General features: G+C 43.0%; 1 protein-coding gene across 1 annotated transcript; it reads left to right on the top strand.

Annotated features, from left to right (window-relative positions):
• Positions 1–8,140: 8,140 nt before the first annotated feature.
• On the top strand, positions 8,141–58,586 carry LOC124619635. The gene is made up of 3 exons (XM_047146149.1): positions 8,141–8,256; positions 41,417–41,577; positions 57,046–58,586. The coding sequence occupies exon 3, from the start codon at positions 57,049–57,051 to the stop codon at positions 58,297–58,299; it is 1,251 nt and encodes a 416-aa protein (XP_047002105.1). The 5' UTR covers positions 8,141–8,256; positions 41,417–41,577; positions 57,046–57,048; the 3' UTR covers positions 58,300–58,586.
• Positions 58,587–72,089: the final 13,503 nt, after the last annotated feature.

The following is a 72,089-nucleotide window of genomic DNA, read 5'->3' on the forward strand; positions in this document are numbered from 1 at the left end:
CGTAGTAAAAACACATGACATTCTATAGGTTTTTATGACAGATGGATGGATTTGATACCCAGTTACTTCTGCGTCCATTTTCATTTTATGTGGCTTTATGATGGCTGGGTTAGATATCCAACTACGTTTACAGAATCTGAGTGAAACGAGCTATTGATTTGCTATTTATATTAAATAACTTCGCAAGCGAGACTATTTTTATTCTGTAATAATTCGAAATCGGTTGCTGTAGCACCTTGTCACAGTAGAATAGAAATAGTTTTACTTCCGTCTTCGTTTATCATAGTACCAATGTATTTAAATATGTTTTCCATGCCTTGGTATCATATTCTGAATTCACTTATTTTTTGACTGAACTGCGTCATTTTTTGTTGCTAAAACTGTTCGCTCTCACAACCATTGCTTGTTGTTCCTTTGTCTTTAGTAAGCTGCGCAACACACCGTTTAAGACGATTTTGGCGGAGTACGGATCAGTGCAATATTTGCCGTTTCCCAGTTGTATTCTAGAACTTTGCAGAATATTGTGGAACATTCAAAAACATTCGTTAAGAATCGCGAATGTTCTTAAAAGTTCGAGAATATTATAGAACCACTTCGAACTTCTTCCCATAAAAAATATATTGATGCCAAAGGGACAGGGGATGTTCTGATGACCAACATGATAATCAAGCACCTGCCAAAATATCAGTGACTGGCGGTGAGTGATGTTTGAAGGCAGATCTGTGACGGGTTTTCTTAGAAACAAAATGGGTGGTTTCCCTCGTCTTCCCTTGTAGGTTGGGAATATATAAAGGACTAAGAACTACGCAGATGTGGTTAGGGTCAGTATTAAGGTCATGGTTCATCCTGGATTAGCTCGCATAGGCAGGGTCGCTAAATCTCTGAAACAGGACTATACTTCACTCGGATTTTGAAAGAGTTCCCATACGCTTCCAATGGGGGAGCAATGGGGACAGACCGTTAAGAAGATCATGTGGTGGGTCTCCAACTTTCAACTGTGTAACACGATTACTGATGATGATGGTTCTCAAGGTATTGTCAACGTCTCCCACGAACACTGTTATATTTTTATATGCGTTCTGATTACAGGACTATGGACAGTCACTTAAAGCAATGACACCCATTTAATATCGGAAAGTCTGCAGCTCGTGGTCGTGCGGTAGCGTTCTCGCTTCCCGCGCCCGGGTTCCCAGGTTCGATTCCCGGCGGGGTCAGGGATTTTCTCTGGCTCGTGATGACTGGGTGTTGTGTGCTGTCCTTAGGTTAGTTAGGTTTAAGTAGTTCTAAGTTCTAGGGGACTGATGACCATAGATGTTAAATCCCATAGTGCTCAGAGCCATTTGAACCATTTTTTAATATCGGAAAGTATGAGCACAGATGGTTTAAGAGAGAACATAAAACTAATCGTAGGACAGGTAGGCCCTAGATGGCAAACTGAGATTCATTGGAAGAATCCTCAAGAACTATCTAGTAGTCCACCTGTTAGTGAGGTAAGCTTACAAAGTCATCTTTCGACCGATACTAGTTTGTTGCTCGACAGCCCATCAATAGAGAGGACTGACAGTAGAAACAGAGAATATACAGAGAAGAGGAGAGCGTTTCACCACAGGTTTTATTGGTAAGAATGAAAGGTTCATCGAGATCCTCATCTAACTCCAGAGGCACACACTACAAGGAAGACTTTGCGCTTCAAGGTGTCATTTACTGTTGAAATTTCGATAATGTACTGTCGTAACCATACCTGGGTCACCATATACGAGGTGCATTCAAGTTCTAAGGCCTCCGATTTTTTTTCTCCGGACTGGAAAGAGATAGAAACACGTGCATTGTTTTCAAATGAGGCCGCGTTCATTGTCAATATGTCCGAGAGATGGCAGCACCGTTCGGCAGATGGAATTTTACCGCCAGCGGCGAGAATGAGAACTGTTTTAAATACTTAAAATGGCGACGTTTTCCTTACTTGAACAGCGCGCAATCATTCGTTTTCTGAATTTGCGTGGTGTGAAACCAATTGAAATTCATCGACAGTTGAAGGAGACATGTGGTGATGGAGTTATGGATGTGTCGAAAGTGCGTTCGTGGGTGCGACAGTTTAATGAAGGCAGAACATCGTGTGACAACAAACCGAAACAACTTCGGGCTCGCACAAGCCGGTCTGACGACATGATTGAGAAAGTGGAGAGAATTGTTTTGGGGGATCGCCGAATGACTGTTGAACAGATCGCCTCCAGAGTTGGCATTTCTGTGGGTTCTGTGCACACAAGCCTGCATGACGACCTGAAAATGCGAAAAGTGTCATCCAGGTGGGTGCCACGAATGCTTACGGATGACCATACGGCTGCCCATGTGGCATGTTGCCAAGCAATGTTGGCGTGCAACGACAGCATGAATGGGACTTTCTTTTCGACGATTGTGACAATGGATGAGACGTGGATGCCATTTTTCAATCCAGAAACAAAGCACCAGTCAGCTCAATGGAAGCACGCAGATTCACCGCCACCAAAAAAATTTCGGGTAACCGCCAGTGCTGAAAAAATGATGGTGTCCATGTTCTGGGACAGCGAGGGCGTAATCCTTACCCATTGCGTTCCAAAGGGCACTACGGTAACAGGTGCATCCTACGAAAATGTTTTGAAGAACAAATTTCTTCCTGCACTGCAACAAAAACGTCCGGCAAGGGCTGCACATGTGCTGTTTCACCAAGACAACGCACCCACACATCGAGCTAACGTTACGCAACTGTTTCTTCGTGATAACAACTTTGAAGTGATTCCTCATGCTCCCTACTCACCTGACCTGGCTCCTAGTGACTTTTGGCTTTTTCCAACAATGAAACACACTCTCCGTGGCCGCATATTCACCAGCCGAGCTGCTCAGCGATTTTCCAGTGGTCAAAACAAACTCCTAAAGAAGCCTTCGCCGCTGCCATAGAATCATGGCGTCAGCGTTGTGAAAAATGTGTACGTCTGCAGGGCGATTAATTCGAGAAGTAACGCCAGTTTCATCGATTTCGGGTGAGTAGTTAATTAGAAAAAAAAATCGGAGGCCTTAGAACTTGAATGCACCTCGTATTTACTTTAGAAGCTCACTCTCAGACCAGAGGTGCCAAAGGATCTTGACGTAATCTGTTTCTTGGTACGCAAGCGGCTGCGTACAGGAGTGAAACGGGGGCAGGGTCAAACCGAGATTTTACAGATCTCTGTGGTTGGAGACTGTACACAAAGACTAGGGTGTTAGGCTAAGGAGGAAGATGTGGTGGTGGTGAGGGAAATGAGACTCTGGGCAGTCTTACTGGTCTGCTTTTTATTACCTCATCGTGTGTTAGTAAGGAACTTGCAGAAGAACACAGACTCTGGTTTTTAAAAATACGCAATTAAGGCTTGCTAGGTTCTTCAGTCAGTTACGAGAACAAATGCCCACTGCCGGCCTATAACTTCATTAATATTTGGGTGCACACAGTAACGTGTAGTAGTACAGACCACGAACAATGGACAGGCCAGTGTATTTTCTAAATGATCACTTAGGTTCAAGTGCTCGTCAAAATGTGACATACAGACATAGATAAATGCAGACAAATGTACGATGGAAACCAATAATCCATACGCAAAGGTGCGTACAGAGAAGCTTTTGCAAGTCCTTCTTAGTAAATAAAGTTAACTGAGTTGACTGCTCACTTAATAGCATCTGCCGTACGCTCATTCATCCGAGGCGGCTGTCGCTGGATCTCTTCAATTCGATGGAACTCAAGAACTCTGGAGAACTCTCCGACCTCTGCTACATGGTGTTTGTGGGGCTGTATATATGGCTTTTAAGGCCTTTTACGTATGGATGATACGTGATTGTGTCGCCTTTTTAGCTCCAATTCGCAGGTGGTTTGTTTTCTTTTCTTTTTTAGTCATCAAGCTCCTGACGGATTTGATGCGACCCGCCACGAATTTCTCTCCTATGCCAGCCTCTTCATCTTACACTTTGCAACCTACGTCCTCAATTATTTCCTAGCTGTATTCCAATCTTCTTCTTCCTCTACAGTTTCTACTCTCTACAGCTCCCTGTAGTAGCATGGAAGTCATTCCCTCATGTCTTAACAGATGTCCTATCATCCTGTCCTTTCTCTTTGTCAGTGTTTTCCACATATTCCTTTCCTGTCCGATTCTGCTCAGAACCTCCTCATTCCTTATCTTATCAGTCCACCTAATTTTCAACATTCGTCCGTAGCACCACTTCTCAAATGCTTCGATTCTCTTCTGTTCCGGTTTTTTCACAGTCCATGTTTCACTACCACACACTGCTGTGCTCCAAACGTATATTCTCAAAAATTTCTTCCTCAAATTAAGGCTTATGTTTAATACTAGTAGACTTCTCTTGGCCAGGAATGCCCTTTTTGCCAGTGCCTCTCTGTTTTTGGTGTCTTCCTTGCTCCGTCCGTCATTGGTTTGTTTGCTGCCTAAGTAATAGAATTCCTTAAGTCCATCTAATTCGAGACCCTCAATCCTGATGTTACGTTTCTCGCTGTTCTCATTTCTGCTGCTACTCATTACTTTCGTCTTTCTTCGATTTACTCTCAATCCATATTCTGTACTCATATAATTCTTCTTCACTTTCACTCAGAAAGCAACGTCATCAGCTAATCTTATAACTGATATCCTTTCACCTTTAATGTTAATTCCATCCTTGAACCTTTCTTTTATTTCTATCATTGCTTCTTCGATGTACAGTCTGAAGACTACATCCCTGTCTTACACCATTTTTAATCCGACCATTTCGTTGTTGGTCGTTCACTCTTATTATTCCCTCTTGGCTCTTGTACATGTTATATATTACCCGTCTCTCCCTAAAGCTTAACCTTATTTTTCTCAGAATTTCGAACATCTTGCACCTTTTTACATTGTCTAACACTTTTTCCAGATCGAGAAATCCTATGAACGTGTCTTGATTCTTCGTTAGTCTTGCTTCTATTATCAACCGCAACGCCAGAATTGCCTCTGGTGCGTTTATCTTTCCTGAAGCCAAACTGATCGTCATCTAACACATCCTCAATTTTCTTTTCCATTCTTCTGCATACTATTATTGTCAGCAACTTGGATGCATGAGCTGTTAAGGTGATTGTGCGATAATTCTCGCACTTGGCAGCTCTTGCAGTCTGTGCAAGTGGCTGAATGATATTTTTCTGAGAGTCAAATGGTAGGTCGCCAGACTCATACATTCTACACACCAACGTGAATAGTCGTTTTGTTCTCTCTTCCCCCAATGATTTTAGAAATTCTGATGGGATGTTATCTATTCCTTCTGCCTTATTTGATCTGAAGTCTTCCAAAGCTCTTTTAAATTCTGAGTCTAATACTGGATCCCTTATTTCTTCTAAATCCGCTCCTGTTTCTTCTTCAATCACATCAGACAAATCTTCCCCCTCATAGAGGCCTTCAATGTATTCTTTCCACCTATCCGCTCTCTCCTCTGCATTTGACAGTGGAATTCCCCTTGCACTCTTAATGTTACCACCCTTGCTTCTAATTTCACCGAAGGCCGTTTTGCTTTCCTAGTTGCTGAGTCAGACCTTTCGACAATCATTTCTTTTTCGTTTTCTTCACATTTTTCATGCAGCCATTTCGTCTTAGCTTCCCTACACTTCTTATTTGTTTCATTCTTCAGCGACTTGTATTTCTGTATTCCTGAATTTCTCTCAACATTTTTGTACTTCTTTCATTCATCGATCAACTGAAGTATTTCCTCTGTTACTCATGGTTTCTTCGCAGTTACCGTCTTTGTATCTATGTTTTTCTTTCCAACTCCTGTGATTGCCCTTTTTAGAGATGTCCATTCCTCTTCAACTGAACTGCCTATTCAGCTATTCTTCGTTGCCGTATATACAGCCTTAGAGAACTTCAAGCGCGTCTCGTCATTCCTTAGTACTTCCGTATTCCACTTCTTTGCGTATTGATTCCTTCTGACCTATCTCGTCAGCCTACTCTTCATCGCTAATAAGTTATGATCTGATTCTGTATCTGCCAGTGGGTAAGCCTTACAAACCAGTATGTGATTTCGGAATCTCTGTCTGACCATAATGTAATCTTACTGAAATCTTCCCGTATCACCCGGCCTTTTCCAAGTGCACCTCATGCTCTTGCAATTCTTGAACAGAGTATTCGGTATCACCAGCTGTGATTTATTGTAGAACTCAGTTACTCTTTCTCCTCCCCCATTCCTTGTCCCACGCCCATATTCTCCTGAAACTTTTTCTTCCCTTCCTTCTCCGACAACTGCATTCCAGTCTCCGATGACCATTAAATTTTCATCTTCTTTTACGTACTGTATTACCTTTTGCGTATCCTCATATACTATCTCTACCTCTTCATCTTCAGCCTGCGACGTCGGTATGTGTACCTGTATCGTTGTCGGTGTTGGTTTGCCGTGGATTCTGATCAGAATTACCCTGTCAGTGAACCGTTCACAGTAACTCGCTCTCTGCCCTACCGTCCTATTCATAACGAACCTTAATCCCGTTATAACATTTTCTGCTGCTGTTGATATTGCCCAATACTCATCTGACCAAAAATCCTTGTCTTCTCTCCATTTAACTTCACTGACATCTGCTATACCTAGACTGGGCCCTTGCATTACCCTTTTTGGATTTTCTAGCTCCCCTATCACGTTCAAGTTTCTGACATTCTACACCCCACCTCCAGAACCTTATCCTTTTGTTGATTATTCAATATTTTTCTCATGGTCACTTCCCGCTTGGCAGTCGCCTCCCAGAGATCCTAATGGGGGACTACTCCAGAATCTTCTGCCAATGGAGAGATCATCATGACACTTTTTCAGTTACAGACAACATGTCCTGTGGATACACGTTATGTGTCTTCAGTGCAGTGGTTTCCATAGCCTTCCGCATTCTCATGCCGTTGATCATTGCTGATTCTTCCGCCTTTAGGGAGAGTTTCCCACCCCTCGGACCTGTTTGACAAGGCCGTTGGCGGAATGAGTGTGACTTCTTATGCCGGAAGTCTTTGGCCGCCAATACTGATTATTAATCGAAATTTAAGCGGTGGCGGTTTTCAAAGCCGGAACGGATGACGTTTTGATTACTTGTCAAAGACGCTCCCCCTAGATCGCAGTTACTAAGCGTAAAGCCAACCACACGTGTACGACCTCTTAATGGATTGACTAAAGCGGCTTGCACTGTGCACCTCTACCTAATTTACAAGACTTACAGCTAATATCCATACTTGAATGATATTTCTGGTTTTCTTTTCTGGCAACCTTTCATGATTCCGTCATTGCAGTTCGTTTCTATGTGTATCTCACACAAGTCCATGAATGTAAATTTTGAATCATTAGAGCTCACAAAGAGAGGTACCACCAATATTTTTCCCGCACACAATTAGTGGCTGAAACGGGAAAACAGGGGAATAATAGTGATACACAGAATACACTCCACCACTCACCACAGGGTGGCTTACGGAATTTATATGTAGATGCAGAGTAGGTGTTGGTAACCGTTGAAGATTAATCAGTATGATTGAAGTCTATCTCGTAAGATTGCACTGGCACTAGAAACCTCACTCTTTCCTTTGTTGCACAACTCGACGTAATTATGCGACGTGACGAGGAGTGGGGAGATGGGAGATGCGTGGGTGGTAGTATAAGACGATCAAAACATCATTACCGAATCCGAATCCTCAGCAAGCAGCGTGGGAATGACACACTATCGGAATAATCTGAACGTTAGCAACAATTGGGCGTCTCCGCATCGAAAATGGCAGTTCAGAGATAACGAACCGTCAGTGACGGAGTGATCTAACCCACTTGCATAATTTCGTCCCCACAGAGGAGGAACAGCCGCCGGCGGGCATCTATTGTGTTCAGCGCAGTATCTCAGAGAACAATGACGGACGAACGCAGAGGCTGGCTCTGTTGTCGCTGATAACACATGTGAAAACACATGTGAAAATAAGACACACGCCGCCGGCACCGCAATAAACAGTGGGACCTTGAGGCTAGGTCGTAGCGCACGGCAATTACAAGAGGCGTTTGGCCGAAACGCAGGAAGAGCGAAATGACAGACGTCACGTTCAGCTGGCGAAATGACCCCCGCTGGCTTCATAAGGACTCGCACCACGGGAACGCGCCTGTTTCGCCTGGACCTGCGTTCACCAGTGGGGCCACGTCCAGTCCACGGAGGTGCGCCGTTGCTGACGGTCAGCGTCGGAATTCTGAGCAGTAGCACGGGAGATACCACGTTCCATCTCCGGCACATATGTAAGTAGCGACAGTGAAAGGCACGTCTTTTTCTATTTAGGTATCAGTTTTCGAACTGGTCTGAAGCGGACCGCCACAAATTCCTTTCTGATGCCAACATCTTCATCTCAGAGCAGTATTCACCCCATACGTTCTCAATTATTTGTTGAGTGAATTCCGATCTATGTCTTTCCCTGCAGTTTTTACCCTCTACAGCTCCCTCTAGTACCGTGAAAGTTATTCTGTGTTAACATAAGCTCTGTCATCCTGTTCCTTCTTCTTGTCAGTGTTTCCCATACGTTCCTTTCTTCACTGATTCTGCGGCGAACGTCCTCACTCCTTACATAATCAGTCCACCTAATTTTCAACATGCTTCAGTAACACCGCATCTCAAGTACTTCTATTCTCTACTTTCCTGTTTTCCCACAGGCCATGACTCGCTATCATACAATGTTGTGCTCCAAATGTACATTCTCAGAGAAATCTTCCTCAGGTTGAGGGAGGTAGGACGTCAAACGGGCCGACTTGGAGCAGGAGATGCACCACAGGACATTTTAATTTCCGCTGTCTATACTTTTAAAAATAAATTCATAAAACTTTATCAGCATGACTAGGAAGGATTCAGGATTCACGCTCATAGAAGTAGAAGTTCACAAACCTAACAAAATAAATTTTTTTACATGTGAAATCTCATCATTTTTTCGTTTACTATTGCTGCATTGAAAACACTAGAATTTATTTAATTTATGAAAAAATGAATGAGTTGTTACATTTTAAACATCACGTTTACAAAAAACCTCAAATTTTACAGTTGATTATCTCAATTTTTACCACAGTTTTTAATATATTTGGAAAATTCTGGAGTTTCATACACCTGTAAGCATGGTTTATATGCTGTGCAAAATTCGTCAAAGAATCCCTGTTACTTATGAGGAAAAGTTTACCTAGAGCAACAAATGCAGTCAATAGTAAGTGAAAAAATGATGAAATTTCACATGTAAAAAAACTTTATTTTGTTATGTTTTTGAACTTCCACTGCTATGAGTGTGAATCTTGAATCCTTCCTGGATATGCTGACAAAGTTTTATGAATTTATTTGTAAAAATATAGATAGCGGAAATTAAAATGTCCCGTAGTGCCTCTCCTGCTCCAAATCGACCCGTTTGATGTTTTACCCCCCTTAAGGCCTGTGATCGATACTAGTATTCTTTTTCTGGACAGGAAATTCCTTCTTTTCTGTGCTGGTTTAGTTTTTAAACCCATGCTTCGCCCGTCACACTATATTTTGCGTCGAAGGTAGTAGCAAATTTGCTTCACTTGTCTAGTTCATGGTCGGCAATGCTGATGTTAAGTTTATCGTTAATTGTATTTCTGCCACATCTCGTTACTTTCCTCCTTCTTCTATTTATACTCGATCCACATTCTGCACTCATTATACTGTCCTTTTCATTCAACAGGTCTTGTTATTATTCCCCATTTTCACAGAGGACAGCAATGCCATCGGTGAATCTTATCATTAATATTATTTCACCCTCAATTTTAATTCCATATTTGAAGTTCCTTTTATTTCCGCAACTGCTTCTTCGATGTATTGGTCGAACCGTAGGAGCAAAAAACTACAGCCGTGTTTACACTATTTTTGATACAAGTGCTTCCTTCCTCACCTTCTAGTCTTATTTTTTTGTTTAACACTCTTCTGTAAAGGATTCTTGTTAGTATTTTGCTCCCATGACTTACTAAACTGGTAGTTCGATAATTTTCACATCTGTCAGAAAGTGTTTTCTTTGCCATTGGGATTATTATATTCTTCTTGAACTCTGAGGGTATTTCGCCTGTCTCATACACTTTGCTCACCAGATGGAAGAGTTTTGTCGTGGCTGGCTCTCCCAAGGCTATGAGTAGCTCTAACGGGATGTTGTCTATTCCCAGGACCTTGTTGTAGATTTAAGTCTTGCAGAGCTTTGTCAAATTCTTCATGCAGTTCATATCTCCCTTCTCCTCTTCCTCTACGTCTTCTACCCTTTCCATAATATTACCTCAAGTACATCTCTCTTGTACAGACCCTCTACACACTCCTTTCACCTTTCTGGTTCCCCTTCTTTGCTTAGGACTGGTTTTCCATCTGAGCTCTGGATATTCATGCAGGTGGCTCTCTTTTCTCCAAAGGTCTCTTCAATTTTCCTGTAGGGAGTATCTACCTTACCACTAGTGACACATGCTTCTACATCTTTACAATTGTCCTCTAACCATTCGTGCTTAGCCGTTTTGCTCTTCCTGCATTTCATATAATTATTGTCCAAATCTGAAAATTTATAATGCAGTCATAATCTACACAATAAAAAGCACAAACTTTCATTCAATGCTTAACACAATAAAAGAAGTATTAGAATTCGAAAATCTGTATCTGTCTTGAGTTAACGTAGGTCATGGTGCAAACTGCCCATACTGTAATCATCCAGAGTTTTATAATGGCGGCACTCAGCGACTTCCAATAAGTTCTAAACACAATTTCAAACAGTTTCGAAACTTTTTGTCGCTGACGCACTCCCCTCCCTCCCCACACAAAACAATGAAAAGAAAAAAAGTTTATCGCTTATTAAATGTTCACTGTTCATACGGTAAAACTTCGGCATTAAGTATGACGTTTTAATTTAGCACTTTTGAAGAGATTTTACACGCGGAATTTCGATTAAGTAAACGATGTGGGGTTACTGCTCCGGCCGCTGTGGCAGAGCGGTTCTAGGCGCTTCAGTCTGGAACCGCGCGACCACTACTGTAGCAAGTTCGAATCCTGCCTCGGGCATGGACGTGTGTGATGTCCTTAGGTTAGTTAGGTTTAAGTAGTTCTAAGTTCTATGGGACTTATGACCTCAGATGTTAAGTCCCATAGTGCTCAGAGCCATTTGAACCATTTTTGGGTTTACTGCTTACATGAGATCTTTAATTGATCGGAAGTTGCAAGATAACAATAAAAATAAACTCCTTTATCGACAGCAGGCGGCCCTCGAGAAAACTATTTGCTCTAAAAATGTTCTGAAAACCCCACCCTTTCTTTTTTGCTGTCACTGCCACATAGTTCCAGTTATTTTTAGTCGCTGTTTGTTTTTGACTATCGCTTCACCACTCAACAAATTTACCACGAAGTAGGTTCATAAAAAACATCTAACTATCGACAACTATATAAGTTTCCGAGACAGAACACAGAATTCGTTTTTTACGAACGTTGACGACGATGGAACCAGAATAAGAAACGCTGTTGAAAACAGACGCTATGCCAACTCACTTCAAAACTTTGGATGAGAAACCAACTCTCTGCAACATATACACTTCTTTTTACTTTAGGCACAACGACGTTTATGATATGACAAAAATCGTTATCCATTTCGGAAATATATTGATCATCTTCAGATTCCAAATAACGTATGTGGCGTTAGCCGGACAATGCGTTGTGATACTACATGTAAGAGATAGATTTAGTATGACAAAGCCTTCTTTACTAAGTACACCCTATGTCGTACAGAATCTGAAGATGGTTAGTGTATGCCTACCACCGGTAACGGTTGTTATCGTTCTGTGAATAAAATTGTGTCTAAAATAAAAGCAAACACGTAATGCGTGAAAGAGTCTTCTCCATTGACAGCATAATTTTTCAGTCTTGTATTCATAATTTTCTTGATCACATATCATAGACATATTGCAGTTAAGTGGTTTAGAAAATTTAGAATAGGAATAAAAAGTCCAGGGAGAAGAACTAAAACTTTTGAGGTGTGCCAGTGACATTGTAATTTTGTCGGAGACAGCAAAGGACTTGGAAAAACAGTTCAACGAAATGGACAGTATCTTGAAAGGAGGACATAGGATGAACATCAAGAAGCGCAAAACGAGGATAATGGAACGTAGTCAAATTAAATCAGGTGATGCTACAGGAATTAGATTAGGAAATGAGACACTTAAAGTATTAAATGAGTTTCGCTATTTGGGAAACAAAATAACTAATGACGGTCGAAGTAGAGAGGATATAAAATGTAGACTGGCAATGGCAAGCAAAGCGTTTCTGAAGTAGAGAAATTTGTTAACGTCGAGGATAGATTTAAGCGTCAGGAAGCCTTTTCTGAAACTATTTGTAGCCATGTATAGAAGAGAAACAGGACGATAAACAGTTTGGACAAGAAAAGAATAGAAGCTTTTGAAATGTGGTGCTACAGAAGAATGCTGAAGATTAGATGGGTAGATCAGAACGCAAAGGGGGAGAAGAGAAATAGAAATTTTAATTGACCACAATAAATGTTTGATAACGGCCTGATAGGTTACTTTCGTAACAACATATTGGATTTTTAGTTCTGATGACGAGTCAGTGTCGTCGAAACCAGTTCGCTGTAATATATTAATATATCTAGCAAATGCAAGCAAGACACTTGTAAATAAAATAATGTGTTTCAAATATATTTGATAATATTAAATTTTATTGAGTATATCTTCTCAAAAAAATATGTATATATAATGTAACTGAAATACTCTCTTTCAAATTCTAAAGATGGCAGGGGTAAAATATAGGGAGCGAAGGGCTATTTACAATTCGTACAGAAACCAGATGGCAGTTATAAATCCGAGGAGCACGAAAGGGAAGCAGTGATTAAGAAGGGAGTGACACAGGGCTGTAATCTGTTCCGATGTTATTCAATCTGTATATTGAGCAAGCAGTAAAGGAAACAAAAGAAAAATTCGGAGTAGGTATTAAAATCCATCGAGAAAAATAAAAACTTTGAGGTTTGCCGACGACATTGTAAATCTGTCAGAGACAGCAAAGGACTTGGAAGAGCAATTCAACGGAATGGACAGTATCTTGAAAGGAGGATATAAGATGAACATCAACAAAAGCAAAACGAGGATAAGGGTATGTAGCCAAATTAAATCAGGTGACGCTGAGGGAATTAGATTAGGAAATGAAATGATTTTCGCTATTTGGGAAGTAAAATAACTGATTATGGTCGAAGTAGGCAGGAAATAAAATGTAGACTATTAATGACAAGATAAGTGTCTCTGAAGAAGAGAAATTTGTTAACATCGAGTATAGATTTAAGTGCAAGAAAGTCCTTTCTGAAAGTTTTTGTATGGTGTGTAGCCATGTATGGAAGTGAAACATGGACGATAAACGGTGTAGATTAGAATAGAATGGAAGCTTTTCAAATGTGATGCTACAGAAGAATGATGAAGACTCGATGGGTAAATCACGTAACTAATGAGTAGGTGTTGAATAGACTTGGGGAGAAGAGGAATTTGTAGTGCAAACTGACTAAAAGAAGGGATCGGTTGTTAGGACACATTCTGAGACATCAAGGGATGACCAATTTAGCACTGCAGGGAAGCGTGGGGGGTGGGGGTAAAAATCGTAGAGGGAGACCAAGAAATGAATACAGTAAGCAGATTCAGAGAGGTGTAGTTTGCAGTAGTTACTCGGAGATGAAGAGGCTTAAGGCAGAGGATAGAGTAGCATGGAGGGCTGCACCAACCAGTTTTTGGAGTGATGACCACAATAACAACACGGAAAAACAAAATTTTTGTTGTCCATGGGAGCCGTATAGCAATATAGACTGGTGTGCAAAACTTGACGAAAGTAACTGTCACATTATGTTTCACTGCCAAGTAACATACCTCAATTACAGAAAAAGAACTGCTACAGTGAGGTACAGGAGGTAAATGAAAGAAACATGCAATGAGACAAACAGAAATGACACTTTTATTCAAAGACAATAATACACTGAAGTCACCACGGTTAATAATAGTCCCCTGAACATTACAAAAGGCAGGACGTGGTTCTTAACAAGGTGTGTGATCACCACAGAGGGCTGTGCATGCTCCATCTGCGGTGTTCGAAACGGTCGTGCATTGCCATCCATGAACATGCGGTCAGGGGCAAAGGTATTCCTCAAAAGACGCTTTCTGGAAATAAATACAATGTCGTAATAACGACGACAGGTGAGTGTAGTGTTGAAAGATTAGGAGGTCAGTACACCAATGTAACACACTTCCCCACACCACAATACTTGTACCACCAAAACAATCACCTTGGACAGTGTTCCCGAATGCAGGTGCTCCCACCTCTCGTTATGCGACAGTACGTCCAACATTGTCGAACATGATCGTTCTAGTGGTCCAGTTATTGTGGTATAGGGGGGCATAATGTTACATGGGCGTACTGACTTCCAGATCTTGCAGTATGATACAGTCACTGTCAACGTAAAGTATTCGACACTGTGCCACATCACTGACAGATAAGATACAAGGAGTACCATCGCCGATATTCTCGAAGACGAATGTTGCACAGAAAGGAAAGAAGAATCGGATGTGCCCTAAGTAGGTGCAATAGGACCTCTAATATTTTGCGTATTACTCTCGTGGCACTGCTACCTGGTAACAAGTGCTGTATCTGTTAATGCTCATTCTGTCCACAACGCACAGTCAGGATAGATAAGATACTATTAGTACAGATTCTCTTTAGTGGAAATGGCTTAGAATATTTAATGACTCCAGGACACATATTCTGAAGAATAGTGTACAAAGGATGACCTGGGATGAAATTTGTAATGAGACAAATACTGACATAAACTTTAATTCATTCGTTGATAAATTCATATCATTATTTGAAAATAGCTTTCCTCATACACTAATCAGAAATAACATTAAGCAAAAAACCTTGCACCACCATAGAGCTTTATAGCATACTGTGAAAGAAAAAGGTAAATTACCTGTTTGATGAACAAGTAAAGGTCATACAGTAGTTGCACACTACAAAAACTGCTCATAATTCTTAAGAGAGATTATTAAAAAGTCAAGGAACATGCACATTAAGTCATCAATCAGTAGATCCGACAACAGATTTAAATCTGTATGTAACATAGTGAAACAAGAGGCAGGAGAACAGGTCACAGAACCGGATAATGTCACTACTGAACTGGTGGGAGGGCTATAAATGATGAGTCACAGGTAGCAAATATATTTAATAATCATTTCTTAAATACAGTAGAAGTGATAGGGACAAAAAGTTCAAGAGAAAAGTCACAGCAGTATGTTGAAAACGTAACTCTCATAAAATTCAATCATATGGATGTCCCACCCACTGCTCCTTCTGAAATTAAGAAACTTACATATTTTCTTAAAAATAAAAGCTTATGTGGATTTAAAGGTCTTTCCAACAGGTCACTAAAGACTTGTTCCCGTATAATAAGTTTTTTTTCCGAAATATGTAATACATCATTAACTCAGGGAGTTTTTCCACACAAACTGAATTACGTCATTGTTAAACCCCTCGATAAGAAGATGATAGCAGAGATGTAAATAACAACCGCTGCCTTTTACTACTGATACCATTTTCCAGAGTTTTTGATAAGATGATGTACTCTAATATTTCACCAGAGCAACAATAATATCATCAGTAAGTCATAGTCAGGATTACTGAAGATTTGCTCAAATGAGAATACAATTTACACATTCACTCACCATATTTTATAAACATTAAATAACGAAGTAGCACTACTTGGTATTTTTGTGACCTATATAAGGCATATCACTGCGTGAATCACAATACTATTTTCATAGATAAAATAAGGTTTTATGGAATTGAGGGTTGTTGTTGTTGCTGTTGTGGTCTTCAGTCCTGAGACTGGTTTGATGCAGCTCTCCATGCTACTCTATCCTGTGCAAGCTTCTTCATCTCCCAGTACCTACTGCAACCTACATCCTTCTGAATCTGCTTAGTGTATTGATCTCTTGGTCTCCCTCTACGATTTTTACCCTCCACGCTGCCCTCCAATGCTAAATTTGTGATCCCTTGATGCCTCAAAACATGTCCTACCAACCGATCCCTTCTTCTAGTCAAGTTGTGCCACAAACTTCTCTTCTCCCCAATCCTATTCAATACCTCCTCATTAGTTACGTGATCTACCCACCTTATCTTCAGCATTCTTCTGTAGCACCACATTTCGAAAGCTTCTATTCTCTTCTTGTCCAAACTGGTTATCGTCCATGTTTCACTTAGCCAACCAATAGATACTTTCAAATCCTACCAAAAGAATGTCGTACTTAATAATTCTATAATTTTAATTAGCATCGATTCTTCCGACTGGGGAGAATCCCACAAGGCTCAGTCTTAAGTACACTATTATTTCTGATATAAATGACGTTCCGTCTTATACACAACAAGTAGAATTAGTTCTTTTTGCAGATGATAATGTCATCATTTTCATCATACCAAAGGTACACACGATAGTAGAAGAAATGGTAAATAATATTCTTAACAGTATTATTAAACGGTTTTCCGCAAATGGTCTCATCTTACTTTCAAAAAGACCTAACATATTTGGTTCTGCTCATCTATAGGTACTACACCAATGGTAGGTGTTCTACATGATGAGGGAATAATAATAAATATGTGGAAACATCACACATTCTGGGTGTCAATACTGATGAGAATTTAAAGAGAAAGAAAAGATGCATTTGGAGTACTCAACTTATTTCAGCCACATTTTCGCTTCAAATCGTTGCAAAACTTGGGAAGAAACATATAGATAAGTTGAGATTTTTATATATTTTCATTCAGTAACTTCATGTGGAATAATGCTCTATGGTACCTCATCTTTAAGAAATAAAATATTAATTTCTCAGAAACGTGCTGTAAGAATCATCTTGCAGACACCTTTTTAAGGAGTTAGGCATTTTGACTACTACCTCACTGAATATTTATCGCCTTACGAAGTTTGTTTCAAATAACACACTACAGTCAAAAGGAGCAATGACGTACATAATTACGACACCAAATGCAAAAAGGCAGTTATTATTCCACATTAAATTTGTCGTTCGCACAAAAAGAGGTGCACAATGCTGCCGCAAAAGCGTTTGCTCATCCATCCAATGATATAAAATTTCTGACACACGAAAAAAAGTCATATCTGAAAACAACCTGAGAAAGTTTTTTCATGACAACTCGTTCTATTTTGTAGGAGAATTTCTATTTTTGTAATGTGCAAAAGGTTATGAGCAGGGATTACAAATTCGCATATGTATTAAACAAACCACTTGTAAATGGTGAGCACGTAGTCACTTATTACGAGTAATCTTACAAAAGGTCCACAGAGCGTGAAACTAACAGAGTAGAGGACTTGTTAGACAGAATCAGCAGCACTGTCAGATGATTGGTTCACAGACGACGCAGTTTTCTGCAGGCAAGTACTAGTATTGTCGTTGGCTGATGGTTCGGAGATGCTGAGAGACTTGTAAAAATATTCTATTTAGTGTAGTGAATGCCACAATCTTTAAATGTGGACAGATGTAACACAACACCTTTAACAAGAGTATTGGAGAACATAGTGTAAGTGTTTACGGTTTAATGCTAACAAGTGGAACCCGCCTAGCTCGCTCCCTGATATATTCGAAATTTCGCGTGACGAAAGGGGGGTGAAAATAAAGGGACATCTGTATCGGCTTAGGTGCCAACACTCAACAGGTTTTCTAGAAAATGACGGCCAGACTTTCGACGTGTTGCCCATCAGTCCACTAGGTCATCGCATGACCTAGTGAGTTGGTGGCGCAGTGGCTACGAACACGTTTTCTAAATTGCCCATCCCGTGTTCAAATCCAATGTTATGTTTTGTATTTCTTTTTTTGACGCGAAAGTATGTCACATCAGTATTTTTTATGACATCGTGAAATCCAATGGAACTACTGACAAAAGAAATAAAATAGATTTTATCGTTGATTGTACATAACCTTATACAATCAACGGTAATCGAAAATTAAAAACATAAAAATACTAGTATTTCAAGTTTTGCTTTTTGATTTTTACTTTTTTTGCTTCAAAACAACCAGTACATTCATAAAAACATTCAGAGCATAAAATTGGGCGCACCACGAGCAACGTGCAAAGGCACAGTCACATTTTTTTATGTGAATATCATTAGGAAAACAGCCTAGCAATGTGGTAACAGTTTCGCGATAAACCAAGCATGTCGAAGCATTTTCTCGGACGCTGGAGCCTGCAAATGATTATGGCCCAAAGTGTGTGCTTCAATTGCATCGCTTTTACTTGTGATGTCCTTTTGATGCGCGGTGAGAGTAGAGTACCCGCGAGTGTTGTTCTTCACTTGTCATTAAAAGTATGCGTCGCAAAGCTTACATAACGGCATGTACTTCGGCGGAATTAGTTTTAATGAACATGTCGGTGTTCTGATTTCATCGGCATGCAGAGCGTCGTGTAAGTATGAATCGTTTTGCCTACCGCACGAGTCAATAATGTACAGAAATGGTGCCATTTTCACGAAAGAAAATGCAAAGAGATTATGGTCGTACGTAAAGAACAACACCGGAAAGACACAATCAACATCTTCAGTGCGCGATAACAGTGGTGATGTTATTGATGACAGCGCTACTAACGCAGGGATACTAAATAGGGCTTACCGAAATTCCTTCAACAAAGAAGACAAAGTAATTATTTCTGAATTCGAACCAAGAGCAACTGCCAACATTGTAACTTAGAAACTGATATCCTCGGCGTTGCGAAGCAGCTTAAATCACTTAATAAAGTTAAGGCCTCCGGTCCTGATCGTATCCCACTCAGGTCCCTCTCAGAGTACTCTGATACAATTGCTCCATATTTAGTACAATCAAAATACAACCGATAGCTCGTTGAAACATCCATACCTAAAGACTGGAAAGTTGCACAGGTCACGTCAATACCCAGGAAAGAAGGAGTAATACGCTAAATTACAGACCCACATCTCTAACGTCGATTTGTATTAGGAATTTGCAACATATACTGTGTTCGAAGAAAACGATTTATTAATAAACAGACAACAATGATTCAGAAAACATGGTTCTTGTGAAACACAACTAGTTTTCTATTCTCACGGGCCGGCGGCTGTGGCCGAGCGGTTCTAGGCGCTTCAGTCCGGAACCGCCCTACTGCTACGGTCGCAGGTTCGAATGCTGCTTCAGGCATGGATGTGTGTGATGTCCTTAGGTTAGTTAGGCTTAAGTAGTTCTGAGTCTAGGGGACTGCTGACCTCATATGTTAAGTGCCATAGTGCTCAGAGCCATTTGAACCATTTTTTAATCCCACGAAGTAATGATTGCTGTTAACTGTGGATATCAATTTCCTTCCATATTTTTAGATTTCCAGAAGGCTTTTGTCACCGTACCTCAGAAGCTACTTCTAATCAAATTGCATGCCCAAGCAGTATCGTTTCAGTTGTGCGAAGGTGGTTAACCCTTATTGACAAAATCTGTTTTTAATAAGGTTTCAAATCCTTATTTCTTTCGCCGTTACTTCCATTGTAATTCACGATAAAATGTTAATGTGATACGCGGTGTGATCAAAAATTAACACGGAGCGCGGTGGCGTAGTGGTTAGCGCACGTAACTTGCATTCGGGAGGACGACGATTCAAATACGCCTGCGGCCACCTTCATTTAGGTTTACCGCGATTAACGCTCAATCGCTGCAGACAAATGACGGGATTGTTCCTTTGAAAGGGCACGGCCGACTTCGTTCCCCATACTTCCCTACTCCGATGGAAGTTCCAAGCGGCTTTTCGCGGATGATGCTGTTGTATACAGAGAAGTTGCAGCCTTAGAAAATTGCAGCGAAATGCAGGAAGATCTGCAGCGGATAGGCACTTGGTGCAGGGAGTGGCAATTGACCCTTAACATAGACAAATGTAATGTATTGCAAATACATATTGTATGATTATATGATAGTGGAACAAACACTAGCAGCAGTTACTTCTGTAAAATATCTGGGAGTATGCGTACGGAACGATTTGAAGTGGAATGATCATTTAAAATTAATTGTTGGTAAGGCGGGTGCCAGGTTGAGATTCATTGGGAGAGTTCTTAGAAAATGTAACCCATCAACAAAGGTGGTGGCTTACAAACCACTCGTTCGACCTATACTTGAGTATTGCTCATCAGTGTGGGATCTGTACCAGATCGGGTTGACAGAGGAGATAGAGAAGATCCAAAGAAGAGCGGCGCGTTTCGTCACAAGGTTATTTGGTAAGCGTGATAGCGTTACGGAGATGTGTAGCAAGCTCAAGTGGCAGACTCTGCAAGAGAGGCGATGTGCATCGCGGTGTAGCTTGCTGTCCAGGTTTCGAGAGGGTGCATTTCTGGATGAGGTATCGAACATATTGCTTTCCCCTACTTATACCTCCCGAGGAGATCAGGAATGTAAAATTAGAGAGATTCGAGCGCACGGAGGCTTTCCGGCAGTCGTTCTTCCCGCGAACCATACGCGACTGGAACAGGAAAGGGAGGTAATGACAGTGGCACGTAAAGTGCCCTCCGCCACACACCGTTGGGTGGCTTGCGGAGTATAAATGTAGATGTAGATGGGACCGATGGCCTCGATGTTTGGTCCCCTCCCCCGAATCAGCCAACCAACGGAAAAGTAACGGGAGTTTTTTTTATTTTGGCGGCTGTGTACAACGGATTTTTAATTTTTTTTGTATTGTTGTTGCTCGCGCTCCTGATGTATGTTTCCATTTTCATCTGATATGACTATTTAGTTTTAAATGACAGCCGGCCGCGGTGGTCTAGCGGTTCTGGCGCTGCAGTCCGGAACCGCGGGACTGCTACGGTCGCAGGTTCGAATCCTGCCTCGGGCATGGGTGTGTGTGATGTCCTTAGGTTAGTTAGGTTTAAGTAGTTCTAAGTTCTAGGGGACTTATGACCTAAGATGTTGAGTCCCATAGTGCTCAGAGCCATTTGAACCATTTTTTTTAAATGACATTCGAGAAGGTTATATGTGTTTCTGAGTGCCCGATGAAATTTTGGTTTCGGAAAAGATGGATCAAAGAATGTGCATTAAATTTTGCTTCAACTGTGGAATAAAGAGAAGCACCGCAGTTGAAATGTTGACTGTGGCTTTTTGCAACCCTACTACGAATAAAACAAGAGACTGCGGGTGGTGTAAATGTTTCAAAGAGCTTCGAGAAGACTTCGAAGGCGATGACCACCTTGGACGCCCTAGCGCATCAATTACTGGCGCCAGTGTGAAAGGAGTCACCAGATACGTTGCTGATGATGTCAGCATATCCTTTTGCTAACGTCAATCATTTTTTCTTTCGGATGTTTTGAGCATGAAATGTGAGGCAGCAAAGTCTGTTCCGAAATTCTTGAATTTCGACCAACAACGACGTCGCGTAGACATCGCTCAGAAACTGTTGAATGAAGTCGACAACGATCCAGAACTTGTAAAGAAGATTGTAACAGGTGACGAAACATTTGTATAAGGGTCGAATCCAAGGACCAGTCGTCCCAGTGGAAACTGCCTGAAAAGCCAAAACCGAAAGAAAATTCGCCAAGTTCGATTACGTTTGAAGGTTCTTTTCACTGCTTTTACGATTTCAACGGAACAGTGTATTATGAGTGCCTGCCTTATGACCGTACGATCAATAAAGAACACTACCGGGAAGTTACGTGCCGTTTGAGTGCAGCAGTCCGAAGAAACCGACCGGAATTGTGGCAAAACCACTCGTGGAAAGAGCATCACGACAATGCTCACACCTCAATGCATTTAGTGATGTTTTGGTATAAAAACGAAACCGTTATGTTGCCTCAGCCACCGTATTCACCGGACATAGTCACCTGCGACTTCTTTCTATCCCCGAAGCTGAAGAGAACCATGAAAGGACATCTCATCGTCGATGAGATAGATGGCTTGAATAAAATGTAGTTGCAACGCGGTTGTAATTCATACAGACTTTATTGACAGACTTTCACCGTATCACACACCCTCAACATAATAGCCCCACATCTCGATCACCTTCCCGCACCCAGATGGAGGGCGCCGTTCAAAATGGTTCAAATGGCTCTGACCACTATGGGACTTAACTGCTGAGGTCATGAGTCCCCTAGAACTTAGAACTACTGAAACCTAACTAACCTAAGGACATCACACACATCCATGCCCGAGGCAGGATTCGAACCTGCGAGTGTAGCGGTCGTGCGGTTCCAGACAGTAGTGCCTAGAACCGCTCGGCCACTCATGGCCGGCAATCGAGGGCGCCGTACACCGTTTTATTTATATAAATGATATGCCCTCTAGTATTAAGGGTAATTATAAAATATTTATGTTTGCTGATGACACTAGCTTGGTAGTAAAAGATGTTGTGTGCAACAATGGCTCGGTTCCAAATAGTGCAGTTCATCACATACGTTCATGGTTCGTAGAAAATAAACTAGCGCTAAATCACAGAATCACAGTAAGACTCAGTTTTTACAGTTTCTAACGCACAATTCAACAAAATCTAACGTTTTAATTTCACAGAATTGGCGTACGATTGGTGAAACTAAACAGTTCGAAATTCTAGGTGTTCAGACAGAAAACCGTCGTGGAAAGCCCACGGCTTAATGGTGCCATTTTTACTATTCTAGCGGTATCTGAAATGAGTGATCGTTCGACACGAAAATTACTCTACTTTGCTTATTTTCGTTCGCTTATGTCGCATGGTATTATGTTTTGGGGTAACTATTCCCATTCTAAAAGGATATTTTTGGCTCAGAAACGAGCGGTTCGGGCAACAAGTGGTGTAACCTCTTGTCGACCCCTGTTCATTAGTCAGGGTATTCTAACATTAGCCTCTCAATACATAAATTCTTTACTTCCGTTTCTTGTTAACAATATCAGCTTATTCCCAAGAATAAGCAGCTTTCACTCAGTTAATACTCGGCAGAAATCCAATCTGCTTTTGGATCGCACTTCCTTAACTCTTGCGCAGAAAGGTGTGCAGTATACTGCTGCATCCATTTTTAGTACCACAAGAATTCAAAAATCTTAGCAGTAATCCACGCGCTTTCAAATCGAAACTAAAGAGTTTCCTCATGGGTCACTCCTTCTATTCTGTTGAGGAGTACCTTGAAAAATTAAGATGACTCTTATGTTACATTGTTGATTGCGTTTACTTAAACTTATGGCTTGACTTTTTTTGGGTTCATAAGCATTTTATTTTATCTGTTATTACTTTCATGTTGTAATTTCATGTACTGACATGTTCCCTGACCTTGGAGATTTGCTCCCCAATTTGGTACTACGGAACTAGACGTGTAAGAAAAAAAAAAGTTCAGCGAATGTCTCTCAAGGACCATCCTGTGGCACGGATTATGTTTTCCCTTGTGTTGTAACACTTGCCACGAAGCGATTCCTTCATTTAGAGAACAGGTCGTAATCTCACGAACTCATATTGGACGAATGTGGTGGATGTTCCAGCATCTCCCACCCCCACACGTACGCATGAGCTCCTGCACGGCGTTCGCCATGTGGCACAGTGCATTGTCATGAAGGAGGACGGGATGCAGTGGCGGAAGGGAAGATTGTTGCGCGCTCCGACCACATACCCCTTCAGTCTTGGTCCACGCATGTTGTTCGTGTTTCCTAAACATACTCTTAGGGCGCTGGAAGTGGCTTCGTGCACTTTCAGACAATACACAATGCCACTGACTCAAACGCAACCGTCGCCGCTCACTGAACTACTTCAAATGACCTTCTGCTGTCAGTAACAGACAGCAGACATGACATGTGACGCACATCCTTCATGTTATGGCAGTGTTGCCACTACTTTTTATTCAATCCAAGTAAAAAGAGAATCGCTGAATGAACTGAGCGCCATACCGAATAGTGAGTTCCAGAAGTTCTTTCAAGATTGAAAAAAGCCCTCTCACAAGTGTAGTATATGTGAGGGGGGATTACTTTGATGAAGACAGTGTTGATTTTTATGAATAAATAAAGATTTTTTAAGGGGAAAAAGTTCCTGTTACTTTTTGATCACACCGCGACAATAAAAGAAAACAAACATCACATTCGATTTGCACACGAGAATACTGACTGTACGTGGTCATCTCACTTGATGTAGTTTCTGGCAAGGGGTAACCCGTCATAGAGCGCTCTCTAACACAGTCGAAACTTGGCAGGCTAATAGAAGGGTCAAAATAGATGGCCACCTATCTTGGCTCATGTGCCAAAACCAAAACGCAATAAGTTCATAGCAAATGACGAAGTTTCGGCACGACTTCAGTCCCCCCCCCCTCCCCGGGGAAAAATTTCGAAACTGTGCTCTTGGATTGGATTGGATTGTTTGGGCGGAAGAGACCAAACAGCGAGGTCATCGGTCTCATCGGATTAGGGAAGGATGGGGAAGGACGTCGGCCGTGCCGTTTCAAAGGAACCATCCCAGCATTTGCCTGGAGCGATTTAGGGAAATCACGGAAAACCTAAATCAGGATGGCCGGACGTGGGATTGAACCGTCGTCCTCCCGAGTGCGAGTCCAGTGTGCTACCACTGCGCCACCTCGCTCGGTGTGCTCTTGACCACTGCGCTACCAGTGCACTTAGTTTTCCGTCGCGCGAGTAGCGTGCTGAAGTCGCGTGGAAACTTATCAGAAGTTATTGCGTTTTGCATTTATTTTCAACCTTCTATCACCCAGCGAAGTTTCGGCTGTGTTAGAGAGCGGCCTACGACAGGTTATCCCTTCTAAGAAACTACATGGAATGAGAAGACCACGTAAAGTCAGTATCAGGGAATGCGAATGGAAGACTTGGTTTCTGTTGCAAAGGTCTTGTGCCAGAGCGGCGCTTCTGTATAGGACATCGCATGCAAGATGGCAGTGTTACCAACTCTATGATACTGCTCCAGCATTTTGAGGTCTTACTAAGAAGCCATGACAACAGACCTCGAACAAATTCAGATAGACACTGCTTACTATTGTTAACAGGTCTGCGTAGCCCATGCGAAAGTGTAACAGAAGTCCACGGGGACCTCAGATAGGGACCTTTGGAAGAAATACGATGCAGTTCTCGTGAGAGATTCTATGTTTGAAGAGGACTGTGAGACCATTGTGGCGCCACCAACGTATGTCTCACATAGGAATCGTGAGAATGAGATAGGGAAGTGGGATGGAAAACAAAGTCGATATTACTGTTCCGGACGTACCACTCTGTAATGGCCCGGCTGAGTGATGAGCCAGTGGGGCCCAGCGACGGACCAATGATTACATTTAATTCCGACATTTCTCCGTCGTCGACGAGAGGCAGACTGTTCTGCTATACACAAGAAATACAATTACGATTTATGGATACAATGCGACGCTGTCTGTGTTTAATTAATAGCTCACTGTTAATGTTTCTTTCTATCTGCTAATCTTTCCAGTCAAGATCAATTTCACACTTACTCTGCTCTGTGTACGTACGTATTTTTCTTACTTTCGCACCGCCGCTATAGTTGTTACAAATTATACTTTTTGGAGATTCGCATGAACCCTCTGCCAGGCATTTACGTGTGACTGCTGTCCACGAGATTTTTCCTTTCGCTTTGCGCATTTTATTTCCTGAATGATGAAGCTGTGTAACGACACAAATGAGTAAAACGTTGCTCGAACAGTCCACGGGTATATTGCCGGTTCATAGTGTCCAATGGGCGCGGACGGCGAAGAGAGCGGCCCGCGGGGGGAGGGGATTTAAATCGGCCGCTCGCCCTCAGGAGCTCAGTTCGTCAGAGCACCTGACGATGGCGACGATATTGCGCCCATTGGACACTATGAACCGGCAGTATACCCGTGGACTGTTCGAGCAACAAATACGCCGGGAGAAACTGAAGAATCACGAGTAAAAGGTTGACATGAGATATTTCTTATTATAGTTATCACAGAAGATGGATAACGAACTTTCAGGCAAAGAGTCGTGCGATACAAAATGCTTTCTTTTCTATACCCAGCGGAAAAAAAGTCCTGTAGCCGGCCAGTGTGGCCGAGCGGTTCTGGGCGCTACAGTCTGGAACCGCGCGACCGCTACGGTCGCAGGTTCGAATCCTGCCTCCGGCATGGATGTGTGTGATGTCCTTAGGTTAGTTAGGTTTAAGTAGTTCTAAGTTCTAGGGGACTGATGACCTCAGATGTTATGTCCCATAGTGCTCAGAGCCATTAAAAGTCCTGTACACATCATAACAACAAAACTGCTAAACCAGTGCTATGTTCCACATTTTATATAAACAAGCTATAGACAAAGAACAAATGTTTTAACAATTTCCGGACAAGAATTTTGAGAAAGGAAGATGGTCAAATTAGTAACAGATAAAGAGCATATTTAATTTTATATTTATTGTTTTGTTTCATTCAACATACACTTACACTATGCCACGCATTGGCAAATGTAAATAGCTTGCCTAAGTTTTGTGTCATTTCCTCATACCAGAATAGTCCTTCTGTGCAGCAAGTATTGCTTTCTTTGTGTGTGCTTGTAATACAACATGAAGACAATAGCAATTCGTCGCATTACCTGTGATTCATACAAGTTGAAATGAAATGGCTCTGAGCACTATGGGACTCAACTGCTGAGGTCATTAGTCCCCTAGAACTTAGAACTAGTTAAACCTAACTAACCTAAGGACATCACAAACATCCATGCCCGAGGCAGGATTCGAACCTGCGACCGTAGCGGTCTTGCGGTTCCAGACTGCAGCGCCTTTAACCGCACGGCCACTTCGGCCGGCGATTCATACAAGTCTTCACAACCAACTATACATACTAGCCTATGTGTTTTGCGAAGCACATCGGCTTGTTCATGAAATAAACAACACCCAGAACTAATAAGTCAGTCATAAAAAGACTTTGACTTCAAAGTAAATGTCACCAGAGCACAATGAAGGCAAATTATTTACTTGCTTCGCTATACTCCCTGGACTGATTTTTAACACCACTGTTTTACAGTCGAGTAAAGAGAATATCTAAAGTTAAATCACTGAAATGTTCTGAAGTCCACTTTCGAGATTGTGGTTTAGACAGGTTCTTTTCTTCAGCATTGCAATCAATTGTGTCATGTTTTCTGTCTTTTCACGTCACTTAAACTTCGTGTGCAGTGTTCTCACGTTTTCCTAAGCATCACTATTCTGCGAGATACTTTGTTCGGAACGCTTGCATCATATGTCGCACGACTGACATCGGATTTTCACAAAGTATTGGTGGATCTCATTCATTTGCTGAAACCAAAAGAGATCAGTCCATCAGCTATATTTACTAGCCACCACAACAACATAAAGATACATGAAGAGCAATGTGTATCCATGTTGCCAGTTTAGTAGACTGTTTTACCTCAGAAACTGTTGGTGTATTCCGAGCAGTTTGTCTTCTCTGACTGGTATCTGTAGTGTTGGCAGAAGAGCCAACACTGTTTTTCTAGAGGAGGCCGAAATGCACGCGTTTAATTACACGCTGACTGGCGTGAGGTCTGGAACAGGACAATATCTTGAGAATTGCAAATAAAGTACGTAGTTGATATAATAGTTAACTTTAATCCACAATTGTAGAACATCTCTCGTTACGGTACATGCTTCATAATATTAATTATCAATTGAATACGGCGCCTTGCTAGGTCGTGCCAAATGTAGCTGAAGGCTATGCTAACTATCGTCTCGGCAAATGAGAGCATAGTTGTCAGTGAACCATTGCTATGAACGTCGGCTGTACCACTGGGGCGAGTGCCAGTAAGTCTCTCTAGACCTGCCGTATGGTGGCGCTCGGTCTGCTATCACTGACAGTGGCGACACGCTGGTCCTGCGTATACTAATGGACCGCGGCCGATTTAAAGGCTACCACCTAGCAAGTGTGGTGTCTGGCGGTGACACCACAGTATCCAGTTGCAGTTTTACAAGAATACTGAAAAGAATAGGTACAGCGTCATCTTTCAGCAGTTGTACATCAGCTCATGATCGAGACATGCAGACGTCTTTAGAAAAATCATTGCTTTAAATGACGCCACATTTAGACGGAGTCCCGTCGCACTGCATGCATCCATTTCTTTAGAAGTTCTGGGTGAGCGTGGGGAAACATGAAAAGATTTTAGGTGTCTTTGTAACTGCATTTGCCTTTTGCAAACATAATTTTCTTTCAATTATATTAAAGCATACGTAGGTTACATGTGAAATTGAGTGCCGCTTCCTGTCGGCCATCGATTATTGCATCCATATTTTTACTATCTGGGCAGCAAAATAACTGATGACGGTCGAATTTGGGAGGATATCAAGTATACACTGACAAGCCAGAACATTATGCCCACTACCCACCGTGACGTTGGATGCCGCCTAGTGGCGTTTCGGACACGTGACGCTGCAACGAAAGTATGTAAGTGGAGCAGACACGAACGCGGGATCACCCTAGCGAAGATATGGCCTTCAGATGGGAAAATCCGTAGAGATACGCGGCTTTGACAAAGGGCAGATCATTACCACGCAGAGCCTGTGAACGAGTACGTCGACAACGTCACAGCTAGTCGAATGTCCACGTGCTACTGTCGTGAGCATCTACGGACAGAGGTAGAAGGACAGTGAAACTACCACTAGGCGCTAAATGGTAGGATGTTGACTCTTCACAGAGGATAGATGGTGATCTGTGGCATCTCTTCCGAGAGAACACAATGCTGGCGTAGACACGAGCGTTTCGCAGCACACCGTTCATCGCATATTTTTGAACACGGAGCTCCGCAGCAGACTGCCCCTACGTGTTCACATTTTGACCCAACGACTTCGGAAATTACGATTGCAGTGGGCACGGAACCATCGGGATTCGACCGTCGATCAATGAAAACGAGTCGGCTCTTCGGGTGAATCACATCTGTGCTACACTATCTCGATGGTCGCCTCCACAAACGCCGTCATCGTGGTGAACGGCGGCTCGAAACGTGCAGCGCGCTACGGACGCAGGCTGGCGGGAGTTGTATTATACACAGAAGCGCGAAGCGGTTACTGCTGCTACAATGGCAGGTTATCAAGATGTAAGTCAGTTTGAATGTGGTGTTATAGTCGGCCCACGAGCGATGGGAAGCAGCATCTCCATCTACATCTACATCTACATCTATACTCCGCGAGCCACCTTACGGTGTGTGGCGGAGGGTACTTATTGTACCACTATCTGATCCCCCCTTCCCTGTTCCATTCACGAATTGTGCGTGGGAAGAACGACTGCTTGTAAGTCTCCGTATTTGCTCTAATTTCTCGGATCTTTTCGTTGTGATCATTACGCGAGATATATGTGGGCGGTAGTAATATGTTGCCCATCTCTTCCCGGAATGTGCTCTCTCGTAATTTCGATAATAAACCTCTCCGTATTGCGTAACGCCTTTCTTGAAGTGTCCGCCACTGGAGCTTGTTCAGCATCTCCGTAACGCTCTCGCGCTGACTAAATGTCCCCATGACGAATCGCGCTGCTTTTCGCTGGATCATCTCTATCTCTTCTATTAATCCAACCTGGTAAGGGTCCCATACTGATGAGCAATACTCAAGAATCGGACGAACAAGCGTTTTGTAAGCTACTTCTTTCGTCGATGAGTCACATTTTCTTAGAATTCTTCCTATGAATCTCAACCTGGCGCCTGCTTTTCCCACTATTTGTTTTATGTGATCATTCCACTTCAGATCGCTCCGGATAGTAACTCCTAAGTATTTTATGGTCGTTACCGCTTCCAATGATTTACCACCTATGGCATAATCGTACTGGAATGGATTTCTGCCCCTATGTATGCGCATTATATTACATTTATCTACGTTTAGGGAAAGCTGCCAGCTGTCGCACCATGCATTAATCCTCTGCAGGTCCTCCTGGAGTACGTACGAGTCTTCTGATGTTGCTACTTTCTTGTAGACAACCGTGTCATCTGCAAATAGCCTCACGGAGCTACCGATGTTGTCAACTAAGTCATTTATGTATATTGTAAACAATAAAGGTCCTATCACGCTTCCCTGCGGTACTCCCGAAATTACCTCTACATCTGCAGATTTTGAACCGTTAAGAATGACATGTTGTGTTCTTTCTTCTAGGAAATCCTGAATCCAATCACAAACCTGGTCCGATATTCCGTAAGCTCGTATTTTTTTCACTAAACGTAAGTGCGGAACCGTATCAAATGCCTTCCTGAAGTCCAGGAATGCGGCATCAATCTGCTCGCCAGTGTCTACGGCACTGTGAATTTCTTGGGCAAATAGGGCGAGCTGAGTTTCACATGATCTCTGTTTGCGGAATCCATGTTGGTTATGATGAAGGAGATTTGTATTATCTAAGAACGTCATTATACGAGAACACAAAACATGTTCCATTATTCTACAACAGATTGACGTAAGCGAAATAGGCCTATAATTATTCGCATCTGATTTATGACCCTTCTTGAAAATGGGAACGACCTGCGCTTTCTTCCAGTCGCTAGGTACTTTACGTTCTTCCAGCGATCTACGATAAATTGCTGATAGAAAGGGGGCAAGTTCTTTAGCATAATCACTGTAGAATCTTAAGGGTATCTCGTCTGGTCCGGATGCTTTTCCGCTACTAAGTGATAGCAGTTGTTTTTCAATTCCGATATCGTTTATTTCAATATTTTCCATTTTGGCGTCCGTGCGACGGCTGAAGTCAGGGACCATGTTACGATTTTCCGCAGTGAAACAGTTTCGGAACACTGAATTCATGGTAGCAATGAAGTGGGGATTTTTCGGTGCGATCATTTCGAGAGTGTACTTTGAATCTCAGGAATCAGGTAAAACATTAAGTCTCCGACATCGCTGTGGCCGGAAAAAGAATCTGCAAGAACGGGACCAACGACGACTGAAGAGAATCGTTCAACGTGACAGAAGTGCAACATTTCCGGAAACTGCTGTAGATTTCAATGCTGGGCCATCAACAAGTGTCAGGGTGCTAAACATTCAAAGAAACATCATCCATATGGGCTTTCGGAGCCGAAGGTCCACTCGTGTACCTTCGATGACTGCACAACCAAAGCTTTACGCCTCGCCAAGGTCCGTCAACACCGACATTGGACGGTTGATGACTGGGAACATGTTGCCTGGTCGGACGAGTCTCGTTTCAAATTGTATCGAGCGGATGGACGTGTAGGGGTATGGGGACAACCTCATGAATCCATGGACCCTGCATGTCAGCAGGGGACTGTTCAAGCTGGTGGAGGCTTTGTAATGATGCAGTTGGAGTGATATGGGACCCCTGATACGTCTAGATACGACTGACAAGTGACACGTACGTAAGCATCCTGTCTGATCACCTGCATCTGTTCATGTCCATTGTGCATTCCGACGGACATTAGCAATTCCATCAGGACAATCCAAGATCCCACATGTCCATAATTGCTACAGAACAATTCCAGGAATACTCTTCTGAGTTTAACACTTCCGCTGGCCACCAAACTCCCCAGACATGAACATTATTGAGCATATCTGGGATGCCTTGCAACGTGCTGTTCATAATAGATCTCCACCCCCTCGTACTCTTACATATTTATGGACAGCCATGCAGGATTCATGTGTCACTTCCCTCCAACACTACTTCAAAAATTAGGCGAGTCCATGCCAGGTCGTGTTGAGGCACTTGTGCGTGTTCGCGAGGGCTCTACACGATATTAGGCATGTGAAGCAGTTTCTTTGGCTCTTCAGTGTACTATAGGATACATTCTCCTGCGCTTGCATGTGTCATGTGGTAGTAATTGAAGGCACGCTGACAGCTGCGAACCACCTGCATCCCTTCATGCTTGATGTCTTCTTCAGCGACAATGTCATCTTTCAGCAGTTTAACAGTTCGAATCTCGGACCTAGAACAGATCTACAGTGGTCTGAGGAGCGTTATAGTGAATAGTAGTGTAGCCGTGTAACATTGACGATAAATAGTTTGGACAAGTAGGGAATAGAAGTTTTCTAAATGTGGTGCTACAGAAGAATGCTGAAGATTAGATTGGTAGATCACATAACTAGTGAGGAGGTATTGAACAGAATTGGGGAGAAGAGAAATTTGTGGCACTAGAAGATCGATTGGTAGGACATGTTCTGAGGCATCAAGGGACCACCAATTTAGTATTGGAGGGCAGCGAGGAGGGTAAAAATTGTAGAGGGAGACCAAGAGATGAATACAGTAAGCAGATTCAGAAGGACGTAGGTTGCAGTAGGTACTAGGAGATGAAGAAGCTTGCACAGGATAGAATAGCATGGAGAGCTGCATCAAACCAGTCTCTGGACTGAAGACCACAACAACAACAACTATAGTGAATTCACGTTAATGTCTGGGCGTCCAAATTCGCTTGATATAAATCCTATGGAACCCATCTGGGTCGCTATTGGGCGCCATCACCGCGCACCCAAATCAGCGGACCGTTATTTACGCAAATTACATGACCTATGCTTAGTCATGTAATGCCACATCTACACAAAGCCACCAACAAACTGTCGGATCCCTGATACGCAGAATCAGATGTGTATTTCGTTCGAAAGACGGACAAAGAAGCTGTTAAGCAGATGGTCATAATGTTTTGGCTCATCATTGTAGACTGTCAATGGCAAGAAAAGCATTTCTGAAGAGGAGAAATTTATTAGCACCGAATAGAATTACATGTTAGGAAGACTCTTTTGAAGGTATTTGTCCGAAGTGTAGCCATGTATGGAAGTGTAACATGGGTGATAAACAGTTTAGACGAGAAGAGAATAAAATATTTTGAAAAATAATACTATAAAAGAATGCTGAAGATTAGTTGAATGGATCGCGTAACTAATGAGGAGGAAATGAAGAGAATTGGGAATACAACAAATTTGTCGCACAAATTGAGTATGAGAAAGGATCGGTTGATAGGACACATTCTGAGACATCAAGGGATTGTCACTTTAGTACTGGAGGTAAGTGTTGGAGGTAAAAATGGTAGAGGGAGACTAAGAGATGAACGTAGTAAGCAGATTCAGGAAGATGTAGGTTGCAGTAGTTATTCAGAGATGAAGAGGCTCGCACAGGATAGAGTAGCACGGAGAGCTGCATCAATACAGTCTTCGGATTGAAGAGAAAAACGACAGCCATATCATTTTAGCCATTTTTTTAACGGGACATAATGTGTCCGAACTACTCTAAAATCGCAAGCAGAGAAACTACGAATGCCCCATTACAATATGGCGGCTCGACCATAGCCGATGACGATTTTCTAGACGAAGACGTTTTAAGCAGTTTAGTTAAGTACTGCACTCGCTGACTGTAGCTGCTTTGGTGCCCTGGGATGCTGACGACAGCCACGTCGGCCACGAGCCGACGGCCCGTCAGTATGCCAAGGCTGACCTCTATAGTCCGAGCTGAACTGTCCGTCACGTGTTCCCCAAACTATGGGATATTCATGGTTGTTTACATACGAGTCACAGTGCTAGAGGAGATTTCTAATTAAGTGTATTGAAGAATTCGTCTTAAATATGGGTGTCTGCTCAGCTGTGAACCGCACTAACTAGAGCAAAAATGGTTTTCGTATGTTTAGATTTCCTAATGACCGAGAATGAAGAAAAAGATGACTGTCGGAGAAACAAATAGAAACCACCCGGCGTTCAGTTGTGTATTGTAAATATACGCTAATGAAGGTAGTTATAAACATGAAATCAGTCGCATGCAGTTGCGTTTCTTCCCAGTCGAAAACTGTACTGAAGCAGCTCGTCTGAAAAATTTTCAGTTCCTGAGATATTTTCGCAACTGGAAAAGTGAGAGGAATATTTTTATGTATTTTACGTCTTATCATAAACATACATACGCAAATTGATTAATACTTAATTCATGTCTTATATAGGCACTGATAATTCAGATATTTTTGTAGTGGGTTGGTCATTGTCAGGGAACCACCACAAGTAACATAACCTTCAAAGAACAGTCTTTACCACGCCTCAAAAAGCAACAAACCTATGATGAAGTACATCAAATGAATGCTGGTTACATGACAGATGAAACTATTAATAAAAATTAATTTCACTGTAAGGTGAAACTATACTTTCCCCCATCTCAGTACAATGAAAATGCGGCATTTCTTAAAGTACCTCCTTTTGAATAAAAAAATAAACACCTCTTTCATAAGTGGCTGTCTAAAGGCAAAACTAATACATAGCCGCAGGTTGTTACTGCGTAACACCCATGTTTGAAGACACTGGTACCGAGTTCTCAACTCGTCACATTTGATAACTACAAATTATCACCCAAGTTCCGAGTCTGCATTTCTATAGTTGTGTAACATTAAATTTCAGTTTTTCTATTATATGAAAAGGGCATAATAAATATCTCTATAAAAATTAATTACTGTTTGATTCAGTTGATACATACAATATGAAATATTTTATAAAAAATACTTTAAAAAGTTGCGTGAATGAGTCAACCACCTACAGGGCAAACACTGCTGAATACTCAGAGATGGAGAGAACATGGCGGACGATTCAGCCCGTTATGTAGGAGCTCTAGCCAAGGCTGTGACGTCATCGGCGGGCTGCTCCTCCTTGCCGTGCCTGTCGAGGCGAGTCACGCGTGGCTCACGTATTCCGCTGTGACGAAGGACGGCTGCCGTGCACGGGACACGATCCGCTGCCTCCTGGCAGGAGGCTGGCGGAGGCTGGTGCAGACGGCAGGTCCGTTTCACTGTGGCACCAAATTCTCCGAGGTGGACCTAGTGCGAGAGGCGGCTGCCCCGACCTGGTGTCGAACTCGCGGCTGCAGCTGGCACAGCCCTGGCGTCTTGGTGGTACTGCTCGGCCCTGAATGAATTTTTCTCTAAATTCGCAGTTGTTTATAAGGCCTCGGGGCACATTTTCTGCGCTACTGCCTAGCTCTCGGTCCCGTAACTCGTAACACAGTTCTAGCCCTGGTGTGGGGACGCCTTCCCACAGTTCTGCTAGCGCCGGCTACTGTTGCTGGGAGGTGCACGTTCCACAGAACACGGCTACCCCGTTTCGCAATCGTTTTGCATACATGCATACCTGTCGCAAAGCTGCGCATACCGGCCAGCAGTAGCCAACGCAGCAAATGGCCCTTAGCACTATGGGACTTAACGTCTGAGGTCATCAGTCCCCTAGACTTAGGACTACCTAAACCTAACTAACCTAAGGACATCACACACATCCATGCCAGAGGCAGGGTTCGAACCTGCGACCGTAGCAGCAGCGCGGTCCCGGACTGAAGCGCCTAGAACCGCTAGGCCACAGCGGCCGGCCCAACGCAGCACTCAGTGGCAGCTTCTTACAAATTTCACCTAAGACCAGGTAGCGACGCTACAGTGTTAATACAGCATACCCTGCGCCAGGCAGTTTACGGTGGCTTGTGCACTGTTTATGTAAACGCAGATGTAGCATCTAAGAGTAGCATGGCGTACCTTCAGTCTACCACAGGAGAAACTTACCTCTCAGATTTCACATCCAAATTCCACTGAAGAACCAAAAAAACTGGTATACCCGCCTAAGATCGTGTAGGTCCCACGCGAGCACGCACAAATGTCGCAACACGACGTGGCATGGACTCGACTAATGTCTCAAGTAGTGCTAGAGGGAACTGACACCACGAATCCTGCAGGGATGTCCATAAATTCGTAAGACTACGAGGGGATGGAGATCTCTTCTTAACGGCACGTTGCAAGGCATCGCAGATATGTTCAATAATGTTCATGTCTGGGGAGTTAGGTGCACCAGCGGAAGTGTTTAAACTCAGAAGAGTATCCCTATAGCAACTCTGTAGCAGTTCTGGATTGTGGGGTGTCGCATTGTCCTGCTGGAATTGCCCAAGTCCGTCATAATGCACAATGGACATGAGTGGATGCAGGTGATCAGACAGGATGCTTACGTACGTGTCACCTGTCAGAGTCGTATCTGGACGTATCAGGGGTCCCTTATCACTCCAAGTGAACACGCCTCACACCATTACAGAGCCTCCACAACTTTGAACAGTCCCATGCTGACATGCATCGATTCACGAGGTTGTCTCCACACCCACCTCCATCCGCTCAATACAATTTTAAACGAGAGTCGTCCAACCAGGTAACATGTTTCCAGTCATCAACAGTCCAATGTCGGTGTTGACGGGTCCTGGCTAGACGTAAAGCTTTGTGTCGTGCAGTCATCAAGGGTACACGAGTGGGCCTTCGGCTCCGAAAGCCCATACCGATGATGTTTTGTTCAATGATTCGTACGCTGGCACTTGTTGATGGCCCAGCATTGAAATCTGCAGCAATTTTCGGAAGGGTTGCATATCTGTCGCGATGAACGATTATTTTCAGTCGCCGTTGGTCCCGTTCTTGTAGGATCTTTTTGCGGCCGCAGCGATGTCGGAGATTTGATGTTCTACCGGATTCCTGATATTCACGGTACACTCGTGAAACGGTCGTACGGGAAAATCCCCACTTCATCGCTACCTCGGAGATGCTGTATCCCATCGCTCCTGTGCCGCTCCTGTGCCGTCATCACGTTCAAACTCGCTTACATCTTGATAACTTGCTATTGTAGCAGCAGAAACCGATAACCGATCCAACAACTGCGTCATACACTTGTCTTATACAGGCGTTGCCGACCGCAGCGCCGTCTTCTGTCTGTTCACAAATCTCGGTATTTGAATAGGCATCCCTATACCAGTTTTTTTTGGCTCTTCAGTGTATATGTAATATGTAAAGGAGAAATTTCGAACTGTGAAAGAGAAATTTTGAACAGTTCTTCAGCGATTTGCATCAAAATTTTATAAGATATTCTAATGAAGATTTGGGTGGACATTAATTTTCTGTGTTTTAAACGAGACTGTACAGCTTTTCTGCTGAAACTGACCGCGAGAAATAAAATGTGTTGTGTGAAAATTGGCAGTTTCGTTATCTTTCTGGCAGTTAGTTTCATCTACGATAGCAAAGCACGTAAACTTGTAAATCATTAGACAAATCGTATTCATATAAGTGTATATTCTTACTCCTTACGTATAACTTCCAACAAAAATTGCATACGGAACGATGTGCTGTTTGCTTTCTCCCATGCCGTCGATTTTATGAAGAACGGGGAACGAGAATTTACGGCTTATCGTTTTATATCTAGAATGCTGCTTCGTAATCTGAATCGTCCAAAACTTCGTAATTCTACTCATTCGCAGATTAAAACTATGCGAAATACTATCGTCGAAGCTACTATTCTCATAGATCCAGCGGTTCGAGTAGTCTTCAAATGGTTCTGAGCACTATGGGACTTAACTTCTGAGGTCATCAGTCCCCTAGAACTTAGAACTACTTAAACCTAACTAACCTAAGGACATCACACACATCCATGCCCGAGGCAGGATTCTAACCTGCGACCGTAACGGTCGCGCGGTTCCAGACTGAAGCGCCTAGAACCGCTCGGCCACAACGGCCGGCTTCGAGAGGTCTCTCATACCCTGTATAACAGTGATTCCAACCTGTTTAGTCATTCATTTTAAGTGACTCCAGTACCCAAGGAATGATTCGTTTGCAGCAACAAGAAACAGTGTTTAAGGTGAGTGAAAGGGGTAAGAGGATAGAGGAGGGGACCGGGGTGGGGAGGAAATAGACGTTGAGAGGGGTGAGGAGGAGATGGACAAGAAGAGAGGGGTGGACGAGGTGGGGGGAGAGGGATTGGGGAATAAGTTTAGGTTGTGTCTCCAACTACCATGTATATTTACCGCGCTAATGGTTACAGAAAAGAGAAAAACCGTATCATATCTGTGATGAAGTTTTTTCGGGTTATCAGCCGAGTCAAGGCGTCGTTCTGTGGCAACGTTTCAACATGTATCCTACTTTTAATCTTCAGGCGAAGCTGACAAGTAGGAAACTTGTTGAAACGTTGCCGCAGAACGACGTCTTGAATCGGCTGATAACTCGAGAATTCATCATTGAGATTCGCCGAGAAAGACTAAATTCGCACGTATCATACCTGATTATAAGATCAGTGGTTAACGTCTTGAGTATGTAACGTCATGTCCGTTGTTGTTGTTGTTGTTGTGGTCTTCAGTCCTGAGACTGGTTTGATGCAGCTATCCATGCTACTCTATCCTGTGCAAGCTTCTTCATCTCCCAGTACCTACTGCAACCTACATCCTTCTGAATCTGTTTAGTGTATTCATCTCTTGGTCTCCCTCTACGATTTTTACCCTCCACGTTGTCCTCCAATACCAAAAAAAAAAAAAAAAAAATGGTTCAAATGGCTCTGAGCACTATGGGACTTAACTTCTGAGGTCATCAGTCCCCTAGAACTTAGAACTACTTAAACCTAACTAGCCTAAGGACATCACACACATCCATGCCGGAGGCAGGATTCGAACCTGCGACCGTAGCGGTCGTGCGGTTCCAGACTGTAGCGCCTAGAACCGCTCGGCCACCCCGCCCGGCCTGCAATACTAAATTGGTGATCCCTTGATCCCTCAGAATATGCCCCACCAACCGATCCCTTCTCGTAGTCAAGTTGTGCCACAAATTTTTCTTCTCCCCCATTCTATTCAGTACCTCCTCATTAGATATGTGATCTACCCATCTAATCTTCAGCATTCTTCTGTAGCACCACATTTCTAAAGCTTCTATTATCTTCTTGGCTAAACTATTTATCGTCCACGTTTCACTTCCATACATGGCTACACTCCATACAAGTACTTTCAGAAACGACTTCCTGACACTTAAATCTATACTCGATGTTAACAAATTTCTCTACTTCAGAATCGCTTTATTTGCCTTTGCCAGTCTACATTTTATGTCCTCTCTACTTCGACCATCATCAGTTATTCTGCTCCCCAAATAGCAAAACTCGTTTACTACTTTAAGCATCTCATTTCCTAATCTAATTCCCGCAGCATCACCCGATTTAATTCGACTACATTCCATTAACCTCCTTTTGCTTTTGTTGATGTTCATCTTATAGTCTCCTTTCAAGACACTGTCCATTTCATTCAACTGCTCTTCCAGGTCCTTTGCTGTCTCTGACAGAATTACAATGTCATCGGCAACACTCAAAGTTTTTATTTCTTCTCCATGGATTTAAATTCCTACTCCAAATTTTTCTTTTGTTTCCTTTAGTGCTTGCTCAATTTACAGGTTGAATAAAATCTGTGATAGTATTCAGGTTTAACACTAAGAAGCAACAAGAAATCAATGTAAAGGCGAAAGGGAGACATAGAGGTTTTGGAAGGTTCTGGAAAATTCAGTGTGTCTATTATGGAAATAGCATACAACACACTAGTTCGACCAATTTTAGAGTTCCGCTATAGTGTCTGGAATCCTTATCAGGCAAAGCAGCAGACGTCGAACGCATTAAAAGAGGCGCTGCTAGGATCAGTGCAAACGGGTACAGCCCATACGAAAGTGTAGCAGAGACGCGAGGGGAACTTGAACTGGAATCCACGGAAGAAAGACGACGTAGCTCCGGCGAAAATCTGTTGGTAAATTTAGAGAACATCTATTTGAAGAAGACTTTGCGACTGTTAAGTTACCACCAACGTATATCCCATGTACGGATCGTGGGTATCAGATAGGAGACTGTAAGGGCACAGTATCGTTCCATGTTACGAATGTAACACTATCGCTGACGACAAAGGTGCCCAGAAGCAGGCACGAAAAACAAAAGAGTAGTACTCCTCCGACTCCGGTGAGCCACGGACGAGCTGGGGCGCTGGACTGTTTCGCGTTTTGATGGAGTTAATTTGTGGCACACTCTTATGGGATGATGTGCGATGATGTGCGGATCTGCACTACCCCTGATGATCGCCTTCGGCTAGTATGTCTGCGGACTGGCGAGAGAACCCATTCTTCCAGTGTTTTGGTGGGTAGGGCTCTGCGATGTTGTTCCTGGCGGCATGGCGTGCTAAGCGGTCGGGTACGACTTTAGGTCGCGATTGCCTCCGATTGAGGGAGGTATGACGTCACATCGGTATGCCACGTGCGTTCTGCGTCCTCTTGTGTCACCTCTCGTGCGACAGCATCGCCGTATCATTTTTCAAGAGGACATCACTCGACCACAAACGGCACTTCTCTTTACGAAACGTCTGCGTGCTTTAAGGTACTTCTGTGGCCAGTAAGAGCCTCAGATCTGTCAACGACAGGACACGTGTGGCAGCAGCTCGGACGTCAACTACATCCTGTTGCCAGCATTCGAGATATCAAGGACCAGGTCGCCTTTCCTCAGGAGACGATACAAGGCTTTATGACACCCTTCCCAAACCGAATCAGTGCAAGCGGTCGCACCAGAGGAGGTGCTACGTCTTACTGTTAATAAGTAGGCTAATACTGCCAAGTTCTCTTTACAACTGACTCGATCTTGTCACTGAAATCGCATGACGTACTCTCTCAAACGCTGAAGTTTCATTTACTCCCTTTCAGTTTTTTTTGTCAAACAGTGTTATAAGAACAGAAGCAGACCTCACATTAAACGCTGTAGAACAACACTTTTAACTTGTCCATACCCGAAAGAAGATTCAGTGTTAAAAGAGCATAGGTCCGTTAGATATGAAATGAATCACTTAAACATTGCACCTCTAAAGTCATGAACTTAACTTTTCTTCAAAAGAGAATATGTCTATATAATTTTAATTAATATTGTGTTTATACTGGTTGCTGGTGAGGAGGAAAGTTAGTTATTAGTATTTTATTAATGATCTCATTCATAAGCAGCCATATCACAGTCATCACAGAAGCTCAAGAAAGTTATAATTAAGCTTTACTTGTTTAATCAGAATCGGACGATGACTCTCCTTGTCCGCAGTCTCGATGATTCGAAGCGATCTGCAATCCTGTGTAAATAAAATGTCTTGGTTTTCTTGCGTTGCGTAGTCAGTCGGGAAACGTCAGATCAAGCGGAAAGTTTGCTTTGATAGAGGTTAATTATCCGATGAAATAATGAAGCTCTTGCATCTAATAACTGCAGGTTCGTTTCCAATTCATCCGAAGTTCCCTACTGATTACCAACGAAACGACACCTCCGTGCAAATTTCCAATTAGAGAATACATATATAATGAAATTCCTTACACAACTTTGATGTAAATGCTCAGTATATATTTTCTTGAGTAGCATACAATATATTTTCAATCTCTTTCTTCCAGTAATCTCGATAGGAAAATTGCAATTATTCAATGCGGCTATTCGGCACGGGGGAGATCCTAAAGTCCTCTCATCACACCAGAGAGAATATTACAAAGAGTAATTATGCGCTCGTGGAATAGTAATAGTACTGTACTACTTTGTGAATCGATTCTACGAGTATATAGATGGTCAAGCAGGAAACGTAATTCACTCATAGAATTGTGCAGGGATAATTAGTAGAATATAAAGAGATATTACATCTATCCCCATAACTTTCTGATACATACTTCTGAATTATTATTAACTTTTAATTTTACGTTCATTTCTTTCCAGTAGGCCGAGGAATTCTGGCCTAACTCACACCAGCTGCCCAGCCTCTGACCGTGCAAAGTGGGCGCTATAGATCGCTGAGAGCTCAATAACAGGATTCAACGTCTGAGACTGCGCTTTGCAGAGAGTGTACTGCCGAGCGCCTAGGAAGCACACGCCTCTTCGTAAGTGTTCGTAAGCTGCTGGTAAAACCTATTACCGTAACTGTAAAGTGTACCAGTTCAGTTATAACAACAGTGATAAATTAAAATGCTTAAGCAAATTTGTCTTACAGTGCCTCGACTTTCAGCAACACAATGTTATTCATAATTTCTTCCTTCACTTCATTTATCAAAATCAGTGTTGACAGAAGTTCCGTAATGATCGTATTCTTTCACTTTTGTACATTTTTTTTAAAGTAACGACAGCAATCTACAATTTCTGTGGAACAACCCAAGTGTCTAGTAAACCACAATAGACACACGAGGTGTGATCAGAAACAGCGGGAATGTTTTAGGGGTCTTTGCTTATTTATCAACTTCAACTTCAAAGTAATCCCCCTGTAATCTCCACCCTCCTTCCTTGTTCCATCTATTGTCCACATTAAATAATGCCCAGTCCAAGTAATTAATAAGAAAAGTCTTTTACGAAGATTTGAGAGGGGCAAAGGTTACAATAAAGTTTCAAGTTTACTTAACTTATCATGTTGAGATGGCTTCTTCTTGTCTAGGGGTCTGATTCTTGAAGCTGAAAATCTAACATCCCAGGTCCTCACGGTTGGTTTGAACTAAGTAAATTGGAAGATTGTTTCTGCAGAATTTTGTTTTGGTAAATATATTTTCCACTGATTTTCTCATATTTTAGTATATCATACAGTAACAAAGCCTGTTATACAAGAATACGTCCGATCGCATCAGAGACAAGCTTACAGCTCTCACACTCTGCGGAAATAACAATATTCCAACGGGTTTACGCTTTTTCGTAACAAATGAATTCCTCCTAGTTTTCGTTACATTATTAATTTCGATTATTAGTTCATAAATGAACCCAGAAATAAACTTAGTGAACAGTACAGGATTGCGTAATAAATAATAGAAATTTTAAGTGTGCAAATAATTCGTAATTTCAAATGTCTCTAAAAAAATAATTTTAACTGTACATTCAGAACTAGTAGTTATCGATTCTAACAATGAAACTAAAATATTTTATAAAGTAATTCCTTTTCATAAATTTTAGCTTGAAATATAACATACTGTGTATAAAATTATATGAAATTATTCAGAAAAGCAAATGAGACAATACTGACGTGTCCAAATTTCGAAAAAAAATAACACTGGTATCGACAACTACTGTTGGGGAAGAGTGACACCAGAGGAGGATGTCTCGTTACACCCCTGAGATATAACACACTTGTGCCAGCGCTTTTTCCAATCTTGGAAGCACTTCTGGAATTCACTTTTCGTTCTGGTGTTCAGCTCCTTCTACGATTCTGTTTTTATCCCGTCAGTGGTGGAAAAACGACGTCCGCTTGTGGTTCTCTTCAGCCTCGGATCTCGAAAGAAGTCGCAAGGGGGGTTTTGTTTTTTGCCAAAAAACGCAAACAAATATGGAGGTGTGAGCGGGAGCATTATCGTGATGCAATTTCCACAAGTAGGTTTAACATAATTCTGCTCGTTTTCTTCGGATTGCATCACTCGAACGGCGCATAATTTCCAGACAGTACTCCTCATTGACCATACAACCATAAGTCAGAAACTCGTGATACACTATGCCACTGTAATCGAAGAAAACAGTGAGAAAAACCTCCAAATGTGATTGAACTTGTCGAAATGTTTTCGGTCTTGACTCTTCAGGCATTTTCCATTGGGACGCTTGGGCAGTGGTTTCTACGTCATACGCATATGCCCATGTTTTGACGCCTGTTATTACCTTCTATATAAGTTGTCGACTTCATTCAACAGTTCCTGAGCATACCTACGCGATGTCGTTTTTGGTCAAAATTCAACGATTTCGGAACAAACTTTGTTGCTACACGTTTCATGCGCAAAACATCCCGAAAATTGCGTGGCATGAGCCAACGGATATGCCGATATCAGCAGCAACCTCTCATGGTGATTGGGCGATTTTCCGGAACCATTTTCTTTACTTCCTCCACGTTGCTGATGTGCTATGACGTAGAGGGCGATCGCCATCTTCAACGTCTTCTCGACTCCTTTTGAAACGTTTATATCACTCGTAAACTCTTATCTTAGTCAGCAAAAGCTACTGTCAACATTTTGAATGCGGTGCTGCACTTTATTCCGTTTTTCAAGCAAAATTTAATGCAAATTCTTTGATCCATCCTTTTAAAAAGAAAAAATTCGCCGAGCACTCGAAAATACGTATAACGTTTTCGACTGTCAACAATAAACTACATACTGAATACAGCGTGAACGTACTAATCGCACCAAAGGAATCCAGAATGTTCAGTTCGGAAATATATGTATTATCTGGTCTCGCTTTCCACCTTCGATTTTTTCAAAAAAAAAAAAAAAAATTAAACAAACTTTTGATCATTTCTCAGTCATACAGCAGCGTGGAATCGTCCAAAAGGCGCCATATTCTGGCAAGCCAACTTCTCCCCACCTTCACGCATTCCTAATGAGGGATTCTCCTGGCACAGATATGGCGCAGTGGTGTTGGAAACCTATCTCCGGGATTCGATCAGGATGTCCTCAGTCGCCAATGCCCGGTGGGGGTCTGCCGACACAATGACAATGCATCCCTGTCGTCTTTAGCTGCCATGACGGGAGTGGATTTCCACGTAGCTTGCCACTGCCGTAAGACCATCCTCAAGCCTGCCTCCGAGGCCTCTCTCGGTTGAAAAAAAGCTTCTTTACTCATTAGCTTGTCGTGTAGTCAGATATCTACAGTCTCTTTTAGAAGACGGTTCTAGAAGGTGTTGAACTGTTGCAACAACGTGGTGCCATCGTAATTCATGACATGTTTGTGGGAGAGGCAGTACTCTGCCACAACGAGCTTTGTCGGTTGTTTGTTGTCCTTGTTGCCTCTATGTACAGTACATCTCTCCTGTATCATCCACATAGGCTGGCCTACATATAGTCCCAAACGTTTTGGGTCAAATTAAAACAGGTGATGGTGGGTCCACGACCAATTATATTGAACTAGGGAACCTGTCATCGGAATTGCAAATTTGTTGTATTACGTACACCGTATAACGACAACATAGCTCATGGTAGCTGTTCAAAGTGACGACTGCCAGTCTCAATGCATACATGTCAACGACGCATGAAGTTCTCTCTTAAAGATATCTGGCATCTGTTATAACAGGAACAGGCAGCTTGGGCGCTAGCAAGCAGGTCTTCATCCTTTTTTTACGGGGGTTTCACACACCAACGTCTTGATGTAACCCCAGAGGAAAGGGTTCAGAGGTATGAGATCCTCGCGATCGCGCTGACCATTGGAGAGGACGTCACTTTCCAGTCCAACGATGGGGGTATGCGTTGTTCAAGTGCTCGCATACATTAAAATCGATGTGGGCTGGTGTATTGTCGCGTTAAGACCACATCCTTTTGCGGACAGCAGGGGTACAGTCTCCAAGAGCTGTGGCGGTACGTCTCGCAGGAACAACAGGTAACGTGGACCAATCAAACGGGGAGGCAGCAAATAAACTCTTATTAAGTGATCTTGGACAATGACCACCCATACGTTTACAGAGAACAGTTGCTCGTGGCTACCAATGTAGGTGGTATGAGGATTGGCCTCACTCCAGAAATGACTGTTGCGGCAATACCAAGTGTATGAAGTTCGGCATTATGGCACTGAAATGACTAATCCATTGACAAAAGTGAACAAGGGGCTCAAAATCCGTTGGTCCCATTGGTTGCACACATTCTTTACGATATGGGTGCAATATCTGTTCAGCTATTACTCTCTACACCGCATCGATCAAAGTGTGGTTTTCATTGGCAAGTTGACAGGTGACTTTTGCTGGGTGGTTGGCCAAACGATCCAGCAGCATCTCCTCAGTGTTAAGTTTCGGACATGTCTCTCGTGGCTTGAATGGCTTCGCCTATCAGAAGTTGCTGTCCACGCAGATAAACTTCTTCCAACTAGGATGATACTTGTCAGGAAAGCATTCTCTGTACATTCATGCTGCTTTTTCGGCACTACCACCTGCCACATCGTACATTAATTGCATGTCTGCCAACTCTTGCGATGAGTAACATTATATCTTTGACTACGTGTCACGCACTGTATACAGCTACATACCTCACTATGGGCACATCAAAAGCTGTCTGACGCAATGGACAACTGACCCCAGGGACAATGTTATGCGTGTGGCACAGGTTAAAGCGGCTGTGCGGTGCATCCGGTCCGCATATGACAAACGTGCTATGAGATAAATTGCGTACAGTACGTCTGTTTGGTCGTAAGGTGAATATGCTGTTTATCACCCGCTGCCTGTTCCAGAGGATGTCTGCAAGAGTGTGGCAGCACTGCATGCGTTATTCCAGTACAGGCATCGACTCAAGAGATCGTCACCTTGAACAATTAAAATGAGCTACGTTGTTGTTGTATGGTGTACACCGTGTATAACACAACATATATGTACTTTCGACCATTGGTTCCCAATCTCAATATACTTATAATCGGTTGTCAACCCACTAGCACCCATTTCGATTTGACCCAAAAGGTTTGAGACACTCCGTATATTTTCCCTATTTCCAGAGACATAGGTCACCCTTGACTGATACCAAAAAGCCTTTAGTCTCGTAGTTCTTCTACTTCTCGTCTCATTTCTGCTTCGCTGATGCTCGCATCACCATCCTTTCCACAACTTTCGAAGTTGCCGCTCCTCTATGTTTCCTTCTGTAACGTAACTAACGCTTCTCTGTTTCGCAAACTGGTGTAAGCCTATTTTTTCTTCAATTGTAATAGCTCTGTGATCTCTTCATGATCACTCAAATTTGTCGGAACGGTCCTATCAGACGACGAATCATTACACACATGTTCTTCGGTTGTGGTAAAAACTTCGACTCGCTCATCTACTTTCTTTATTGCAGTTTTGTGCAACTTAGTACTTCCTTAATGACCTTTACCTTCTCCGTGACTTGTCCTATCTTTGTACTACTTGTCTCGATACTCTTCATGTTGCTGTCAATATCTTTTCTTGATTCATCAGTATTTTCCTTAGCTTTCTAAAGCCAGTGTTCTAAATTTATGATCAAAACCACATAGATGTTAGTCAGCTTTCTGTGTTAACCGATCCTGTATCTGCTTAACTTGCTCTTTGAGTTTCTTATTTCGTTCCTCACTCCTCTTTGATTTTCTTCGATCTTCTTATATAATTATATACACTCCTGGAAATTGAAATAAGAACACCGTGAATTCATTGTCCCAGGAAGGGGAAACTTTATTGACACATTCCTGGGGTCAGATACATCACATGATCACACTGACAGAACCACAGGCACATAGACACAGGCAACAGAGCATGCACAATGTCGGCACTAGTACAGTGTATATCCACCTTTCGCAGCAATGCAGGCTGCTATTCTCCCATGGAGACGATCGTAGAGATGCTGGGTGTAGTCCTGTGGAACGGCTTGCCATGCCATTTCCACCTGGCGCCTCAGTTGGACCAGCGTTCGTGCTGGACGTGCAGACCGCGTGAGACGACGCTTCATCCAGTCCCAAACATGCTCAATGGGGGACAGATCCGGAGATCTTGCTGGCCAGGGTAGTTGACTTACACCTTCTAGAGCACGTTGGGTGGCACGGGATACATGCGGACGTGCATTGTCCTGTTGGAACAGCAAGTTCCCTTGCCGGTCTAGGAATGGTAGAACGATGGATTCGATGACGGTTTGGATGTATCGTGCACTATTCAGTGTCCCCTCGACGATCACCAGTGGTGTACGGCCAGTGTAGGAGATCGCTCCCCACACCATGATGCCGGGTGTTGGCCCTGTGTGCCTCGGTCGTATGCAGTCCTGATTGTGGCGCTCACCTGCACGGCGCCAAACACGCATACGACCATCATTGGCACCAAGGCAGAAGCGACTCTCATTGCTGAAGACGACACGTCTCCATTCGTCCCTCCATTCACGCCTGTCGCGACACCACTGGAGGCGGGCTGCACGATGTTGGGGCGTGAGCGGAAGACGGCCTAACGGTGTGCGGGACCGTAGCCCAGCTTCATGGAGACGGTTGCGAATGGTCCTCGCCGATACCCCAGGAGCAACAGTGTCCCTAATTTGCTGGGAAGTGGCGGTGCGGTCCCCTACGGCACTGCGTAGGATCCTACGGTCTTGGCGTGCATCCGTGCGTCGCTGCGGTCCGGTCCCAGGTCGACGGGCACGTGCACCTTCCGCCGACCACTGGCGACAACATCGATGTACTGTGGAGACCTGACGCCCCACGTGTTGAGCAATTCGGCGGTACGTCCATCCGGCCTCCCGCATGCCCACTATACGCCCTCGCTCATAGTCCGTCAACTGCACATACGGTTCACGTCCACGCTGTCGCGGCATGCTACCAGTGTTAAAGACTGCGATGGAGCTCCGTATGCCACGGCAAACTGGCTGACACTGACGGCGGCGGTGCACAAATGCTGCGCAGCTAGCGCCATTCGACGGCCAACACCGCGGTTCCTGGTGTGTCCGCTGTGCCGTGCGTGTGATCATTGCTTGTACAGCCCTCTCGCAGTGTCCGGAGCAAGTATGGTGGGTCTGACACACCGGTGTCAATGTGTTCTTTTTTCCATTTCCAGGAGTGTAATTTTGTAAATTTTTCGTCATGCTCCCATTGATTGTTCTCTGAACTGTTCGTCACTCTTTTCTTTTACGTTTTTGAACTGTTGTATTAAAAATGTTAGCATATCAAATGCTGCTGGAACCTTGAGGGCTCGGTTCATGATTTACGACACTCTGCACCGTTGTTTATGACCAGTACTTTAGAATGTCTGCGTCGCCCGTGAAATCGTCACACAGTCCTCGCCCATCTCCATGCTGGACGCTAAACCCTTACGTTCCCATGTTTTCGGCTCTAACAATGAACTAACTTTTGGGAGGAGGCTGACAGGCGTTCACGAAATAGGTGTTTCAAATTTCTTTTCCGAAACAGCTTCACATGAATACCGACAAGACTCCTTCAAATAACACCACAGCCCACTTCTTCGCCTTCGCTTCTCTATCTCGGATTCCGCCAGTGGCTGTACAACAGGGATCGACAGAAATGGGAAGGCAATTGTAGAGACAACAATCCCACCGATATTCGACATTTTATGGTCCTCAATGACTGGCCTTATTACGCCACCGGCTTAGTCGAGCAGTTACAAACAGTAAAATTGACGTTTGTATAAATTTTACCTAACAATTCTGTGCATTTCAACAGCATAACATAAATCGTATATTCGTCACGTCTTCTGACTAAGAAATGCAGTTAGTTTTAGCACAAAGTTTACAAAATTTCTTTTTCTTTCATCACCTGTTGGGCACGTTCAAATTAATAATGTTAATGAAATAGCTGACTATGTCGGTGGTGTAATAGCCCAATCAATAGAGACCAAAAACCGGTCGAATATCTGGAATAGTTCGTGCAGTCGGACATTTTTGCACAGTGGTAGGAGGGGATGCCACGAATAACATAGGCGGAATCATAAGTGGAGGGATATGAGTGTGGGGGTGAAGGTGCGTTTGAAGGTCAATTTTGCACATTTTTCTTGAATAACTCCAAACCCCTGGCCTCTAGCGAACCCACTACGTTAAATTAACTACAGAAAAGGTGTAATGCTTCATCGGTTCACGGAAGGCGTCGGATAATGTTGTGGAAGCTGCACTACATTTCAAAGAGAAAACTTCTCGACATCATCGGGTACTTATTGACGATTTGCTGCAGTTGCTCGCCAACATATGCTCTGGTTCGCTAGAAAAACGCAGGCGCCAAGGAACGGGGCTATAATGCCAATATAGACAAATCATAGAGCGCGGCGACATTTACTGCCCACTGCCGGAGAAACGGGCCACGGTCTCCGCATGCGCGACGCAGAAAAACGTAGCTGCAAATCGCGGCCCAGCGCGTGCGTGGACAGTGTTGGAGACCAGGTTTAAGTTTGTGCGGCCTCCGATTTCCCGTCTGTGTTGAGACGGATTCGTTCGTCTGCGGCCGACGATGCCTTAGTACCGCCAGTGATGGTTCCCATGCCATGCTGAGCTAAATCCCGTGTCTCTATTAATCAGTTCGTTGTTGTTGTTGTTGTTGTGGTCTTCAGTCCTGAGACTGGTTTGATGCAGCGCTCCATGCTACTCTATCCTGTGCAAGTTTCTTCATCTCCCATTACCTACTGCAGCCTACATTCTTCTGGACCTGCCTAGTGTCTCATCTGTTGGTCTCCCTCTACGATTTTTACCCTCCACGCTGCCCTCCAATACTAAATTGGCGATCCCTCGATGTCTCAGAACATGTCCTACCAACTGATCCCTTCTTCTAGTCAAGTTGTGCCACAAGCTCCTCTTCTCCCCAATTCTATTCAATACCTCCTCATTAGTTATGTGATCTACCCATCTAATCTTCAGCATTCTTCTGTAGCACCACATTTCGAAAGCTTCTATTCTCTTCTTATCTAAACTAGTTATCGTCCACGTTTCACTTCTATACACGGCTACACTCCATACAAATACTTTCAGAAACGACTTCCTGACATTTAAATCTATACTCGATGTTAACAAATTTTTCTTCTTCAGAAACGCTTTCCTTCCCATTGCCAGTCTACATTTTATATCCTCTCTACTTCGACCATCATCAGTTATTTTGCTCCCCAAATAGCAAAACTCCTTTACTACTTTAAGTGTCTCATTTCCTAATCTAATTCCCTCAGCATCACCCGTCTTAATTCGATTACATTCCATTATCCTCGTTTTGCTTTTGTTGATGATCATTTTATACCCTCTTTTCAAGACACTGTCCATTCCGTTCAACTGCTCTTCTAAGTCCTTTGCTGTTTCTGACAGAATTACAATGTCATCGACGAACCTCAAAGTTTTTATTTCTTCTCCATGGATTTTAATACCTACTCCGAACTTTTCTTTTGTTTCCTTTATTGCTTGCTCAATATACAGATTGAATAACACCGGGGAGAGGCTACAACCCTGTCTCACTCCTTTCCCAACCACTGCTTCCCTTTCATGCCCCTCGACTCTTATAACTGCCATCTGCTTTCTGTACAAATTGTAAATAGCCTTTCGCTCCCTGTATTTTACCCCTGCCACCTTCAGAATTTGAAAGAGAGTATTCCAGTCAATATTGTCTAAAGCGTTCTCCAAGTCTACAAATGCTAGAAACGTAGGTTTGCCTTTCCTTAACTTTTCTTATAAAATAAGTTTCCCCTTGCTTTCAGCCGTTCGCAGTACCAGCACAGCAAAGCCGTTTTGGTTAGTGTTACAAGACCAGATCAGTCAATCATCCAGACTGTTGCCCCTGCAACTACTGAAAAGGCTGCTGCCCCTCTTCAGGAACCACACGTTTGTCTGGCCTCTTAACAGATATCCCTCCGTTGTGGTTGCACGTACGGTACGGCTATCTGTATCGCTGAGGCTGGCAAGGTCTATAGTTCATGGGGGGGGGGGGGGGGGGGGGAATCAGTTCGTTATTTATACGTATATCCCGCACATGAAAACGGACGGAAGGATCTTTGTCCCTCCGTAGTTTATGCTGTGTCTCATGTCAAGACAGTGTTCAGCTACAGCAGACTTTTCTGGCTGCCCCAGTCTGGTGTGACGTCTATGTTCAGCGCATCTATCCTTAACAGTGCGGCACGTCTGGCCAATGTATGATTTCCCACAATGGCTCTGGATTTTATACGTTTTTGGTCTCGTTAGGACCTACGTTGTCTTTAACAGATCCAGTACAGTTTGCAGTCGCGCCGGAGGACGGAAGACACGTTTTATTTGAAGTTTCTTGACCAGCCTGCCGGCCATAAAGGACACGCCACCAAAGTAGGGCAGAAAAACTATCCCCTTGGAGTTCACCGCTTCTTCTGGCCGCTATTGAGGTTTATTGAGTGCAGGTTGACACGCATTACGAATCCGTTGTACAAATACAGAGTTAAGCTGCCTGCATCTGAGACAACCCTATGAACGACACAGTCCGTAATACGACACTTGGTTGAGGTGAGTGACGGCAGCTCGTAGCTCATAGGTATAGGTCAGTATGAGTTGGTTTACGATGTACACTGTGACCCAAGTAACTGTCTTCTTGCCGGCCTGTGTGGCCGAGCGGTTCTAGGCGCTTCAGTTTGGAACCGCGCAACCGCTACGGTCGCAGGTTCAAATCCTGCCTCGGGCATGGATGTGTGTGATGTCCTTAGGTTAGTTAGGTTTAAGTAGTTCTAAGTTCTAGGGGACTGATGACCACAGCTGTTAAGTCCCATAGTGCTCAGAGCCATTTGAACCATTTTTAACCGTCTTCTTTTCTGTGGACCAAGACATATAAGAACGGAATGTTTCCATTTTTCTCTACTTCCATGGTGAAGTAAACGCTCGGATGGAAGGCTTTCAGGTTTCCCACAAACGCAGGAGTCCTTACTGCCCATGTGGCCATAGTACGAAGGTGTCGTCCACACACCTGCGGAGATATTTAGGTTTCAACGCCGCTGACTGAAGTGCTTTCTCCTCGATGTGTTCCATAAAAAATGGTTCAAATGGCTCTGAGCACTATGGGACTTAACTGCTGAGGTCATCAGTCCCCTAGAACTTAGAACTACTTAAATCTAACTAACCTAAGGACATCACACACATCCATGCCGGAGGCAGGATTCGAACCTGCGACCGTAGCGGTTTCGCGGTTCCAGACTGTAGCGCCTAGAACCGCTCGGCCACTCCGGCCGGCGTTCCATAAAAAGGCAAGCCACAATCGGAGGCAAAGGACCACCCACAGCAAAACCGTCAGTTTTCTCAAAATATCGTTCATTAAATAAAAAGTAGGTCGAGGTAAGCACATGTCCGAATAGATGTAAGATGTCCTCCTCCAACTTAGCTCCTATAAGTTGTAATGAATCCACCAGAGGAAATCGAGTGAACGAAGAGACCACATCGAAACTCACTTAAGACGTCAGCTTGTTCTTGACGATACGTCCTCAGTCCCTGTATAAAATCTTCTGAGTTTCGAATGTGATGTTCCTTGGAGTGGGCTCAGAAGAGAAGGCAGATGTTTTGTTAGGTAATATGTTGGGGCTTCTGTATTTGTCACAAAGGGGCGAAGCGGAACCCCTTCCTTATGGATCTTAGGCAGCCCATAAAGTAACTGTGGAAATGGCGCTTGTACTCTTAAACTCCTTTCATGAAGTTCAAGAAACTGGCTGGATTTGAAAAGGACGAATGTCTTCCGTTGTAATGCAATAGTTGTATCCTTCTGGAGGCGACGATGCGTTGACTATTGAAGTAAATCCGCCATCTCGCCGATGTAAGATGTTGCAGACAAAATAACAGTAGCACTTCCCTTACCAGCAGGTGAAATTATTATTTCTGTGTATTCTCTTAAGAAAAGGACCGCTTTTCTTTCTTCGGTGTCGATGTTCTGCATGTGTTCGGGCATCCTAGCTGTGGTCCTGCGAGTCTCTCGCCTCATTTCTTCAGCACTCTCACTGGGAAGTTTCAGGACATCTTGCTCAATGATACTTATAAAAATCTTGATAGGGAAGGTATTTGGAGTGGGCACAAAGTTTGGTCCCTTTTCCAACTCTGATATTGCAATGTTACTCAGTTGTTTATTTGTGAAACTAAACACAGTGCGTCAACATGGTTTTATGTTCTTGCGATGATTGGCGTGTAAAGTGGTGGAACTTGGAAGTTTTTGCGTTACGGCCTGGAGCAGTGTTCTGTCCGAAAATGACCTCGCAGCATTGTCCACACGTTTAATGAATAATATTTTGAGAAAACTGACGGTGTTGCTATGGTTAACCGCTTGTCTCTCATAGTAGCTAACCTTTTTATGGAACACCTCGGCCGCGCGGGATTAGCCGAGCGGTTTAAGGCGCTGCAGTCATGGACTGTGCAGCTGGTCCTGGCGGAGGTTCGAGTCCTCCATCGGGCATGGGTGTGTGTGTGTTTGTCCTTAGGATAATTTAGGTTAAGTAGTGCGTAAGCTTAGGGACTGATGACCTTAGCAGTCAAGTCCCATAAGATTTCACACACATTTGAACATTTGAACACCTCGAGCGAAAAGCACTTCTGTCAGCGGTGTTGAAACCTAAATGTTTTTGAAGACATGTGGACGACACCTTCGTAATATGGCCACATGGAGCACTATGATATCCTGGGTTTTCGGAACACCTTAACTCCTTCCATCCGAGCGTTTACTCCACCATGGAAGTAGAGAAAAATGAAGGCCTCCCGTTGTTAGATGCCTTGGCCCGCAGAAAAGATAACTGTTTCTTGGGTCGCACTGTATTTCGTGAACCAAGTCACACTGACGTCTTATGTACGAGCTACGAACTGCCATCACTCATCTCGTTCATACTCATATGCAGGGAGCTTAACATCAAAGCTTAGCCATCTTCGCTCTGTTTTCGTACAAGACTGGCACTCTGGTAAACAGATTCGTAATGCATTTCAACTTGCACTCACTACATCTCAAGAGCAGCCAGAAGAAACGGAGAACCCCACGAGGATGGTTCTTCTACCCTACGTCGGTGGTGTGTCCTTTATGATCGGCAGACCGTCCAAGAAACATCAATCTTTCGCCCTTTAGAGCGATTGCAAACGATGCTGGCTTCTGTTAAAGACGATCTAGGTCTGAGGAGACCAGGAGTATATAAAATCGCGTGCCAGTGTAGGAAAACATACATTGGTCACACGTGTCGCAGCGTTACGGATAGACACAGATGTCACACCACTCTGGGTCAGCCAGAAATGTCTGCTGTTACTGAACTCTGTCTTGTCACGGGACACAGCATGAACCATGGAGAGATCCTTTCGTCCGCTTGCACGTACTGGGACTCCATATTTATAGAAGCAGTCGAAATACCTATAAGTAACAAATGGCTCTGAGCACTATGGGACTTAACTTCTAAGGTCATCAGTCCCCTAGAACTTAGAACTACTTAAACCTAACTAACTTAAGGACATCACACACATCCATGCCCGAGGCAGGATTCGAACCTGCGACCGTAGCGAACGCTCGGTTCCAGACTGTAGCGCCTAGAACCGCTCGGCCACCCCGGCCGGCCCTATAAGTAACGACCTGATTAATAGAGACAGGGGATTTCAGCTCATCATAGCATAGGAACTAGCATTGGCGGTACTAAGACATCGTCAACCACAGACGAACGAGTCCGGGCATTGTATGTCGCCGTGCTCTAGGACTCGTCTACGATGACGCGGCAGCGCCACCCGTTGGCGCCTGCGCTTTTCTAGCGAGTCAGCGTACATTCTGGCGAGCCACTGCAGCAACTCGTAAGTAAGCACCTGAAGATGACGAGCAGCTGTCACGTTGAAATATAGTGCAGCTTTCACAATGCTGTCCGATGTGACACCTGTGAATCAATGAAACCACAAAAAGGGTCCTCCTCACTTTTTCTGTGGGACTAATAGTTTGCTCATAGTGAGAGAGATGGTACGAAATCCTCACATATGGTTTTTGAAGGCCAGGTATGACATTGGGGTTACTTAAAACGACAGTGGTAGGAACAGCTGAATAACCCTGAATAGATATTAGATACGCTATGCACTATTTCATTGTGCAGTACGACAGATACAGCCGGTCGCTGTGGCCGAGCTGTTCTAGGCGCTTCAGTCCGGAGCCGCGCTGCTGCTACGGTTGCGGGTTCCAATCTTGCCTGTCCTTAGGTTAGTTAGGTTTAAGTAGTTCTAAGTCTAGGGGACTGATGACCTCAGATGTTAGGTCCCATAGTACTTAGAGCCATTTGAACCATTCTGATATAATGGGACAACATTAAGGAGCCATTATGTCTGTTGACAGTAGCGGATGAAGTTAACCATCTGACAGCAATAGGCAGACTGACCGATATTGTGAATACGAACATTTTAATCCTAGAAGCTGCCCCAGGTGACAGTTACGTGATCATATCATACTCACAGAATAACATAAAAAAATGCAAAATGTGCAGCAGTTCAAAAACATTCTAATGTACTCTGCGTCTACCTGTTTTTAGACTACTGCACATTATTTAATTCCTTTATATTAATATGTAAAAGAATTCTTTGTTTACTGAAATGCAGCCTGTTGACAGCTTCAATGACAAAAAGTGATATCCACAATATCGGACAGTTTGCCTGTCGCTGTCGGTTGGTAACCTCATCCGATACTGTCAACAGGGAAGATGCTCCTTATCTTGTCTCATTAATTGACTATGATGTAACTGTTATACTGGACAATGAAAAGATGAATAGCGTATTTAATAATCACAGTTTCTGAGATAAGTTTTATTAAAAAAATCTCTTCGTATGTAGTTTTTTTTTATTGACGACTGTGGATTATTTCCACAAATTTGATTCAACTTCATCTTACGCTTTGGAATTGTAAATATGCTTGTGACAATGCATCTTGCTTCAATAGGTGATCTAGACACTACTTTCTATTATGCGATATGTATTGTTACAACTATTATAAAATCACTAATTTCGTCCATTGTTCGTATTATGAATACTGAACTGTAGCCGACCTATACTTTCAGATCTGAAGATGGCCATTTAAGTTGTCGAAAATAGTAATCGAACTACCCATCCCTACGCTCTTGGTAGATAAAAAGTTTTCCTAAAGAACTATGATTACAGATAAACGCAATTTGTACAGTTTTAATAAATGTTTTAGTAAAAGATACGATAGTTTAGTTTACTGTCTTTGAACAGAATACTAAACATTATTTAAACGCTAAACCATTGAACTAGTGGAGGTAAAACAGAACTGTCTGACTATGGTTAAATCACTTACGAAGTTCTGCAATGTTTATTCTTGAGTCCATTGCTATGTGTCATATATGCGAATGATAAGCCAAGATAGATAATTTTCATTGATTTTAATTTTACGTAGTCCATAAAGGTTGATAACAACAAAGCAAATGGTAGAAATGGTTCTAAAAGACATTCTTTTAATTCACAAATATGCAATTTATTCAGATCTGTTCAACAAATGATGTGATAGCAATGATAAATGTTGTACAGACTAAGGTGCTAATAATTAGACGGTTTTCGAATCTTTTAACATTTATACACTAACAAGAATTACAAACAGAACATGCTAATGCTTCTCGAAAAAATAGGGCCGAAAAGTTCTGCTCTTCATGTCAATGAACCTCACAATTATGAAGAAGTTAATATACTGCACATCACGTTTTACAGAATAACACTGTAAGGTAGCTCATCTTTTATAAGAAATGTCTCGCATCGATAATTACAATCTTTAAAAAGCTGATGTCTGTATTTTGGTGAATCACGAGATTACGAAATGATACTTGTCATGTAATCCTCAACAGCTTAATTTTTTAACAAATTATTAATAAAATTGACTTGAAAATAAGATATGTATCACTGTGTGTATTTGCTGAAACGTATGACATCGAGACTCCGTCAGACATTCGTGGAAGTTCAGTTTTTAATCAAAGATTAACACATATTTCGTTTCTTTTGTTGCAGGAAATGACCGCCGAAGCCGGCGTCGTTCTGCCCGTGTGGCTTAACAAAGACTTCGCGAAAAGTTCGCTGAAGGAGTCGAACAGTTGTGGAGACTTCAAGATCCTGTCAGTAGACGTCCAACGAGCGACAGCTCCGGGTGACAACTACCTGAGTGAAGTCTACCGCATGACCGTTCACCTAGAGCACAACGTGAAACAGTATAAAAGGAGCGTGTCGTTGATAATAAAATGTCTCCCAGACAGCGAAGTCATGAAGACAATAGCACAGGACATGCAAGCCTTCGAACAAGAGACTCTCATGTTCTGCGAGACGATTCCTGCGATGTCGAAAATCCTGGAGGAAGCGGTCCCCGGCAAATACACGCAGCTGTCAGCAAAGTGTTTCGCCTCCGGACGGGAGCCAGTCAGCTACGTAGTGCTCGAGGATTTGAAGGCCAGAGGGTTCGCTTTGGCGAAGAGGTGCAAGGGACTAGACCTCGCACACGCCAGACTTGTGGTCAGGAAACTGGCAGAGTTCCACGCGTCTTCCGTCAGGCTGTACGAGCAGAGACCATCTGCGCTGGACCGCTACCAGACCTTTCGAATGTTTGAGGGAGACATGGCTAAGCACCTGGAACCCTACGTGAAACAGGGCTGCAAATTACTTGCAGATCAGCTGGAGACGCTAGAGAAACCGTACTCCAAGTACGCACCCAAAGTGCGAGCTCTCTCGGAAAACATATTTCCACGGCTACTAGAGTTGGTGAAACGGAAGAGAAAGTTTCGTGTGCTAACCCACGCAGATACCTGGGTCAACAACATCATGTTCAAATATGCAGGCGGAGTCGTCCGAGACGTGGTTCTCCTTGATTTCCAGTTGGCTTCATACAATTCGCCTTCGATTGACTTACAGTATTTTACACACACGAGTCTCACGGAAGAAGTGTACTCCGATCACTTGACAGACCTTTTGAAAGAGTACCACAACCATTTAGTCGAAGTGATGAGCGATATTGGTGTCAGTACCGACAAACAGATATCCTTCGAGGAGCTTCTGGAAGATTTCGAAGAGCACTCTCTGTACGCCGTATTCGCATCGGTAGGTGTGTTGCCGGTTGTACGCACTGAAGAAGAGACGAGGTTCGACGTAGAGTCTTCAGTCAAAGAAAATGACAGTGATACCAACAGAAAGGCCTTCGCAGGTGCTTCGTATGTGGAAGCTGTAAAGCAGATGCTTCCACGATTTGAAAAGAAAGGTTTATTCTCAAGTAATTAGTTTTTTTATTTTCTGACGAAACAAACTTGACTGTTGTGTATCTAAAAATTAAGTAGAGTGACCATGTTTTCTCCATGTTTTATTCTTAGTCCTGTCACCTGAAGTAGCAATCGTATATTTCCAGTCACTCAGCACTGATAATATCTAGATGACCAGTCTTTCAGTAACAGTAACTATATTTGACACTGTAACATGTTATTGCACATAAGAATGATATACACTATGTAAAAATATTGGCAACCTATGTATGTTTTTATCGTCTCGTTAATAAACTCCGTTATGGGTAAGATTTTCAGCACTATAAATCTCAACAAGATTCCCTTTCTACCATAAATCTCAACGAGATTCCCTGTCTATCCTTTACCTGGGCCCCACATAGTAAAAATGCAATTATTATTTCTGCTGTGCTTGCAAATGAATGAAACAACATTCGCAGACTAAACTACGTCCTTAATATGGCCTCAGAAAAAAATTGGAATTGTGAGATCTGGAACGTGAAGGCCCAGTCAGTGTGCAAAATGTACGAGGTGCATTCAAGTTCTAAGGCCTCCGATTTTTTTTCTAATTAACTACTCACCCGAAATCGATGAAACTGGCGTTACTTCTCGACGTAATCGCCCTGCAGACGTACACATTTTTCACAACGCTGACGCCATGATTCCATGGCAGCGGCGAAGGCTTCTTTAGGAGTCTGTTTTGACCACTGGAAAATCGCTGAGGCAATAGCAGTATGGCTGGTGAATGTGCGGCCACGGAGAGTGTCTTTCATTGTTGGAAAAAGCCAATAGTCACTAGGAGCCAGGTCAGGTGAGTAGGGAGCATGAGGAATCACTTCAAAGTTGTTATCACGAAGAAACTGTTGCGTAACGTTAGCTAGATGTGCGGGTGCGTTGTCTTAGTGAAACAGCACATGCGCAGCCCTTCCCGGACGTTTTTGTTGCAGTGCAGGAAGGAATTTGTTCTTCAAAACATTTTCGTAGGACGCACCTGTTACCGTAGTGCCCTTTGGAACGCAATGGGTAAGGATTACGCCCTCGCTGTCCCAGAACATCGACACCATCATTTTTTCAGCGCTGGCGGTTACCCGAAATTTTTTTGGTGGCGGTGAATCTGTGTGCTTTCATTGAGCTGACTGGCGCTTTGTTTCTGGATTGAAAAATGGCATCCACGTCTCATCCATTGTCACAACCGACGAAAAGAAAGTCCCATTCATGCTGTCGTAGCGCATCAACATTGCTTGGCAACATGCCACACGGGCAGCCATGTGGTCGTCCGTCAGCATTCATGGCACCCACCTGGATGACACTTTTCGCATTTTCAGGTCGTCATGCAGGCTTGTGTGCACAGAACCCACAGAAATTCCAACTCTGGAGGCGATCTGTTCAACAGTCATTCGGCGATCCCCCAAAACAATTCTCTCCACTTTCTCGATCATGTCGTCAGACCGGCTTGTGCGAGCCCGAGGTTGTTTCGGTTTGTTGTCACACGATGTTCTTCCTTCATTAAACTGTCGCACCCACGAACGCACTTTCGACACATCCATAACTCCATCATCACATGTCTCCTTCAACTGTCGATGAATTTCAATTGGTCTCACACCACGCAAATTCAGAAAACGAATGATTGCGCGCTGTTCAAGTAAGGAAAACGTCGCCATTTTAAGTATTTAAAACAGTTCTCATTCTCGCCGCTGGCGGTAAAATTCCATCTGCCATACGGTGCTGCCATCTCTGGGACGTATTGACAATGAACGCGGCCTCATTTTAAAACAATGCGCATGTTTCTACTTCTTTCCAGTCTGGAGAAAAAAAATCGGAGGCCTTAGAACTTGAATGCACCTCGTACATATCCGTCAACAGGCTAACGGTTGGGAGCTTATTTAGCACTTCTGAGCCGAAATGCGATGAAGCACTCTCCTGTGGGTAAAGAATACGTTCCTACTCGTCTTCAGCTTCTGCAAGAGGAATCCCACATCATGACTTCAAAATAATTCTCACTAGCCGTAGTTTTTACAGAAAGGGATCGAGTGCCATGATGTTTCTGTTAGTTGACCTGTTCGTCGCTTGCACTTTGGGCGAGATACAGAACACTTCCAGTGTACTGAGTATTACCTGAGAACTTAAGTACGACAATTTCTTCAACACAACTATCCACACACATAAAAAATAGTTTTTCTGAAGAAAATTACATGGCATAATATTCTTCAAATCCACAGAATTTATAAAATCCAATCTTTGATACCTAGACTCAGTTACTTTTGTGTAAAATCAGTATTTTTCACCTAATATGGCAGATGTCTGATTTCTGGATTATTTCATTAGTTTTGTACAAGCCATTGTTTCCTTTCCCAGTTTGCCGTATTTGCCACATTCCTTTTTTGTGATTCAAAATGCTCTTAGTATAAACCTAATGAGATTTTTCTTTCTTATTTTTGTTGCTGTCAGTAATTGCTTGTCTTCTCCCACACTTTTGAGCACTTCCTTATTTCACACCATACCAAACTATGTAATCCAATTTTCTGCATTATGTAACAGGACATTCCAGACAAAATGTATCAGCCATTTCTTCAGGCTGAGGATGGTATTTTTGCAAAATATCATACCGTTCTTAACAAACGCCTTCTCCGTTGTTGTTAGTCGAGTTTCTGCTCACTTCAAATTCGTCCTTCCATCCTCTGTTCTGCTTCCTAGATATTTGTATTATTGTACGTATTCTAGTTTTTCCCCACTTAACATTTCTTCCAGCTTTCACAACAATTTGCATCCCAAAAACATTTTCAGTATACTACTCTTTCCACAATTCCTGAAGTTATTTCTCACTGTCTGTTCGGAGGACCACATGGTCTGCAAATTTCAGTCCACACATTTTTTCCATATCTTACATACCTTTGACTGTTCTGGGAAATTCATTATCGTGTATTGTAGATGTTCCTCGAAAAGTATGGAATAACACAGTTAGTCTTACATCTTTATCTATTTCTTATAAGATCCATTCCTGCGCTTCCGTTCTGACCATTATATTTTGTGCTAAGTACAGCACTTTAATAAATATTCCACCTTTACAGGCCATTCTTCGTTTCCTCGTTATTTGTGAACGTTTCTTCCATTCTACATTATCAGAAATCTTCTCACAGTCTATAAAAACGCGTAAAAAGATTTTAATTTCTGAATAAGTCTTTCCCCTAGTGCTCATCACATCATTTAAGAAGCATATTTTGACCTTTGTACACTTCCTTTTCATTTTTTGCTAGTAATTTCCACATTGCTTCTTCCCCATGTATTTTGTTTCCACACCACACTGTTAATCTTCATACATGATGTCATATGTCCCTTTCCTTTCTAATGGATGAGTGTCCAATGCAGTCTTATACCAATGACTTCACTCTAGCACACTCGACATTTCATCGCAGCCCTAACGTTAAGCTTTTTGTGCCTCTTAGTTGATTCTGTTTCTGAACTTTCTCCTCAGCTCAATTTTCGTAGTAATTTTTTCGTGTGACACGTTCGTTCCTTTTACATAGCGCACAAATTTCTTTCTAGTTATTACGGAACCCTTAATCCAATTTCAATATTCACTATTATCTCTCGGTTTTTCGTTCCTTTAAGTCGTGGCTATGTGATAATGCCTGAGATGTCTCGGCTTATTATTTTCTTATTTTTCCTAGGTGCGAATTTCCCATAGCCTTTGTCTTCTAAGAGAATGAATGAATGAATTAATGAACTGATGAATGAAAATACGACAATGAGCACTTTCGCAGTTTTATTTCTGTACCTTTCTTCTGCCAGTATAATCAAACTGATATTAAAGTTGTCTCCTGGAGATGTCCACGCGTACAGTCTTATTTAATGATTTCCTTAATCCTAAGGAGAAAACTGTAGCAAAATTACGCTCTTGTCTATAGTTATACTGAACTGTAACAATAAACTGAAATTCAGCAAATATCAGGACATACCATGCTCTTTCTTGCATAGGGAAACTTACGAGGACTCATCTGAAATCGCAGTGAACATCTTGTTAGTGCCTTGACGAGAAGTAAATTTTTGTACACGTGTTGATGGATTTATCACGCTATCCAGCTCTTGGAAAAATTTGCTTCAACTACAGTTGTTAACTAAGAAATAGCATACTTACTTGCAGCAAATTGCAATCAGACTGACTAATGCAAGAAACATATTTGAGTGCAGCAATTAGCTAGTTACAAAACTACAGCATTAAGTTCATTAACTCCAAGAACGCAATTCAAACCCATCATAAATTCTTTTTACTCGTATTTCCATATGAATTATTCGTTTTGAGCCATTTTTATGTTGATGGTAACTGCCGTTTTCAAAATTACATTAGCCTCACTCGAAAGTGTTTGAAACAAAACAATAAACGTCTCTCTATCACTAGATAAGATTTAAATAAAACAGTACATCAATTTATTTAATAATTATACCATGGTCAAACTTCCTGAGCGTTAGTTATTTGTACGCAACAGTTTTAAAATTGACAGGCGGACTTAGTGCATTTCACTTCTTTAGCACATGGTGCACTGCCGGCGGAATGGCAGCTACATCTAAAGGATTGCCCTGCAGTACACACTGAGGTGTTTGGTAGAGTGTTTACAGGACAACTATTACACTACTCCTCTATCGTTTAACTCTTGGAGAGCACATGAAAAGAATTACCACCTAATTTTTCCGTGCGAGTTCTGATTTCTCTTGTTTTATCACGATGGTCATTTGTCCCTACACAGGTGGAGTCAAATTTTTTTTTTATTTCAGAGGAGAAATAAAAAAAAGATTGGCACCCCAAATCGGTTATCATACCCATTACACTTTATTACCCATTTCACGAGTACACAAAACAAGTTGTTCCTCTTTGAACTGTTTCGATATACTTTGCCAATCGTATCCGATTAGGAACCCATAGTCCCGCAGCAATGCTCTATCATAGGACAGACAGGCGTAGTATAGGTAGTCTCGTTAGTAAATCTGTTGCACCTTCAGAGTGTTCTGCCAGCATAACATACTCATAGCTTCTTCTTCTTCCCCACAGCATTTCCTATGTGATGGCTGGAATTTAAGTTGATTATAATTGTAATTCATAGGTACTTAACTGAAAAGACAACCCTTAAATTTGGGGGATTTTTCATGTAACCGAAATTTAAATGACTTTTTTTTTAGTGCCCGTGAGGAGAACGGCACACTTTTTATTGTACAGCAGCAACTGCCACTGTTCGCACCACACGAATGTCTTGTGTAAATGATTTTGTGGCACATTATGATCTTCTCGCAAATTTACTAGAGTTTAAAAGGCAAAATCACCAGAAAACAACCTAAGAATGCTATTCGGTTGTCTCCTAAATCGTTTATATACACTACTTGCCATTAAAATTGCTACACCAAGGAGAAATGCATATGATAAATGGGTATTCATTGGACAAATATATTATACTAGAACTGACGTGTGACTGATTTTGTCGCAATTTTGGTGCATAGATCCTGAGAAATCAGTACCCGGAACAACCACCTCTAGCCGTAATAACAGCCTTGATACGCCTGGGCATTGAGTCAAACAGAGCTTGGATGTACAGGTACAGGTACAGGTACAGGTACAGGTACAGGTACAGCTGCCGATGCAGCTTCAACACGAAACCACAGGTCATCAAGAGTAGTGACTGGCGTATTGTGACGACCCAGTTGCTCGGCCACCATTGATCAGACGTTTTCAATTGGTGAGAGATCTGGAGAATGTGCTGGCCACGGCAGCAGGCGAACATTTCCTGTATCCAGAAAGGCCCGTACAGGACCTGCAACATGCGGTCGTGCATTATTCTGCTGAAGTGTAGGGTTTCGCAGGGATCGAATGAAGGGTGGAGCCACGGGTCGTAACACATCTGAAATGTGACGTCCACTGTTCAAAGTGCCGTCAATGCGAACAAGAGTTGATCGAGACGTGCAACCAATGGCACCCCACACCATCACGCCGGGTGATACGCCAGTATGGCGATGACGAATACACGCTTCCAATGTGCGTTCACCGCGGTGTCGCCAAACACGGATGCGACCATCATGATGCTGTAAACAGAACCTGGATTCATCCGAAAAAATGACGTTTTGCCATTCGTGCACCCAGGTTCGTCGTTGAGTACATCGCAGGCGCTCCTGTCTGTGATGCAGCGTCAAGGGTAACCGCAGCCATGGTCTCCGAGCTGTTAGTTCATGCTGCAGGAAACGTCATCGAACTGTTCGTGCAGATGGTTGTTGTCTTGCAAACGTCCCCATCTGTTGACTCAGGGATCGAGACGTGGCTGCACGATCCGTTACTGCCATGCGGATAAGATGCCTGTCATCTCGACTGCTAGTGATTCGAGGCCGTTGGGATCCAGCACGGCGTTCCGTATTACCCTCCTGAACCCATCGATGCCATATTCTGCTAACAGTCATTGGATCTCGACCAACGCGAGCAGCAATGTCGCGATACGATAAATCGAAATCGCGATAGGCTACAACCCGTCCTTTATCAAAGTCGGAAACGTGATGGTACCATTTCTCCTCCTTACACGAGGCATCACAAGAACGTTTCACCAAGCAACGCCGGTCAACTGCTGTTTGTGTATGAGAAATCGGTTGGAAACTTTCCTCATGTCAGCACGTTGTAGGTGTCGCCACTGGCGCCAACCTTGTGTGAATGCTCTGGAAAGCTAATCATTCGCATATCACAGCATCTTCTTCCTGTCGGTTAAATTTCGCGTCTGTAGCACGTCATCTTCGTGGTGTAGCAATTTTAATGGCCAGCAGTGTAGATTAAGAAGAGCAGAGGGCCTGTAATGCCACCACGGTTACCCCAGATATTGCCTTGGTTTCAGTCGGTGACGTCCTGTCTCTTACAAATCTGTGACCATTCTGGCAGGAAATCACGGCTCCAGTCGTACAACTGAGACAATACTCCATATGCACGTAAGCCATACATATTACAAAAATTTACGTATACGTGAATTCGTTCCACATCTCCTCCTAAAACACTGGATCGATTCCAACCAAAGTTAGTACACATATCACTTCCTGTCTGGGAGAAGGGGTGGGGATGGCGGTGAAAAAGTAGCGTAGCTTACAAAGCGTAAACAGCGAGTTATATTATTCCAGTAATTGAAAAAAAGAGCACTTAGAGACTTGCATCAAACTTTACACATAATTTCAAACCTTTACGAGCCTTTTTTCGCTGACACCCTCGGAAAATGATGGAAGATGAAAAGTTTACCACTTATCACATTTTCGCTGTTCATGTGGGAATGCTGCCTTTTCAGGCACACGCTTTAGTTTATTAGTTCTTAAACCACCTACACTATTGCTAACACGTTTTTCAGACAGTATTCACGTATATCATTGAACATACCTGCAAAAATATATTATTATATGACACACTATGATGCAAGAAAACTATCACATCATGCATGATGATTTTTTTCTACTATTTGTATTCTCAAAACAGTTCGCAGACAGTATCTACACATACCATCTAATGTGGCTGGAAAATTATATCATTGTAGGACAAATAGTTCAGGAGATATGACGTCATAAAAATAGAGTTGCGTGAAAAGGATACTGTAGGGCGAAATTCACTCGAGATGTAAGTGAAATGTGTGTACAAATATGTGCCTCATATGTTAAATACAAAAGGAATACAAACGTCTCAAAAATGAGATCCACAGGAAGAGCAAAATGGCTAAGCAGGGATGGCTAGAGGACAAATGTAAGGATGTAGAGGCTTCACTCACTATGGGTAAGATAGATACTGCCTACAGGAAAATCAAAGAGACCTTTGAAGAAAAGAGAACCACTTGTATGAATATCAAGAGCTCAGATGGAAACCCAGTTCTAAGCAAAGAAAGGAAAGCAGAAAGGTGGAAGGAGTATATAGAGGGTCTATACAAGGGCGATGTACTTGAGGACAATATTATGGAAATGGAAGAGGATGTAGAGGAAAATGAAATGGGAGATACGATACTGCGTGAAGAGTTTGACAGAGCACTGAAAGACCTGAGTCGAAACAAGGCCCCGGGAGTAGACAACATTCCATTAAAACTACTGACAGCCTTGGGAGAGCCAGGCCTAACAAAACTCTACCATCTGGTCAGCAAGATGTATCAGACAGGAGAAATACCCTCAGACTTCAAGAAGAATATAATAATTCCAATACCAAAGAAAGCAGGTGTTTACAGATGTGAAAATTACCGAACAATCAGTTTAATAAGCCACGGCTGCAAAATAGTAACACGAATTCTTTACACACGAATGGAAAAACTGGTAGAATCCGACCTCGGGTAAGATCAGTTTGGATTCTGCACAAATGTTGGAACACATGAGGCAATACTGACCCTACGACTTATCTTAGAAAATAGATTAAGGAAAGGCAAACCTACGTTTCTAGCATTTGTAGACTTGGAGAAAGCTTTGGACAATGTTAACTGGAATACTCTCTTTCAAATTCTAAAGGTTTCAGGGGTCAAATACAGGCAGCGAAAGGCTATTTACAGTTTGTACAGAAACCAGATGGCAGTTATAAGAGTCGAGGGTCATGAAAGCTAAGCAGTGGTTGGGAAGGGAGTGAGACAGGGTTGTAGCCTCTCCCCGATGCCATTCAATCTCTATGTTGAGCAAGCAGTAAAGGAAACAAAAGAAAGGTTCGGAGTAAATATTAAAATCCATGGAGAAGAAATAAAAACTTTGAGGTTCGCTGATGGGATTGTAATTCTGTCAGAGACAGCAAGAGACTTGGAAGAGCAGTTGAACGGAATGGACAGTGTTTTGAAAGGAGGATATAAGATGAACATCAACAAAAGCAAAACGATGATAATGGAATGTAGTCGAATTAAATCGGGTGATACTGCCGGAATTAGATTAGGAAATGAGACACTTAAAGTAGTAAAGGAGTTTTCCTATTTGGGGAGCAAAATAACTGATGATGGTCGAAGCAGAGAGGACATAAAATGTAGACTGGCAATGGCAAGGAAAGCGTTTCTGAAGAAGAGAAATTTGTTAACATCTAGTATATATTTAAGTGTCAGGAAGTCGTTTCTGAAAGTATTTGTTTGGAGTGTAGCCATGTATGGAAATGAAACGTGGACGATAAATAGTTTAGACGAGAAGAGAATAGAAGCTTTTGAAAGTTGGTGCTACAGAAGAATGCTGAAGATTAGATGGGTAGATCACATAACTAATGAGGAGGTATGGAATAGAATTGGAGAGAAGAGTAATTTCTGGCACAACTTGACTAGAAGAAGGGATCGGTTGGTATGGCATATTCTGAGGCATCAAGGGATCATCAATCTAGTATTGGAGGGCAGCGAGGAGGGTAAAAATCGTAGAGGGAGACCGAGAGATGAATACACTAAACAGATTCAGAAGGATGTAGGCTGCAGTATGTACTGGGAGATGAAGAAGCTTGCACAGGATAGAGTAGCATGGAGAGCTGCATCACACCAGTCTCTGGACTGAAGACCACAACAGCAAGAACATGTTAAATACATGTGAAATGCATGTGAGGTGTGGGGATCTGGCAAAAGCCGCAGAACAAAAGCTCTTCCCGAACTCCTGGAACGATTTCAACCAAACTTGGTGCACATATTGTTGCTGTTTGGAAAGAAATACTGTGGGGGTGAGAACGACGTGACAATCGCCGACTTTCTGTTGGAGTAGGGGATGATGACTGGTGGAGAATGATAGGGGGAGGTAATGGAGGAGATGGACAGACAGAGAGGGATAAGGAGAAGACAGAGAGAAACAGGGGGGAGGAGGGGGTGTATAGAGAAATGGGGAGGAGAAAAATGTCAGAGAAGGGGTAGAGGAGGAGACGAACAGAGAGTGGGGGAGGTGCAAATGAGCAGAGAGTGGATGGAGATGGAGAGAGAAAATATGGAAGCATAGACCTACTGAGAGAGGCGGTGGAAATGTGCAGAGTAGGGAGGAGGGTAGCGGGACAGAATAGGAACCGATGGAGAAAGAGAAGGGGTGGAGTACAGGGGCAGAGAGGAGTGGTGGAGCATTTAGACAGAGGTTTATTATCGAAATTACGAGAGAGCACATTCCGGGAAGAGATGGGCAACATATTACTACCGCCCACATATATCTCGCGTAATGATCACAACGAAAAGATCCGAGAAATTAGAGCAAATACGGAGACTTACAAACAGTCGTTCTTCCCACGCACAATTCGTGAATGGAACAGGGAAGGGGGGATCAGATAGTGGTACAATAAGTACCCTCCGCCACACACCGTAAGGTGGCTCGCGGAGTATAGATGTAGATGTAGATGTAGATGTAGGGGGGGGGGGGAGTAGGAGGTAGATGGTGATGGAGAGAGCGCGAGGGGTTGGATGGAGGAAGGGGGGAGGGTGGAGAAGATGGACGGGAAAAGGGGGAAGGAGGAGCTCAGCTATAGTTCCATTCTTTTATCTTGTCGGCTCGTGCATGCCCGCCCAGACGCGGGAGGTTGCTGCGTTGCCAGTTTCAAACGACACACGCGCCAAGAGAAGCAGCGCCATAGTATAGTACAGTTCGCAAACTTAAGTTTAGGGGTGAGCGCGCAGTTTATGAAGTAAAGCCACCACGGCCGCATTAACCCTTTCGCTGCTACAGAGATGCGCTCCCCGCATTCTGCGCTGAGCGCGATTTTGTCATGACTGATCGCCTGTGCAGACACATGGTGTTCCGACTGCTTTGACACACTTATCATTCGATTTCACAAAAACTATTTGGCCCAAAAATTTGATTTTTAAACATCTTCTTGACTGATACCTTCCCCCATAAATGACCTAATTTTTTTTCGATGTTCAATGTTCGATGAATAGTAAAACAGCGACTGTGGAAGAGAAGATATACAAACAAACGAGATAACATGAATATTGTATGTGTGCCTTTTCATTGTTTTTAACTGTTGTGAAAAGAAATATTGGAGGACAAAATTAGAAAAACCGAAAACTTATTATGATTACATTGAAGGGACGAGGAACTAGTAATTTCAAAAAATTACATTCAAACGAATAATATTCATGAAGTAAGACACTTCGATATTGTTTTTAAATAAAGAAAATATTAAGCACTGAACAAGGTATGAATTCAGAACGTTTCATTTAGCAGCCAAACACCCTAACCATTATGCTAACGCAGCTCGTCATTTAATAGAACTCCTGGAGGACTGTAAAATATCACGCAAAATACCGACAAATATTTTTGGTATGACTATGAATTACTCACGTTTCGTCGAAGTACAATAGGAAATAAACAATTACCGCTGTTCTTTATTGCGAAAAAGCGGTTTGTGAGAATGATACAAACACCTTTCCTTGTTATCGCCTGAATTAGGAGGCTTATTGTTTGTTTGGTTTAATTAATTAATAGAATATGAAGCAATTGGTATAAAGAATGCTTTTTCCAAAGTTTGTATAAAACAAAGTCTGCTATAAGGATATTGCTTTTGTTCAATTACTTTATTCATGACTGAAAGTATCTAAAACTGAAGACACTCGTCCGTGCTCTGCACAGCAGTCGAGCTCTGGCAACGTCGTTCTCTATTCATTGGATGGCTGTGTTTTCTGACGTCAGATGCACAGAAGGAACCTAAACTCGGCCGCCATCGTAAATGATGCACACTATAGTTTGGTTATAAGAGGTTGGTGTCAGAAGCCTTCATGGCTTCTATGCTCCACGCGTGAGATGCAAGGCAGTGGCTGGTGTGTACACAGGTGCAGTCTGACCAGAATCTCACAACAGTTCCTCTGACCCATAGTCGCCAGTAACAGTCACAGCCGAAACCTTGAACTACCTTCCTAAAGAAGTAGAAGTACCTCACAGCATGTGTAGCATCAAGGTAACCGACCATAGGAACTCACCTTAAGTAGCTGTCTAACCGGCTCATTTTGCAAAATTTGTGCCGTTACTTCCGACTGACGGTTCTGATAATAAGCTCCCCAAGCGAATTGCGATAGTTCTTGAGGAGTGATTTCCAGTTTTCCACCCCAAAAACATACATATCGAAAAAAATCACCTGGAACCCTTCCAGAGTATTGCTCAGTTTGTCGATTTCGCTTCCAAAATTTTGCAAATCTTGATGTTGCTCATCCACTGAGCACTGTTGCCGCTGCCGCAGAACGACAAGCTGTGCAGGTGCCTTGAGTCCAAGTACCTGGCGACCGCCTCAGTTTTATTCCTTCTATCGTCTATAATAACTCCCCTTCTACGATACAAACGAGTTTCAAAAGGCGAATATGTACCACAATCAGATGAATCGTAAAACGCCACACTGTAAAACGTACTATCGCGGCTCCTGACCTCTAGCCTCCCTTGCAAGCACCGCAGTGCCACGTCCGCGGAAAAATCAGGAAAATCTACATCTACATTTATACTCCGCAAGCCACCCAACGGTGTGTGGCGGAGGGCACTTTACGTGCCACTGTCATAACCTCCCTTTCCTGTTCCACTCGCGTATGGTTCGCGGGAAGAACGACTGCCGGAAAGCCTCCGTGCGCGCTCGAAAAGCAATGGTCCCATAACACTCCCCTGTGGCACGCCAGAGGTTACTTTAACGTCTGTAGACGTCTCTCCATTAATAACAACAGGCCGTGTTCTGTTTGCTAAAAATTCTTCAATCCAGCCACACAGGTTGTCTGATATTCCGTGGGCTCTTACTTTGTTTATCAGGCGAATGTGCGGAACTGTATCGAACGCCTTCCGGAAGTCAAGGAAAATGGCATCTACCTGGGAGCCTGTATCTAATATTTTCTGGGTCTCATGAACAAATAAAGCGAGTTGGGTCTCACACGATCGCTGTTTCCGGAATCCATGTTGATTCCTACAGAGTAGATTCTGGGTTTCCAAGAACGACCAGATACTCGAGCAAAAAAACATGTTCCAAAATTCTACAACAGATCGACGTCAGAGATATAGGTGTATAGTTTTGCGCATCTGCTCGACGCTCCTTCTTGAAGACTGGGACTACTTGTGCTCTTTTCCAATCATTTGGAACCTTCCATTCCTCTAGAGACTTGCGGTACACGGCTGTTAGAAGGGGGGCAAGTTCTTTCGCGTACTTTGTGTAAAATCGAATTGGTATCCCGTCAGGTCCAGTGGACTTTCCTCTGTTGAGTGATTCCAGTTGCTTTTCTGTTCCTTGGACACTTATTTCGATGTCAGCCATTTTTTCGTTTGTGCGAGGATTTAGAGAAAGAACTGCAGTGCGGTCTTCCTCTGTGAAACAGCTTTGGAAAAAGGTGTTTAGTATTTCAGCTTTACGCGTGTCATCCTCTGTTGCAATGCCATCATCATCCCGGAGTGTCTGGATATGCTGTTTCGAGCCACTTACTGATTTAACGTAAGTCCAGAACTTTCTAGGATTTTCTGTCAAGTCGGTACATAGAATTTTACTTTCGAATTCACTGAACGCTTCACGCATAGCCCTCCTTACGCTAACTTTTACATCGTTTAGGTTCTGTTTGTCTGAGAGGTTTTGGCTGCTTTTAAACTTGGAGTGAAGCCTCTCTTTGCTTTCGCAGTAGTTTCCTAACTTTGTTGTTGAACCACGGTGGGATTTTCCCGTCCCTCACAGCTTTACTCGGGACGTACCTGTCTAAAACGCATTTTACAATTGCCGGCCGCGGTGGCCAAGCGGTTCTAGGCTCTTCAGTCCGGAACCGCGCGACTGCTACAGTCGCAGGTTCGAATCCTGCCTCGGGCATGTATGTGTGTGATGTCCTTAGGTTAGGTAGGTTTAAGTAGTTCTAAGTTCTAGGGGACTGATAACCTCAGATG

Source organism: Schistocerca americana, chromosome 6 (genome assembly GCF_021461395.2).
Source record: "Schistocerca americana isolate TAMUIC-IGC-003095 chromosome 6, iqSchAmer2.1, whole genome shotgun sequence".
Taxonomy (NCBI): Eukaryota; Metazoa; Arthropoda; class Insecta; order Orthoptera; family Acrididae; genus Schistocerca; species Schistocerca americana.

Coding starts and splice junctions, on each gene's coding strand:
- LOC124619635 (XM_047146149.1), top strand. CDS start 57,049: ATGACCGCCGAAGCCGGCGTCGTTCTGCCCGTGTGGCTTAACAAAGAC.